This window comes from Dendronephthya gigantea, unplaced genomic scaffold, assembly GCF_004324835.1.
Source record: "Dendronephthya gigantea isolate DGI-Jeju-01 unplaced genomic scaffold, DenGig_1.0 000168F, whole genome shotgun sequence".
NCBI classification, from domain to species: domain Eukaryota; kingdom Metazoa; phylum Cnidaria; class Anthozoa; order Malacalcyonacea; family Nephtheidae; genus Dendronephthya; species Dendronephthya gigantea.
Window position 1 is genome coordinate 55,289 of NW_021163178.1, and position 72,089 is coordinate 127,377.

A 72,089-nucleotide genomic window follows, 5' to 3' on the forward strand; every position below is an offset into this window, starting at 1 on the left:
GATTATTGAAGGGCGAAAATGAATCGGACTCGTCAACAATAAAATCAAGTAAATCATCCGTGAAATCAAACATAACCAGTTCCTCAAATGATAAGATCCCAAAGTCAGTGAAAGAGGACTCAATTGTTGAAGTTCGAGAACAAGAAGCAAGGGATGCTAATGAACGACTAGAAAAATTAGAGGAAGAGCAGAGGTCTCTAGAGGAAGAAATGCGAAAGAAAGCAGATGAAGTTGAACTCAATCGAAAAAGAGTCGAGGATGCACGATCCATTGCCCTTTTAAATGAAACAAGGGCGAAAGCATACAGCAAGAATAGCAAAAAGGCAACATCTGTGACGGACGATCCGGAACCTATTAAAACGTGCCTATCTCGTCCTAATCCCGATCCCCCATCTTATACACGAGTAAAACTAAAAGGCGTAGAGCTGCGAAACTTCTCTGGAGATGATAAAACCGATTTCGAGGCGTGGAACGCGGCCTTCACATCAGTTGTTGATGAGACCAACATGCCAGTAAAGAAGAAAATGCTACGGCTGCAGAACTGCCTGAAAGGAAAAGCGTTAGAGACGGTCAAGGACCTTGGATTCACTCAGCATGCGTACGAGAGAGCGAAAGAAAAGTTACAACGCAAGTACGGTGGTAAACGTAGACAGACCCTGACACATTTGGCAACCTTAAGAGCACTACCCAAAGTACGACGCCATAACCTGGAAGAATTAGAAACCTTGTTGTCAACGCTAGACCGTATTCTTATCGCATTACAAGACGATGATCGTGGCGATGATGAAATTAGAAGTCAGCACCTTTGCTTAACAGTGAAGGAAAAACTTCCGGTGGAATACGTCAGAGAATACAAGTATTGGTTAAATGAGCGGGATGAAGATGATGATTTTAAAATGCTGGTCCAGTAGATCGAGAGGCGTGTTTGCATCATGGATGAGGCTAAGAAAGAAACGGGAGAATTCGTCAAAGCGTACCATGGAGGACGACGTCATAATCAAGGCTTTAATACAGATAAGAAAGTTAGGAAATGTATCGTTATGAATTGCGACGCTGATCATCCGCCTTGGGTTTGTCCAGAATTTAAAAAGCTCCCTGTAGCTACACGAAATCAACTAATAGCTAAAACAGGACGGTGCTTCTCTTGTCTAGCGGCTGGTCACCGAAGTAAGCAGTGTGGCAGAAAGAGAAAATGTGGAGTCAGCGGATGTGAAAGTAAAGGACATAGCAGCTTGTTACACGACCCTGAGAGAATGGAAAAACAGAATGAAGATAATGGCAACAACAAAGATCAGACCAATCCTTCAATTGGAGGGACAGATGCAAGAACCTATACGACAAACCGAGTTGAACAAATATCATTGATGGTTCTCCCAGCAACTGTCGAAATTGGCGGCAAGAAGATAAAAATCAATGTTATGCTGGATCCTTGCTCCACGGGATCATACGTCACCGAAAGCCTAGCGGGAGAATTGCACTTGAAAGGAGAAAAACAGGATTTGACCATATCAGGAACTGGTGGGACGGAGATTAAGAGACAGTCGAAACGTGTAAAGTGTGTGATCACATCCGTCAATGGAACCTTCTCATCGCCTGTGGAAGCAAATGTGTTAACTAACGTAACGGGGAACACGCCGGCAATTGAGTGGAACGAATTAAAGGCAATTGGGCACACTTGGAGACCATCCCATTTGAAAGAGTTTCAAAGCGAAAGCAGATCGATGTCTTAATCGGAAGCGATCACCCTGTATTCCATAAAGTATTAAGAGAAGTTACGGGACACAATGCCAAAGACCCAGTAGCACGACAAACGCCCCTCGGTTGGGTCTGCTTCGGTCCAACGAGTAAGAACCCGTCGACATGGACTACCCAATCCCACATGACACGTACATACCATACCGAAGATATCCAAGAAGTAAGTGACAATCTTCGGAGTTTTTGGGAACTAGAAGCCATCGGCATTAAGGACGAGAACGTTCGACCACTGACACCAGACGAGAAAAAGGCAGTTGAAATTGTGCAATCAACCCAAAATTACACCAACGGGAGATATGAAGTAGGTGTTCCTTGGAGAGACGGTGAGCCAGATTTCGCCGACAACTACGACATGGCTCATTCAAGACTACTGAAGCTGGAGTCATCCCTACGAAAGAAACCGGATGTCGCTATGGCCTACAACCAGATAATCCTGGATTACCTCCAAAAAGAGTACATCAAGAAAGTACCAAAGAAAACGGGTGACCAGTGGTTGTTGCCGCACTTTCCGGTGATCAATGAGGAGAAAACGTCGACCAAAGTTCGAATCGTCTTTGATGCGGCAGCGAAGCACAAAAACAAATGTCTGAACGACGCGCTTCACCCTGGGCCCAAGCTCCAACGAGAATTGGTAGACGTGTTAACGAGGTTCCGAAGAGAACCCGTGGCAGTGTCAGCAGATATCTCTCAGATGTTCTTACAAGTCGGACTTGCCGAGAAAGATCAACCTTTTCATCGCTTCCTTTGACGTGATTTGAACAAAGAAAGAGAACCCGAAATTTACGAGTTCCAGCGTCTACCATTCGGAAATACCTCTTCACCATTCTGCGCACAATATGTACTTCACTCCCACGCGGAGAAGAATAAAGATCACTTCTCGAAAGCCGCAGATACAGTGGATAATGCAATGTACGTGGACGATGTGCTGGACTCTTGCGAGACGGTTCAAGGAGCCATAACCCTTAGACAACAAACATCCGAGTTGGTGTCTGGCGCAGGCTTCAATTTGAGGAAATGGATGTCAAACCAGGCTGATGTTATCAAAGATGTTCCTGTTGAAGATCGTCTTCCCGGATTAGAGCTCAGTGATGGTAGCCTGCCGACGTTGAAGACCCTGGGAGTTCTGTGGAATGCCCGGCAAGATATCTTCAAGTTCGTGGTTCACCCTCCATCGCTGACTGAAGGCCCGACCAAAAGAGAAGTCCTAAGTAGTATAGCAAAGCTGTTTGATCCATTACAGTTTTTGGCTTCCTTCACTATACGAGCGAAATTATTGTTGCAAAAGACATTGGCAGCTGGAATTGGTTGGGAAGACAAAATGCCAGAAAATTTGTGCAACGAATGGAACAATTGGGTAAATGAACTGAGCGACTTAAACGGATTCGAAGTCCCTCGCCCTCTACGCTTACCTGGACCTACGGACGTCTGGTTGCACACCTTCTCAGACGCATCCCAAGATGCTTACGCAGCAGTGTCTTATCTTGTCAGTAATTACGAAGATCACGAAGCCACCTCACGGATCGTCGCATCCAAGAGTCGTGTCACGCCACTAAAGTCAGTTACTATCCCAAGACTGGAACTCATGGGAGCAGTACTCGCTACCCGACTGGCCAACAGCATTCTCCAGACATTGACAGTCAATGAAGCAACGTACTGGACGGACTCAACGAACGTCCTGTATTGGGTGCGTAACCAGAGCCGTGCATTCAAGCCATTTGTGGCCAATCGAGTGGCAGAGATACAGAGACATTCCAACCCAGAACAATGGCGACACATACCTGGTGGAATAAATCCAGCCGACCTACCAACTCGTGGACTTTCAGCAACCAACCTTTGTGAAGACAAATTATGGATGAAACGACCAGAGTTTTTGACGGATGAAGAAAAACCATTGCCAGAGAAATTATCGAATCACGGTCCATGTAGTGGCACGATAAAACAAGAAGAAAAGAAAGTCCAAGTTTATACAACGGATAAGGAAGCCAGTGACGACAGCCGCCTGGATCCAAAACGTTATTCATCTATGACCCGCCTTATTCGAGTTACGGCCTGGGTTAAACGTTTTATCAAGAATTGTAAGTCCCCGATAAATTCACGAGATACATCTATTGTTCTGCAAAACGTCGAGATTAAAACAGCGGAACTATTCTGGATCCGAAAAGCACAAGCCGAAAGTTTCGTCAACAAACAAAAGGACAAACGCCTATTGAAATTCTGCCCTATAGTCGACAAAGAAGGCATATTAAGAGTGGATGGCCGCCTCCGCCTTGCTGAAGATTTACCTTACGACACAAGACATCCAATCATATTGCCTAAAGATCATCCGATAAGCCGACTGGTTATACTTGCTGCTCACGAAAAGATCGGACACGGAACGGGAACAGAATACCTCCTGACAGAACTTCGTTCGAGATTTTGGATTATAAAAGGAAGATTGACAGTTAGAACCCTAATTGGTAAATGTCCTGGATGCAGACGAAGATTCCTCACGAAGCCTTGTGGTCAAAAAATGGCTCCCCTGCCTACTTCAAGAATAACTTTACCCTTAAGAGCATTTGAGCGAATTGGCACAGATTTCGCCGGACCATTTCTGACGAAACAAGGACGTGGGAAGCCGCGGATGAAACGATACCTTTGCCTGTTTACCTGTCTAACTACCCGCGCAGTCCACCTGGAAATGGCGTACAGCTTAGACACCGATTCGTTTATAAACGCATTTGTGCGGTTATGTGCACGGAGGGGGACGCCTTCTTATGTTATCTCGGACAACGGGACGAATTTCGTGGCTGGAGAGAAGGAAATACGAGAAAAAGTCAAGAGCTTCGATCAGCAGAAGATAATGAATAAGACGACTCGACACCAGTTAATCGAGTGGAAATTCAACCCCCCCTCCTCTCCACATTTTGGAGGAGTCTTCGAGAGTATGGTTAAGAGTGCAAAGAAGGCGATGAGAGCAATTTTAGGAGACGCTGACATTACCGACGAAGAATTACATACAGCGATTTGTGGAGCAGAAGGACTCCTTAATTCAAGACCAATCACCTATGTCAGCTCAACTCCCGACGACCTGGAACCGCTGACTCCTAGCCACTTCCTGGTTGGGCAACTAGGTGGACAATTCGCTCCTGACGTCACCCCCGAACAAGCCTTTAACCCCAAGAAACGTTGGAGACGTCTTCAACAACTAATCGCTCAGATCTGGAAAAGATGGCGTAAAGAGTTCCTCCCAAGCCTCAACGTAAGAGGAAAGTGGTTCGAACCGAAGAGAGAGCTCAAACCCGGAGATGTTGTTTTGGTGGTGGATCAAAACGCTAAGCGATATGAATGGCCTCTAGGACGTATCCAGGAAATCTATCGAGGAGGTGATGGACTTATCAGAGTCGTAAAGATTCGAGTAGGAGACAACGAATATATCCGTCCTGTACACCGGCTGTGTCCGCTAGAACGGGACAACGGGAACGAAAGCGACAAACAATAATTAAACTTGCTAACCTTATTGATATTTTGACTCTGTTACGAATGTGATCACATTCGGGAGGGGGATGTTTTGGAATTTATAGTTAATCCCATACCCCAAAGTTGCACGGGGGAATGGGGCGACGCGAACAAAAAAAACTGGGCGCGAGCATAATAATTAAGTGTGGTTGAAAAAGACATTTTTTGTACGACATAGTGTGTTTCAAGAATAAACCGTTTCTTTTTATATATTTTTGACTTGTTTTGTACCGGGATAGATTCAAAATCCTCTGCCTGATTAAGACTGTTCAAATTCGTGAACAGTTGACTTGGGCAAACGAAATCGGTCGTACGTTAATTTCATTAATCACAGAAGCCGAAAATCTTCCATCGATGCTTTTATCCTCCTATACAAGTACATTAAATGCTGGTGTCGAAACCCTGGATATTGTTGTCGCCGAAATGACCGAAGGATGCCTATTGCTTTCAGGAAAGAATGCCTCTGACTTTGTTTTCAGTTTTCTACTCCACCAACTGTACCCCCATGACCGCGTCAATGACGATCGTTTTGATTACAAATTGTGCCTCTGGAACAAGAAAACGGCGTACTGTACTTGTTGCAGGTTACTGGATCGCGTAATCATCTGTTCGGACTTTTCATCAATAACTTTGTTGGATTATTCTACCGGTATGTTTGGTGTGGCCTTCATTGCTTTCATTTTGATTGTTTTTCCTCAAATGATCATGTATTTAAGCTCCTTCCCCAAAGAACGCACGACATACAAAATTTCTGACAGCCCAATGTCACTTTCATCGATATTTCACATAATATTTATTGATGGCCATGGCCCAGTGAAGTCTCTTGGAAGAAAACTATTAATTTCGGTGTTAACTCTTTTAACATTGTTCCCAAAATGGGATCAAAATTACCCTTTAAATGCAAATTCTTACACCTCGCTTTTCTTGGTGCCGCTAATCTGTTCGTCTTGGGTGTTACTTCTTCTGTTTTTTGATATATACAACATCAATGAACAAGACGCTAGGATTCAATTTGATCACCGTAATCCCAAGACAAGTTTCCTTGTAAGGGAAAGTTTTAAAAGGATCATTGCTTTACCTTTCAATGTAAAATTTTGGCGTAAAGAAGCGAGGAAGAATCCATTTCTCCGTCGACACTTCAAGCAAAGCCTTGATTGTACTTCAACGAATGAACAATCGGCGACCAATGCTCAAGTTACCGAGCGCGCTAGATTATTATCGCGTGAAGTTGAATCCCAAGGCCAAACAAGAAGCAGTGGAAAACAGGATGTCAGTCGTATCGATGTGTTCAAATATTGTTTATCAATTGTGATTTTACTAATCCTATATCTTTTTTTTTTGCCGTTTGAATTGTGCATTGGTGGAGGTATTTTCCTCACTAAATTTTTGTTTAAGGCGTATATTTCATCATTTTCACAACATAAGGCCACAACCTCATCCCAAGCGCTAAGGTTGCACAACAATTATCGACATCAAATTTCTGGCAATCCATCTTTTTCGAGGCGTCGCGACGAAAAGAAAGACTTAAACGAATCAAAATTTAATATTGCATAATTTCGCGCAAATTGTTTCGGTTCAGCTTTGACCTTCCTGCTAATACTCGGTTCTTTTATGAAATGTTTAGTTCTCTTGTTCTACTTCATCGCTGGTTTATATCTAAACGCAGGACATTACAGTACATATTTTGTTCCCCTCTCCCTCGTCTTAGTTTATTCCTGGAGCAATTGGAGGTCTTCTGTTGCAGCGAAATATCTTGAATTAAATACAAGTATTTACAAATTTATAGCAAGAAAAATTCTATTCTGCATGGTTGTGAATGTACCCGCCCTGAAATACATTCCAGCGACCATGAGAGCTGCGACAGTTTTCGGTCAGTTACGTCGTCGGACGTTACCCACAGTTTCGTGATTAAGTTGGATAAAAACGGCGAGCCTGTCATTCCCAAGCCGTTATACGATATTGTCCGAGAGACGCTTCTTCCATACGACGAAATTTTGGTACCTTTTTTCGCTAAGGTATTTTTGGTTGTATTATTCGCTTATTTGCTGTTTCTTTTCCTGGCGCTATCTCAAAGCTCTGGCGTGTCGAGTAATTCTAAGATCCTCACCACAATGGTTGCTACATCAATACCGTTTCTTTTCGATATGATTTGGACTAAGAACAGCGACGCGCAAAAAACAGCCAATGACCTGGCCTTGAAATCAAAACTTAAGCGCAATTTAAACGTTTGTAGCGTGAATAATGTGACTGGAGAAATACTGGTGGAATTTATTGGTGATCTACCGACTGATCCAGTGGGCAACCGGACGTTTTGATAGGTGCACTTGGTTTTAATTTCATGCATTAAATTAACAACGCAATTGTGTATTCATTGATAGATTGTCGATTTATAATAATTATGGTAGATTAAAAAAGCGACGCAATGCTCGGATCAACGAACTTTCTAAAGCACGATTGGTAGTATTGAAATCCTAAAATAATGATACACTTGTAAGAACTGTTGCATTATTTTGTTGCATAGTAATATAAAATACAAAACAGTGAAACAGTTCAAGACCAATTATAATCTGATAATTATTATGTATTATATAACACCTATTTTAATTGGTTGTTTTTGAACACGTACTATTGAATAAACAAAAAATGAATGTTTTCATTTGTGCAATGGAAAAAATCTCCGCTTTGCCTCTTTGAATTATTTTATCTTTCACCTCAGGAAAATATTCTTATCATTACACTGATAAACATTAATTTTTGGTATACTATTATGAGCCCTGGTATTATTATGCCGGCAACGTCGGCGATTTAAATCTCAACTAGAGCTATATTTTAAAAGGGGAACTTCTTTTGAGGGAAAATTGTGATACGGGACTCCTAAAAATTTCTAGGGAACTAAAAGCTAACGGTGGATATTTGGGGAAAATCTTTGCGTTGTTTTCACTCGCCAGAGTCTCTGTACCCTTTAAAGGGCTTTATAGTCTCTTCTGCGCATCAGTTCTGCTTATAACAATGGTTGTCTACCAGTTTCAAAATTGCTCAAATTTCGCATGTTTGGTATATCTCTGAAAATATACTCTCTCCCATATTCATTTAAAGTATAGCGAACTAAAAGAAATTTCTTGATATTTTAGGAGATATATACAGGGTGTCTCAAAAAAAACGAAAATTACGTTGAAATCACCAATAACAATATGTAATTGTCATAGTTCGCGATCGAATGCCTATGTTCTCTGTTGGGATATAAATGTTTGCCATAAGCATTTTTATGCATGATGCAGTAAAATTTATTTGTACACAAAAATATTTATCAACAATGTTTACAATAATTTGTTCTTTGTCGACCTTTGTCGAAAAGCGTTTCGTACTTCCGTTGTACTTTGGGTAGGCGTATATAATTTATCACAATAAACACTCGTTGTTTCGCGGTCAACTGTACCATTTTCTTTGGAAGCATGCAATAAAAGGCTAATTTAAACTTTTATATCATATTCACAATTTCAAATTTTTCGTATTTAGCATTTCATAAGTTGAGCATGCAATTTCAATAGCTTTCGTATTTTTTGAAGATACCCTGTAGATTCAAAATGTATACAAAACTTTGTTTAAATTACCGACTGTTACCCAACTTTAATGCCCTATCACTAGTCTAACGTTTTTTGACGATTTCTCGCGCGGTATGAAAAGAATTTGTGGTTGTTCCATAACGTAATTCGTTTCTAGTTTGCAGTTTGTCGGTTCAATAAAAGTTTACCATCTGCATGTTCATTAATTAATAGACTGATCCTATTTTACATTATTGAAGAACTGAAAGTAACATTGGGTTAATGTTTATGGCAACTAATTTGTGTACAAAGTAACCATGGCAAAAAATTTGGGCACGTATCATTAGCTTTTATTATTTTAAACGTGTTGTTATAACACAATGTCAATGAATTATTTGTTTAGTAGCTTTCTCATAACTGGCATTTGCTATTGAATTTTCACGCATTAAAAGTAAATTACTGTGTTTATATAGCGTGATATAGGGCTGAAAATACTTTTGATTTAAATATTATGAAATGCCAGATGAATATTACATTAGGACTTTTCCCTTCACGGTGTTAGAAAGAATCTTTTAAAAACTATTTGGAGGGTTTTTTTCGTCATCAGCGATGGCGGTTAGGCGGATGTTTTTAAACTTCCATAAATTGTTGTTTTTTCTGTATGTCCATATTGTTTTTCTTGGATTATCTCATTATGAATGCGTTACATTAACGTCATTGTTCAACCACAAGCTTTTGTTCTTGGCCAAGGAGTCTACAGTGGTGAAAATCATGGTTTTTAAAAATAACGGTCGCGTGCGTAAGTCAACGGCCAAATCGCTAATCCTTGACAATTCTACAAAAATCATGCTCGGATGTCGTTTATTTATACATGCATCTTTCTCAATGTGGTTTATTTTGTTATCTGGTGATATTGAAACAAATCCTGGACCTGGACGGTCTCAAAACTCGTTAAAATTTGGTTTAGTAAACGCGCGCTCTTTACGGAGCAAGCTTGCCAAATTCCAGGTACTGATGTCTGTGTTTGATTTTGACATTTTGGCCGTGACGGAAACTTGGCTTAATGCTGATATACATGATGCTGAGATCACCGCTGGTTTACCTTATACTTGTTACCGTAGAGATCGTTCAGACGGCAGGAGAGGTGGCGGAGTTTTGCTTGCTGTGAACAATAAATGTTCTTCATATCGTCGTTGCGACTTGGAACTTGATCAACTTGAAATGGTTGCGATTGAAATTGAGTCGTCGAATTCACCAAATCTTATCGTTGCTGTGTTTTACCGGCCTCCTGATATTCATTCATCTGGTTTTATTGGGGACTTCACGACCTTCTTAGACAAAGTTAACTCTCGTGAGGTACGGAAAGAAACTATTAATCTTGGGCGACTTCAATTTTCCTCACATCGATTGGGCTAATCTCGATATTTCTTTGCCAACTGGAACAAACCTTAACTTTTGTGATCTATTAACAGAATATTTCTTAAGTCAAGTTGTGTTTTTACCAACACGATGTACCGGAGATAATACGAACAATGTACTGGATTTGGTTATCACAAACCATCCGGATAGCGTTAGACACCTTGATGTCATCAGTTCAGCTGATTCGCTGTTCCCAAGTGACCATTCTCTGGTGGCATTCGAACTCGTTTCCAAATGCAAACGACCTCCAAAACAACACCGGATTTGCTACTCATACAAGAAAGCTGATTTTCCTGGCTTGAGGAATTTATTAAAAACTGTTCCTTTCCATTGCGCCTTGGATAATGATAACATCGATGACGATTGGCAGTGTTGGCTGGACCTATTTAACGCAGCCGTCGACCAACATGTTCCCAAAGTCAAAATTAGAGACATCAATAGTCCACCTTGGATTGATGGTGAAGTGTTACATCTAATTCACAAGAAAGATGCTGCTCGAAGAAAGGCTTTGGCTAGTAATGGTGGAACTCGATCAACTGCGAATCCTGCGTGGGAAAGTATCGCAATCTACGACGCAAAGTCAAGGCTATGATTGACAAGAAACATAGAGACTACGTTGAAGCTGTGTCTCATTCAGTGAACACCAACTCGAAGCGTTTCTGGTCGTACATTAAGGCAAGAACCAAATCAGGATCAATCCCGAACATAGTCACCCATAACAGTGTTAAATACTCAACGAATGAAGCAAAAGCTGAGGCGTTCAATAACTTTTTCTTCACCTCCTTTACTCAACCTGATGCACATACCAGTGGTTCAATTCCAACGCAAAACAATTCGCTCGAATTCTCGTTAAGTGAGATTATGATATCGCCAATTGAAGTAGCAGCCTTGTTACGTAAACTTGATGTTTCAAAAGCCTCTGGTCCTGATGGCATTTCCGCCAGAATTTTAAAAGAATGTGCTGATCAAGTAGCTCCTTCCTTATGTGAACTGTTTAACAAATCATTGCGTCTTGGGCAGTTCCCCTCCCAATGGAAACACGCTCATATTGTACCAATATATAAGAAAGGAGATAAAGAACTGGTTTCCAACTATCGTCCGGTTTCTTTACTGAGTGTGTTGTCTAAAGTCTTGGAGAGGTGTGTCTTTAACCGAGTACTCAGTCATGTATCTTCCGCCATCCATAATTCTCAACATGGTTTTATGAAAGGAAAGTCAACGGTCACCCAGCTTTTATGTTTTCTTCATGAAATTGGGTCAGCCCTAGACCATGGATCGCAAACAGATGTAATTTACCTAGACTTCTCCAAGGCTTTCGATAGCGTCGATCATAAGCTGCTTATCCAGAAATTACATTGCTATGGTATCAATGGCGCTCTTCTGGATTGGTTCACCAGTTATCTTACAGACAGATCGCAAAGAACGGCTGTTGGAGGCGCACTTTCCAAATCTCTTCCTGTGTTATCGGGTGTTCCGCAGGGTTCTATTCTCGGACCATTGTTATTCGTGATTTTCATCAATGATCTACCTAAGAGTGTCTCAACCAACTGCTCCATGCTCCTCTACGCCGATGACACCAAGTGTTACAGAGCTGTTAATGACCAGAGCGACGCGGAGAAACTTCAACATGGCCTCGACCTCCTACATCGCGCCAGTACATCGGCGTATCTACGGTTTAACGTTGGCAAATGTGAGAATGTATCCTTCACTAGGAAGAAGAATCGTGTGGAAACTGTTTACCAACTTGGTGAAGTTTCTTTGAAGAGTTCGTCTTGCCAGAAGGACCTTGGCTTGATTGTATGCAACACACTAACATGGAAAGAACACACAATCAAGGCTGTTAAGAAGGCAAATTCCATGTTAGGCCTGTTACGACGTAACTCCAACAAGTTCTTCTCCACTTTGGCAAAGCGACTTCTGTATGTAGCTCTCGTTCGATCCAACCTTGATTACGCCAGCGAAGCATGGTCAGGTCAATCCATCCAGTTGACTCGTTATGTGGAAGGTGTACAAAGGAGGGCTTCCAAATTCATTCTTGGTTGGCCTGGTAGTCTTGCATCGTATCAAGAACGTTTGGTCAAGCTACAACTCCTTCCTATCTGCTATTGGCACGAGATCAAAGATTTGATGTTTTTGCATGGGTGCATCTATGATAGGTTTGATGTAGATGTTGAACAGTACGTCAAATTCACACCACAATTGCAAGACCGTCAGTTGAGGAATTCCGGGGCAATGAATTTCGCGCTACCAAAAACAAAAACCAAGCAGTTCGAACACAGCTATTTCATTAGAACGTGTAGGTTATGGAACAGTTTACCAACCTCAGTAAAGGAAGTAAAATCACCACGTATTTTTAAGAATCTTTTGAAGCAAAAGTATTTCTTGGGTGTGCGTCATGTTTTTGATGTGGATGTCTTTTGTACGTGGCGTTCTATTTGTCTTAAATGTAACTCTATACGTAATCTTTCTTCAGATAACCTCAGACTATGTTGTTAATCGTCTGAATCCACGTTTGTATTGTGTGTATATCTTGTCCAAATTTGTAAATAGTTATATATGTTAACCTTGTAGCTATTGGGAGAATGCCTTGGTTAGGGTTGTGCTCTGTCGCAATCTCCCTTGTTGTCAAGTGTAATATTTAGACTTAACAACTGAAATAAAGTATAGAATGGATGATGTGGACAGTTAATAAGCTAATCCCGACTTCGCCTAATATAAAACAGCGATAAAAACCAACCCTCGACTTCATCCTAAACGTGCACTTCGCCGAAAAAATGCGATAAAAATTGACTCTCAACCTCGCCCTCAACCTCGACCCTCGTCTCCTCGACCAAAACCCAAAGTCGTATGAATCATGTACGATCAAAGTTGGAGCAAGTAGTAAATGCCATACGCGGAATTGAAGATTATGCTTGAAATTATTCTAAAACAACTTCCATTCTTCTTCCCTTAATCATATTGGTTTTGTCAAACGTTTGTATTTTCATTAGTAACTTCATTATCACATAACGATTCTTTAGTTGTTCTTTGATGCAAAACGCGGTTCATGTTTCAGTCGTTAAAGGCTACTTTCCAATTAAGCTCTTTGTATGTGAATAGTTCAGGCTGAGAAAAGTTGAAACCGTTAAGTTCCTGTTTGATTTATATCTCATTCCTTGCTATATATTTTTTATAAATAATATCAAATAATACAAAATAAAAATTATTTTTGAAAGACAATGTCAAACAGGCAGTGGGATTTAACATACATTCTGTTCTTCATTCGCCTTTGTTTTTATCTATTATAAGGTTGACAGTTGCCTGTCGTTTTGCCTGATTTCTACTGTAATTTGTTTTGATTCACAATATAAATGTTCGCGCATTGATGTCTAGGTTTTTCGTTTAGCATATCGTACGACGCGCGATATACAGTATTGACTATCAAATCGTATTTTAAGTATATTGTTGATTGTTTGCCTGTTTGGACTTATTTTGACTCAGTGTTGATAATCCAAGTTTATTTTTACATCTTTGTCATTGAGCCTCGTGCATGTTTCATCGTCATAGTGGATCTGGGCAATCTGCCATATACGAAAATACAGCAAACGAGTATAGCAATTCCTTGAACTATTTAAGGCAAGACGACGATGCCGAAGGGTCGCCGAATACATCAAAGGTGGATTGCCCTGCAGAAGGAGTCAATTACATTCTTATTTTGTTAACTTTAGAGTTTAGTTTAGGCCCTGTTACACGATGCAATTTTTTGCAACTTGCAATACAACCCTACTCTTGAGAAATGTAAAATGCCAAAGTACGTGTTTTGCGTTGATATTTTTCGAATCCATATGGCATATCTTACTGATTTCAAGCAGAATTCCAAGTTGCAAGAAAAATTTCACCTTAACACGCCCTTTGTTAAATTAGTTGCGACGTGATCGTGTGACACATATTTCACAAATTTCAACGCTTTTGTAATATTTTTTTAACAATTGTACAGTATTGCCAATCCTGTTCTTATATGATATTTGGTTCAATTTGTTTTTAATGCCCGCAGCAATCCCTACCTTGCAGGTAACCTAGTTTTACTAGTAGATATAAAGAGATCTTTCCTTTCTCACTATACACTAGTATAAAAGAAAGAGATCACAAAATATCCACCGGCTAGCATTCTCGACCGAAAGGAAATCCACCTTAAGAGTAAAATACAGAATCCTTGAATTATTGCAAAAACGTAACACAAATGGCGGGCTGGGCGAGCAAGCAGTTCAATTACTGAATCAAATAATTTTATAAGATCATGTCATCAATGATGCAAAGCTACTGCAGGCAATTCTATGCCGACCTATTGACTGCCTAATAGCAAAATTAATTGCGAATATTTAAATAGATGGATCATCACTGCAAGACTTCCTACGTAATGATAAATACGACATGACGCTAAGTGCTCCAGAATGCATTAAGAATTAAGAGCTGTGTTAAGTAAAGTAGTCTATAGACTTAATCACAACTAATTGTACGCATAATTTGCACGAACACATAAATAGCTAGATCTTGTATATTTATTCTATTTCGTCATTGGTTACGTCATGACGGAATCACGTGAGATGGCGCGCGCCATTTCTAACGTCAGTGCACAAACCGTTTTCTAACGATCAGCACGTTTTTTGTACTTCGCTAAAAATAATCGATTTCTTTGCGGACCCCGTCGAGAATTATTATTATTATTTTATTATTAAAAATTTTATTTACAGACACTAGCCCCGTCAGTTACCACTGATTTCCACGGAGGGCGTCTACTTAATTACATTATGAGCGTCTACTTAATTACACTATACAAATATAAACTATATATAATATGCCGAATTAACTACTTGAATTTATGAGCCTCTTGAAACAATGAATCGATTGAGCAGACTTAGCTTCACGCGAAAGACTATTCCATAATACAGCTCCTCTATATTTAAAACTTCTTTTGAGAAACTCTTTCTTAGGTCTCGGGATTGATAGATCAGTATCGTAATGTCTCAGGTTATAACCATTTTCAATTACACTACGCTCAGAAAAGGATTCGCGAAGGCACGGAGCAGTACCGTTATTTAGGATATTATAAACGAGAACTGCTTTGTTAGTTTTATATTTAGTTTCGAGATTTTTCCATCTAAGCTGCTCCAGGAGTTCAGAGGAGCTTGTATTGTAGTCTGCCCCCGTTAACACCCGAGCAGCCCTATTTTGAAATTTTTGCAACTTTCTTTCAATAATAGACCGCAATTGTCCCAAGAGGGGAACAATAGTCAAAGTATGGTTGAATTAAAGCTTTGTAAATGGTGTGCATGGTTTCTTCAGGAACAAAGGGTTTAACTCGTCTCATTACATCTATTCCCGCGCCTACCTTTCTGCTTATTGCATTTATATGGGCTTCCCAATTAAGTTGTTCATCAATCTCGACTCCCAAACATTTAAAAGATCTATAACGGGTTACTGGTACATTTCCAAAGATCACTGACTTATTTCCTAGTTTATTTTGAATGTTATACGAAGAGCCTACAAACAAAAGTTTAGTTTTGGTAGTATGATGTTGCAATTTATTATCACTAAGCCATTTACTGATATTTTTTAAATCAGAACTCAACATATCTACTAATTCATCAAAGTTATCCGACGACGCAAAGATTTGAGTGTCGTCTGCATATATTCCAGGGGTAGTAGATTTTAGGTACTCTGGTAAGTCATTGATATACAGCAGAAACAACAGGGGACCCAGAATGGAACCTTGGGGAACTCCACTTATTATTTCTTTGCGAGTCGATATATAGCCATTCAGAAACACACCTGCTCTCGATTAGTCAAATAGGAAGCAAACCAAGCAAGTTCGGAGTGTTTTATTCCAAACTGGTTTTTCATTTTTATCAGTAGAATTTCATGATCAATTGAGTCAAAAGCTTTTCGAATATCTAAGGAAACTATACCAGTAATTTTACCCTCGTCCATATTTTCCAACCATTTATCACACATTTGAAGAAGTAGAGTTAATGTTGAGTGTTTTGGTCTAAAGCCAGATTGAAATTTTGAAATCAATAAGTTCTCTGACAGATAGTCATATAGTTGTCGAAAAATTTCTTTTTCAAATATTTTGCTAACAATTGGCAGAATGGAGATCGGACGGTAATTTTCACACTTTCTCCTATCTTCGGATTTATAGATTGGTTGGACTCGTGCTATTTTCCAATCATTGACAAATTTCCCAGTATATAATGATAGATTAAAAATGGCAGTCAGTGATGGAGCAATTATATCCGCAGATAGTTTAAGTACTTTTGCTGGAATTTTATCGAGTCCCGTAGCTTTAGAAACTTTTAGAGATTTTAGATTATTTGCAATTTGATCAATACTTAGACCTGAGAAGCAAAATGTTGAGCGGCAAGTAGAATCCTTAACATTTGTTTCGTAGGCAGCGTTACAATTTGTCACTTCAGCCGCTAGTGACGGGCCAATATTAACAAAATAGTTATTTAGTTGATTTGCAATTGAAACTCCGTCTGTAATAACACTGCCACCGATATTGAGTTCATTGACTATTGTAGATTTACTACCGTCTTTACCTAGAAGAGTATTAATTAATGACCAGCTTTTTTTAACATTTCTCTGCTGAGAGGATTCTGAAAGTTTATTATTAAAGTAGTTAGCTTTAGCTTTCCTTATTTCAGAATTCACTTTGTTTCTGATGGTTTTATACTTTTCCCAATGCGCTTCAGAGCCAAATTTTTTAGCCAATTTCTGATGGAGGTCTCTTTCCCTCATAAGTTGCTTTATGGATGCATTTACCCATGGCATTGATTTAATTTTAGTCCGCCTACTCTGAATTGGCGCATGCCTATCGAGTGTCTCTAGAAAGAATAATTTCCAAATTTGCCAGCTATCATTTGGGTCATTAAATTGGTTCACATAATCCCAGGGAACCGTATTTAAGTCTTCGAGAAACTGTCGTTCATTAAAATTTTTAAAATTTCGAAATTCCTTAAAGGCTTGTTTTTTCTTTGGAAACACCATTTTTTTGACAGCAAAATTAGGTTATGATCGGAAATCCCCAAATTAATTACTCCATAGTTAGAAATACTCTCAGGATTGTTAGCTAGAACCAAGTCAATTAAGGTTGCAGTTGTTTTAGTCACCCTAGTTGGTTCTTCTATCAGTTGTTTCAGCTGATATAACGTACATATTTAATAATGTTTGCGTGTGATTATCATATGGGGATTTACTAACGTCACAATTAAAGTCCCCTAAAGCTATTAATTCTTTATTTTCCATATCACATTTTTGAATAAAGCGTTCAAAGTCGTCAAACAAACTTATATTAGCATTCGGGGGTCTGTACCAAGAACAAACTAAGAATGGCTTGCTATATTGACGAAAAATTTCAATGCACACCATTTCAAGCGAATTTGGGACCAATTCTGTACGTTCAACACATGAAAAGCAGTTTCTAACATATAAAACGACACCCCCACCGTGTCTATTACGATCCTTTCTGAATAAATCGTATCCAGATATTTTAATTTCATGGTCTGAGACAAATTCATCGATTTTGGACTCATTGATGGCTAAGACATCAATCGGACATTTTTCCAATATTACTCGAAGCTCATCGATATGCTTCAAGAGGCTATTAACATTTAGGCTAGCTATTCGAAAACCTTTGAGATTAGCAATTTCGCTAAGAGCAGATTCAGAATTACAATTTACTATTGCCGGGTCATTCAACAAGTCATTTAGTTGATTATCGGAGGTTATTGCTGAAATGTCCGGGGAAATATCATGTCAATTAGAAAACCGTGTTGTAAGTATACTCTATTGACTATGCCAACTTCCAAGGACGTAGACGACTCGGATCGCCGCGAAGAAAGGCCAAAATCCTCTGACTCAGAGGTCGATGCCAGGGACGATGTGCTTGACAACAAGCAACCTTCAGAGGAAGAAACAGAAAAACTTCTCGAGTACGAACGTCCGAAGGAGGCGAATTTACCTAATTTGGCTGAGATTTTGCAACAAGTGTCCTCGAATATGACTCGTATGGACAAAAGAATGGACAACTTTGAAGCAGTTGTGAAAGGAAGGCGTTCTAGACGTAGGTCGTCATCAAGTGACTCCAGCTCGTCACGCTCTTCTTCCTCCTCAGGAAACGAACGGCGACACGCCAAGAAACGTAAACGCTCTAAGAGCGAAGACAGAGGCTCTCCTAGCCCTAGCGTAGACAATGACGCTGAAAAACTTATACAATCGGCCTCGAAGGACCAGCCCGCCACGGGCGATACAAAGCGCGACTCGCCAGAGGCTCAAGATGACCTTTTGAACGATATTGCGAACGAGTTTAATGCTGATGAGACGTTAGGCTCACCTCTCCCGACTCAGCTGGTGGACATTGTAAATAAACGATGGTCCGAGAAGATGTCGGACACAAAACTGAAAGACAAACTTGACAAATACGGTCGCCCGCCTAACTGTGAAAAATTGGCTGTTCCTAAAGTTAACCCAGAAATCTGGGGACAATAAGCCATGCCAAAAAACAACAAGACTTGCGACTCGCAAATGTACAACATGCCATCACTAAAGCTGGCACATCTGTGACAAAGTGTATTGAGAACTTGCTCGAGACACGCCAAAAAAGTACGCCTTTATCGGTGGACGAGCTTATTAAAACTGCCACAGATGCCCTGGCACTTTTGGGGCACGCAAACGTCGATTTGTCACTCCGCAGACGTGAATACTTACGCCCTTGTTTAAATCAAGAGTATTCTACACTCTGCTCGACGCAATATCCACCGACGAGCCTTTTGTTTGGCGACGACCTTCCGTCACGCCTAGCTAATATTAAAACAACTAATCGAATTGCTCAGTCTGTGGACGGCAGTCACTCGCGCCATTACAAGGCGCAATATGACAAAAGAGGCGCTAGATCTCAACATTCGCAACCCGCATACTCTACGGGCAAACATTTTTTATGGAAAGGCCGACGCCCAAATTACAACAACAACAGGCAGCCACAGTACAGAAAGAAAGAGCGGGAAAAACGGCCACAAAAGTGAATGACGTCATCGCAAAGCTTCAAACTTATAAACAACAGGTAACTGAGTTTGACACATTTTGTCCCATGTTGTGTGTTTATCTGGAACAGAAATTACAGTCCTTTCGAGGAGGGCAACTCAAGCACTACTATAACGAGTGGGTGAAGCTAACCTCAGACTCTGAGATACTTAATACTGTAAGTGGTTTATCCATAGACTTTGTGAACCAGCCAACTCAAAATGACTGTCCTAGACCTTACGCGCTATCGGGTTTTGAACAGTCTGTTATTGATGATGAGATTACTAAATTGCTATCTAAGGGTGTTATCACCACCTCCTGTCATGAACCAGGCGAATATTTCTCTAATGTTTTTGTTCGAAAGAAAAAAGACGGTTCTTACCGGATGATACTAAATTTAAAGGGGCTTAATAGAGATGTAGAATATCATCATTTTAAAATGGATAATATTAAAACTGTTATAAACATGATGAAGCCCAAGTGCTTTATGGCATCCATCGACATCAAGGATGCTTACTATACTGTACCCATTGCAGAGCCTGATCAAAAGTTCTTAAAATTCATATGGAAAAATACAATTTATAAATTTGTGTGTTTTCCAAATGGACTAGCAGTTTGCCCCCGTAAATTTACCAAACTTCTCAAGCCTGTATATGCAACACTTCGTGCTCAGGGGCACGAGTCATCAGCCTATATAGACGACTCTTATCTTCAAGGCGACACTTATGAGGATTGTACACACAATGTCATAGATACAGTATCTATTTTAGATACAGTAGGGTTTGTGACTCACCCTAAGAAATCAGTGTTTGTCCCAGCCCAGGAAATTGTTTTTCTTGGTTTCCTGTTGAACTCTATTACTATGACTGTAAAGCTTACCAGTGAACAAGCCTGTAAGATACAGAATGCTTGCCTAGGTCTTAAAAACTCTAATATTAAGGGTGTACCTATCAGAGAAGTGGCTAGAGTGATCGGGCTCTTGATTTCAAGCTTCCCAGGGGTCCAATTTGGCCCACTTTATTACCGACACATTGAGTGGGATAAAACTGGGTCATTGAAGGCTTCAAAAGGGAATTTTGACAAGAAGATGCATCTATCTGTCCCAGCTATAAATGAGCTGAACTGGTGGATTGCCAATGTTCAACAATCATACAGTAACATAAGTCATGGGAAACCAGATTGTGTCATTCACACAGATGCATCTATGGTGGGCTGGGGGGAGTACTTAATGAGACCTCCTGTAGTGGCTCCTGGCTACCTGCTGAAGCATCTGAACACATTAATTACCTTGAGCTTAAAGCTGTGTATCTTACTTTACAATCGTTCCAAATGAATGTTTCAGGGAAACATGTTCAACTAATGGTAGATAATACAACTGCAGTCTCGTGCATTAAAAATATGGGCACATCCCACTCCCATGCTTGCAACCAGATTACATTTGAAATATGGTGCTGGTGCATCCAACATTCTGTTTGGCTGAGCATTTTTCACATTCCAGGCATAGATAACATAGAAGCAGACAAGGCCTCAAGGCAAAATAACCACCACACAGAGTGGATGCTCTCTAAAGAGTTGTTTACCCAGAGTGTCGCTAAGCTAGGTGTCACACCCCAAATTGACCTGTTTGCATCACGCATCAATTATCAATTAAAGCCCTATATTTCCTACCACCCAGACCCTGAGGCACATGCTGTAAATGCATTTCACTTTGATTGGTCTAATGTTATTTTCTATGCCTTTCCGCCCTTTAGCATAGTTCAACAAACCCTTTGCAAAATTAGAGAGGACCAGGCAACAGGGCTTCTCATAGTTCCAAATTGGCCCACACAGACCTGGTACCCTCAGTTGTTGAGAATGCTGATACAACATCCGGTTTTACTACCAAAGGACCCATTAACCTTAACATTACCAAGCCAGCCAGAGACAGTACATCCTCTTCACCAAACTCTGACACTAATGATATGCCACTTGTCAGGGCGGTCATCACTAACCAAGGCATTTCACAAGAATGCCGAAATCATGTCGTCATGGAAGGTTGGGACCCGAAGACAGTATGGCTCTTACCTCAGGAAATGGAGCAAATTTTGTCATCAACGAGGGATTGATCCAATTTCACCACCTTTAGCAGAGGGTCTAGAGTTTCTACGACAACTATTTGATGGTGGCTTGGGTTATAGTGCAATAAACACTGCCCGCTCCGCCTTGGCTTCGGTTATTACGTTACCTGGTGGAACATCATTTGGATCTCACCCCCTGGTTTGCCGTTTGGTTAAAAGTGTATATACTAAACGACCATCCCTTCCCAAGTACAATGGGATATGGGATGTCAACCTTGTGTTATCATATCTATCTACCATTCCACTGCCAGACATCAGCCTTAAAAACTGTTCTTACAAGCTGATAATGTTACTGGCCCTACTATCCGGCCAGAGGTGCCAGACATTACACGCCCTAACGCTAGATGGAATGGTCCTCAGTTCAACAAAATGCGTTTTCACAGTTAAGTCTCTCCTCAAAACTTCCAAACCCACGAGTCACCTCAGACCAATAGAGTTACTTGAATATTCGGGGGATAAAAATATTTGCGTTGTTAGTCACCTACACCGTTATTTGAAGTTAACAGAGCCTGTCCGTTCAGATTGTAAGAAATTGTTCATAAGTTATGTCAAACCACACAATGCGGTATCCAAAGATACCATAGCCAGATGGCTGAAAGAGGTTCTACAGCAATCGGGAATCGACACATCGGTGTTTAGTGCTCATAGCACACGCTCTGCTAGCACATCGGCTGCAAAAGCAGGTCAAGTCCCGATCGAGGAGATACTAAAGGCGGCAGGATGGGCCAATACTAAGACCTTTGGGCAATATTATAACAAAACTATTATACCTAATGTTAATTACGGCGACATGCTGTTACGTTCTGTTTGTAAACCTAGCGAATAAAATTTGTTCCCAGTTGGATACTTTATCTATATACGGATATTTTATTTGCTCTCAAACCGATCACATGCTTTAAAGTCTCACGTGATTCCGTCATGACGTAACCAATGACGAAATAGAATTAGAAAATTAACCGAGCCTTACCTTAAGGTGAAGGTTGATTGAGATTCTATGAGTTCATTGGTTGTCATGATGGAATCAGGTGCCCTCCCGTTGCACCGTGGCATTAACCACTCCGATGGTCATGAATAGCATGCTGATATTGGACCCACCCGGGTATACTGTTATTTAACTATTATTGTGATCGTTATGAGATGGGACTCTCATTGTGTTTTCATGGGTAGATGTGGAGTGAACTTACTCCATTACACCTAGTATTTTTTCCTTAGGCAACATAATATCGGCGGACAATGAGAGTCCAGCTTTAAAAACTGACGTTAGAAATGGCGCGCGCCATCTCACCTGATTCCATCATGACAACCAATGAACTCATAGAATCTCAATCAACCTTCACCTTAAGGTAAGGCTCGGTTAATTTTCTAATTTACCGCAAATAAAGTTAGACTTTCAAGGGATATCCGAGAAAAGGCAGAAAATTTTTTCCAAGTTTATTAGGTTATTAGGTCACAAAACAGTGGAAAATTTAAACAAGTTTAATAAAATCTGTCAAGCTAAAAAACATTCATCACGAAAAATCACATTTTATTTTATTAAACAATTCGCATGGACAGATTTTTTACGTGTTTGTAATGAATGATTTCTGTAGCACACATGGCACATCGCCCGACGATATTTCCTACTACGCGACATCATGCCAAGTGCGCAAGTAAGCTACGAGCATGTTTAAGTAAAGTACAGGCCTATAACGACAGGTTCCTGATGCGTAGAGTGCATTAAATAAATAAGTCTGGTGTATATATCTGCCACACATGATATTGCTTAACGTAAAAAAGCAATAATTTTACACTTTCAAGAGATATCCGAACCAGCTGAAAGGTAAGGGAAATTTCAGTTTTTTAATGTAAGATTTTAAGGATCTTCGGAACAAAGGGTGGGCAACAAGAAAAGAAATAATTTATAATATTATTCGTTTTAAAAATTGGCGAATTCCCCTTATAGCAATCACTGAGCATGGCTGAGCAATTTTTAATGAATATATCGCCAGAAGACTGAATATTATTTATTTCTTTTCAAGCAAAAAATTGCGTTCTCTTGCACACTGTATACAAAGTTGACAATTCGGCGACTAAATTAGCGCCTCTCTTTTATTTTTGAATGCATTGTCCGGTGATTATCAGCGAGTGCAGACGTGTCTCGTAGAGCTCCTACAATCTAATCAAATTATATACTGAGAAGCTAATTTCCACTATGTAACTTGTACATGTGGCTATATTAAGGTGCACATTAATAATATTTCGTGATTAAAGAATATCAAAATGCCAGTTACAAGACAAACGACATATCACCCTGATGAATTTCGAGCAGACATGAAGGAAGCTATACAAAGTGAGCTGCACCAATTTTTCAAATCAACTGACTTTAAGACGATTCTATCTGAAGCAGTAAATACTCTCATCGAACAGTCCGTCCAACAAGCTACATTTCCTCTTCTAAAGCGAATTGAAGCGCTGGAGACAGAGTTAACAAATGTCACGATAAAAGCGAATGAAAATGAGCAATACTCAAGAAAATAACAACCTACGAATTATAGGGTTGGACGAAACCGATGGTGAAGATTGCGTTAAAGAGGTAGTTCAGTTTGTTGAGGAAAAGCTGCATCTAAACATCATTCACGAGGAAATTGATCGCGCACATCGTCTTGGCCCAAAGATTTCAACCCGGTCAAGACCGCTAATTGTTAAATTTAAATCATACAGTACAAAGGCCGCAATTTGTAAACGACGAAAAGATCTGAAAGGCACACAGTTTTATCTAAATGAAGACCTGACCAAGTACAACGTCAGTTTGTTCAAATACGCTCGTGAACATAACACTTATATTAAATCTGTCTGGACGACGGATGGTAAGGTATTAGTTCGTAATAAAGATGACAAAATAATTCGAATTCATCACATGGGTGATTTTGAAAAATTTAACTTGGTTTAATTAAACCCCGGCATTACAAATGGCTATTTCAATATGAGGACTGTCTTGTAAACTAGCATTATTATAATCGCACCTATAGTCCTACCCATTATATTTATAATACTTGTTCTTAACATTCTAACTTTATCTATCTTTGTTCTGGAAGAACGTTATTTAGATTCCTCTTGTGTGGTTCTTGTGTGTAATATTATAATAATAAGTGGTTTTCGAGCAGCTGTGCAGACTGGTAAGTTTTATACTATGCCCAATGGAGGTTAGCATTGTTGTTTATAGAGCAGCTATCGGTATGTTTAATAATAGAAAATGCCGTTTTAATATAAAACCCAGGGTATTTCAATCTTGGACGAGACAGGGATGGGGTCTATGTAAATTGTTTGTAATCCTTTTATCAATTTTGTTAATAATGGCAGGAGATATCGAATTAAATCCTGGCCCAAAAATATCATGTTTAACAATTGGACATATAAAAGCTAGAACTCTAGCTAACGAAGAGAAATTTGAAGAAATTTCCTCATTTATTTTGGATAAGAGTTTTGATCTATTTGCGGTATCTGAAACTTGGCTCCACAATAACAGTTCTGACGAACATTTGCACATTCCAGGCTATCACTCTATCATTAGAAAAGACAGGTCTGGTATGCGTGGTGGCGGTGTAGCTTTGTATATAGCACAATCACTTGCATTCAAAAGACGGAATGACCTGGAAAATATAGATTTAGACTTACTTTGGGTTGAAATTAAAATGAATGGAGTAACTTTGTTGTGTGGGGTGTGTTATAGACCACCTAATAACTCTCTGGAAGAAACCACATTTTTCTTGGACGCCCTCCAGACAGTTATTGACAAAATCCGATTAAACCAACATTTACCTATGATGATTGTAGGCGATCTAAATGCCCATTATAACCGAAATAAATTACTAAGTACCACGTTTGGTAACCGTTTTTATCAATGGCTCGAGTGCAATGCCCTGTCTCAGATAATCGATGAACCAACTCGTGTGACATATAACACAGCCACAATATTAGACGTTATAATTACTAATTGCCCTAGATATTTTGTGAATCAAGGAACGTTTAGTCCACCCACGAACTGCGATCATTCCTACATCTATGCAAAAATGAGTTTTACACATTCTAAACCAAAAGCTTTTAAAAGACATATATGGGATTTTGCCAACATTAACATGACAATGCTAAATGAGGATCTTTCGAATATCAATTGGGAAAATTGTATTAGAGATTCTACCCAGATTGATAATGTTTATATGGAAATTGGTTTCCGCATTTTCGATTTATAATTGATAAATACATCCCAAATAAAATAGTTGTAATACGACCTCGGGATAAACCTTGGATGATATCGGCGGTACGAACTGCAATTCGAAGAAGAAACAGATTATTAAAACAATTTAGTAAAAGGAAAACTGACTTCCTTTGGCGCCGTTGCAAAAATCAGAGAAATTATACAACGTGGTTAATCCGTGAAGCTAAAACTTAATAATAAATTATCAGATCCCTCGTTAGGTCCAAAGAAGTGGTGGAGTTATATTAAATCCACTCTTAATCATAAAAATAATTATACATCTATACCACCTATTAGAAAGGGCGCTGAGTTTGTTTTTCACCCGAAAGAAAAAGCGGACTTATTCAATGATTACTTTGTTAATCAGTCTAGAATTAACGATAGTAATTGTCAGTTACCGTTATTAACTTATTTCCAGTCTGATAAAACATTATCAATAATTCATACAACAGAACAAGAAGTTCTGATGTTGCTGGAGAGGGTCGATATTACAAAAGCTTGTGGTCCTGACGGTATTGGAAACAAGATCCTCAAACTATGCAGTAGTGGCATTCATAAATCATTTACAAATTTTCTTAATCTAAGCTTTCAAAAAGGAGAATATCCTACTGAATGGAAAAGAGCTAATGTAAGTCCTATATACAAAAAAGACGACAGCCAATATAAAGAGAATTACCGTCCCATATCTCTTCTTCCATCTATTTCAAAAATATCAGAAAAAATCGTATTTGCAAGGCTGTATGAATTTTTATTAGAAATACATTTCCTTAGTGATTTTCAGTCTGGATTCAGACCTGGGGATAGTACTGTTAACCAATTAACCTATATTGTTCATGTAATTTACCAAGCCTTGGATATGGGGAAAGAAGTACGTATGGTTTTTCTTGATTTCACTAAAGCATTTGATCGGGTATGGCATAAGGGTTTACTCTACAAATTGCAAACTCTTGGGCTGAAAGACCCTCTTCTAAGTTGGTTTCGTAGTTATTTAACAGACGGAAAACAAAGAGTTGTTATCGATGGGCAGACTTCAGGTTGGTTAAACACTGAAGCTGGTGTCCCACAGGGATCAGTGCTTGGGCCATTACTTTTTGTTATATATATTAACGATATTGGTGTAGATATTGTATCCAACTGTTTTCTTTACGCTGACGACACATCTCTATTTGCGCTATTACAGCTATTTACGCTGACGACCCAATAAGTTCTTCCTTAAAATTAAATTCGGATCTTAATAAAATTAGTCAGTGGTGTAAACAGTGGCTAATGGAGATGAATCCTTCTAAATGTGAAAGTATTACATTTTCAAAAAAACTTTATGGACAAGTACATCCCACACTATATTTAAATGGGAATACTTTACGAGAAGTTAATTCTCATACTCATCTAGGGCTGAAATTTACGTCAAATTTTACATGGAATTACCATATTCAAAGTATACACAAAAAAGCTAGCAAGATGATAAATCTCTTAAAAAGTGTAAAATATAAGCTTCATAGATCAACCCTTATATCATTATATAAAAGTCTTATTAGACCTCTGATGGAATATGCTGATGTCATTTGGGACGGATGTACTGAAAGCGAAGCAAATCTTTTAGAAGGAATACAGAACGAATCGGCTCGTATAGTTACAGGAGCAATGAAAGGAACAAATAGGGTACGATTATTGAACGAATTATGTTGGGAAGATCTAAAAACTAGAAGATTTTTACATAAATTATCGTTGCTTTATAAAATAATAAACTGCCTCACTCCACCCTACCTTCGCGATCTTTTACCTCCATATGTCCATCAGAGATCTGATTATCATCTTAGATCTAATGAAAATTTTACTTATATTCCTACTAGTACCGAATATTTTAAAAAATCTTTTTTCCCGTCAGCAACTGCAGCCTGGAACGGGCTTGATAAAAACTTGTGCAATGTGGAACCATTATCACTATTCAAAAGTAAACTACGTAATACATTTCATGGAATGCAATATAACACTCTCTATAATACCTCGTTAAATCGATTCAGTTCAATATTACATAACAGACTTCGTCTAGGTCACTGTGCGTTGAATTCCTATTTATATAGTATTAATTGTGCAATTTCTCCATATTGTAAATGTAGATGGGGAATAGTTGAATCAATTAAACATTTCTTTCTGCACTGTCCTCGATATGCTGCTCAGCGACAATGCTTACTTTCCTCGTCTGCACAGTTGCTCCACGCCACCTGCATGTTAAATTTATCGGAGGATCAGATAGTTGAAACATTACTATTTGGTTCAGAAACGCTTGGTTATGAAGAAAATCAAATTTTGATGCGGAATGTTCAACTGTATATCCTTCAAACCAAGAGATTCACCAGTTTAATTGAATATTAATATGTAATAATTTATCTCTAGATTTTGAAATCTCTTCTCAGAGCTAACTATATTCTTTCTCTTTACTAATCATCCTATATTTGTGTATCTTTTATTTAAACACGATGTACTCCTTAGTTCTAAATAATTCAACATGATCTCCCTCGATGAGCCTAGCTCTTGGAGAAAATGTTGAGAATTTAAATATGTTTAAATAAAAAAAAAAAAAATTTACGTTCCGAGTTGCTTTGCTCTTGGATTGTACTGTTTACTAGACATGTTTGAATGCATTTTGCTATTTGAAACATATGAAATTAGTGATGTGGAAAAATAGCAAAATAGGTTCTCTGTGACTGTGTCATTTATATGGTTCAATCATTTCTAAACACGATAAATCGCTCGTGTTTGTAATTAATCATTTCTGTACCACACCAGTAGCATTATTTCGTGCAAGGTAACAACTGTCAATTACGTAAAACGTATTTCTTACAACGACATCATGCCAAGTGCACAAGTAAGCTAAGAGCATGCTTATAAGTACAGAATTGGCTTAAAGCAAGAAACTGCACGCATAAAGTGAACACAGAAATGCACCTGATGTGTATAATTATCCACCTCACATAATGCTGTATTAATTTTATACTTTTAAAAGGTATATATCCAAGCCAGATAAGAGGTAGGGAAAATATATATATATATATATATATATATATATATATATATAATATTATATATATATATATTAATATATATATATATAATAAATGTGTAGGTTGATAACACAAGTAGCTGTATACAAAAAAGTTTGTCTTGGAAGCAATGAAGATCAGACAAAGGATATCAAACAACACTAAATCTAATCATTTTGCACAAACGTCCTCAGGTGCTGAATACTTTGTAATAATTAAGTTGTGATATCCTATATTTACATATTTCACTGGTTTGCCACTACGTCACTACACGTGTGGTGTTGGATATATATATATATATATATATATATATATATATATATATATAATATATAATATATATATATATATTATAATATATTATTATATATATATAATATATATAATATATATATATATATATATATATATATATATATATATAATTATTTTTGCCGTATACATTTTTGAAAAATTTGAGGACACGGAAATAATCTCAAGTTACAATTCTGATAATACGTATTTTGTACATAACTAATATTTTGAATTTTAAAACTTTTTCGAAATAATATTTTTTATTTTGATGATTTTGAAAATATAGGAAAAATTGACCTGTAAAATAGATAAAAATGTTAAAGATGCCTTCGGATAGAAAAACTTTTATTCAAATAAATGGTAAAAATCTACAATTTTGAAGCTAGCATTTTTTTTTGAAGGTAGATTTTGTATTTTAAAGCATGCACGTATTGACATGTGGACTTATTTTTGCTAAAAATTGCATTATTTAAAACTATTCGCAGCACAATTTAATTTTATAGCTCGAGAGTCGACGTTATAATTGCACTTGATATAGAATTCTACTTATACGACTTCGATCATTCAGCAGAAGTGAGTATTATAGAGAAGTTAGTTGCTTCAGCCTAGAGAATTTTGCATGTATATATGTCTAGTAAAGGTATTTACCCCCAATTAGCAGAATTAGTGGGAATATTTCATATTTGGTGGCATCATTACTACTGCTTTCTACACAGTGCCAAATACGACATCGTGCAAAATGCTGCAGTATGCATTAGGCTTTAAGAGCAGGTTTAAGTAAAGTAGTGTATTGGCTTAATCACAAGTAATTGCATGCATAAATTGCATGAACTTAACACAAAAATAGCAAGATCATGATTGTGTATATATCTACCGTACATAATATTCTACTTTTAAAGGATATATAGGAGAAAAGGTAGGGGAATTTCTGCATTTTTAATCCAAGGTTATTAGGTTTTTGGATTAAAAAACCCTAGAAAATTTTGACAACTTTAATAAAATTAAGTAAGGCAAAAAATACTCCTCACCGAAAATCACATTTTATATATTTTTTAAAAATTCGAATGGACAGATCGATCGTGTTTGCGATGAATGACTTATGTAGCACACGTGCACCTGTAGCAGTATTTGGTGCATGGTAACGCCCGCCCATATTTCCCGCTACGACATCATGCCAATGTCATCACGAAAAATCACATTTTATTTTCTAAAACAATTGGCATGGACAGATTTTTTACGTGTTTGTAATAAATGATTTCTGTAGCTCACATGGTGCATCGCCCGACCATATTTTCTACTACGCGACATATCGTGCCAAGTGCATAAGTAAGTTAAGAGCATGTTTAAGTAAAGTACAGGCCTAAAACGACAAGTTCCTGACGCGTAGAGTGCATTAAATACAGGGGGTTTCCAAAAAAAAAGGAGCCTCTGCTTTCCGAAACTGACCACAAATTTTCAATCGGTCTTAAGTCTGGGCTTTGTGGTGGCCAAAAAAGCACTTGAATATTTTGATTCCTGAGATAATTTGTGACGATTTTGGCTGTGTGTTTAGGATCATTGTCATGCTGAAAAATGAAGTTATCTCCATGAAGTCGTCGGGCTGAAGGTCTCATTTGACGTATTAATATTTGACGATATCCTTCTTTTGCTAATATTCCTTTTATTTGATGAAAATGCTCCAGCTCCCTTAAACGAGAAACATTCCAATACCATATTTTTTGGGTGCTTTAAAGTTCCATGCAAACATCTAGGTGATAGCTGTTTCTTTCGACGACGCCAGACATAAAATCGATTTTCACAGCGGAGGACAAATGGTGATTTATCTGACCAGACGACTTTCTTCTATTGATCGATTGTCCAATTAAATTGGTCTTCTTGACACGACATGGCGGAGTGCCAGGAGATTTTGCGCTCTTCGATTAACTCGAATGCCAACAGTAATTCCCAACCATCGGATGGAGATATCGATTCTACACAATCAAACAACGATAACAACGTCATTTGTGGTGAACTAAACTCCCACTTGAAACTCTCCTGGTCGGGAGATTTCGAATCTCTCAAACGATTTGTAGATTTGAATATTGATCTTAACGGTACTTGGAAATCACCGGGAGACGAGCGAAAATCCTACAGCAATGGCCAAACGACAATAATGTGGTGGAGAAAACAGAAGAAGCTCCAACTCAGTGGCAGAGAAGCCAATAGAATCAAAAAGCAGTTCTGTAACATCCTAATGGGCGAAGCAACGCTTGGCCTTGGCCTACCACGCTTGAATGACGAGAGCAGAGCAAGTAGCGAGCCACCCAAAAAACTTTCTGATCAGTGTTCATGTACTCAAATCACAACTGATCTCGACGGTATTAGACTCGATATCGAGATATTACAATCAAAAACCGATGCCCTACAATCTTTAGCAAACGTACAAGAAGGTCGTTCATTCCCTGGCCACAACATTAACAAATTTGAATTGCAAATGCAAGAATTCTCAAAGGAAACAGGAAAAATAAAACAGATGGAAAGAGACCTAATTGAAATCAAACGTATGGTCAATAAAGGAACAGGCGAACGACAGCTAAATCCGGATAAAGATCAAATTCCTAACATCATATTACTCGAAGATACGATACCCTCAACTTGCAAGCCTAACGAGGCCGAGGAAAATCCGGCAATTACCGCCCCCACAAATCCAAATGTCAAACAGGCTAATGATAACGACCATATGCACAAAGAACCCACCCCTCTTTCATATAAAAACAAAGGCAATACTCGAGCGATTAAAGATCAAAAGATGCAAATCAGGTCATATAGACAACAACAAAGCAAAGAATACACCCACTACCATCTGAACGAACAGCTACGTTCATATAAAGCGAAACACAGAGATATACATAAGAACACATATCCAAAAGAAACCAAAGTATCCAGTAACTACACTCAAACCAATCGGCCCCACATTTCTACAAAAAACCCAAAATCCCAAAAGTCCTCCTTTGGCTCGAGTAGACAGGACAACCGGCGGACTTTCCCACCAAAAGCCAACACTAATAACAGCGCTAACCGCCGGAAATCTGATCGCAGAAACAGGCCTCCTTTTCACCGGAGATTGACAAACCATACACCGGCCAAATATCGGACACGTGTAAACAGCCCACCACCATATCAGGTAAAACACCTAAGGAAGTTACCATCGTACCAATCACATTGCCTAAACAAACCACTTACCTACCAGTCATTGGGCCAGAACCAATTCCCGCCTTTCCATGTACACCACCCACAGCAGTCAACTCTGAGCCAACGTCCCCAATCACCCATTTACAAACAATACTTCCGCCAAGCCTACCAACCCATCAATCGTACTGTAGACCAGAATGGAACATGGGTCTAGATAACGATGCATGCCACGTCGATCCCTCACGAAATCCTGATAAAGTCTATCCGATACCTGTGAGGATTACGAATCACAATGTTAAATTAATTAACAAACGAAATACCAAGCAAAACAAGCTTTTACGAAATCCCAATATGATCGACATTCCTACCACTGAAGGCAGGTCTTGGAATGAACACTCGACCCTGAAAGACCTTAGTATAGAACGGGACACTCCGCAAAATTATAACATTTCAAAGTCCCCCCATTTCCGTCTGGTACACTTAAATATAAGGTCTCTACGAAATACCTCCCATTGGATCCAATTCGCCGAATTTGTTTCAAAGACAAGGATTGAGGCAATAACATTATCAGAGACTTGGTTAAACACAACCATACCAAATGCCGAGATCAACTTGGAGGGCTATAAAATTTATCGCCAAGACCGCCTCCACAAAAGAGGAGGAGGGGTAGCTGCGTACATTCGGAGTGATATTAAGGTCACCGTACTGAAGGAAATATCATCAGTTTCCACCGATTACTTCCAGCAGCTTTGGCTCAAACTTCAGACTAAAAAGTTAAGATCTATCCTGCTCTGTGTATCATATAGACCACCAGACTGCCCGCCGTCCTGCCTAGAAAACAACCTAAAAGCAAGTTATATGCAAGCCGCCATGCAGGACAAACCCATATTTATTTTGGGAGACCTCAATTGCAACACCATGAAGGTCACCGCTGAGACCACAGCATTGGAAAACTTCATGTACGAGATGAACTTAAAGCAATTGATCACTTCACCAACCAGGATCACAAACACTTGTGAATCACTAATCGACGTAATCATAACTTCATCACCCAACCTTGTCCATCAAAGTGGTGTTATGGACACACTCATAAGCGACCACCTACCAGTATACACCGCGTTAAACATGAAACTTCCTAAGCCATCAGTACAGAGCATCCTGACGCGAAGCTATAAAAGCTATGATAGTTCAAAGTTCATTACCCATCTTGGTACAAGATCACAAGAACTCATTTCTATCTTTTTCGATTCCAATGTCAATTCAAAACTCAGAAAACTTAATGATGTCCTCTCTACTACTTTGGCTGTCCATGCTCCAATTAAAGAGGTCAAGATTCGACGTCGATCCTGTCCATTTGTTACTGCTGACATCAAAAAACAAATGATCTACAGAGACCAGCTACATCGTCGATACAAACAGACACGAGAAATGGAGGACTGGAAGAACTTTAAAACAGTCCAAAAATCAATCAAATCCACCTTAAAAGTCGCAGAGAAAGACTACGTCCGCACTGAAGTTAATACACATAAAGACAAACCTGGGTCACTTTGGAAAGTAATTCATAGCCGCATTCCGTCTAGAGACAAAACAACCCCAATATACAGCAAAAACCAGGAAGAGGTTGCCAACGATTTTAACAGTTTTTTCCAGTCAGTAGGGATAACAGCCGCCGAAACAGCTACGCAACTGGCCTTAGATAATAACATCAATATATCTTCCATGTCTGCCTGTGAAATCAAGAACCTACAATGTCCGATCGAAGAGTCATTCCACTTCATACCTGTTACCTGTGCGGAAATTGAACGCATACTAACATCTATGCCATCAAATAAATCACCAGGTCCCGACAAAATCAGTATGAGAACTATTAAAGACTGCCTCCAAGTAATCTTAGGCCCCCTGACGGATATCATCAACAGTTCATTTACAACTAATACGTTTCCAGAAGCCTGGAAAATAGCAGAAATCATACCAATATTAAAAGAAGGGGATCACGAAATAGCCTCCAACAACCGTCCCCTCTCAATGCTCAATGTAATCTCGAAGGTATGTGAGAAAGCGGCCTTAAATCAATTCACGAGTTTTTTAAACCGGACCGGCCACCTTACGGCACACCAGAGTGGAAACAGAAAGTACCATTCAACGGAAACCCTCAATATATTAGTAAACGATTTTTTCCTGAACGCAATGGATAACAAAGAGCTATCTGCCCTTATTCTGTTAGATCTGTCCAAAGCCTTCGATAGCATCGACCACACAATATTGCTTCAAAAACTAAGCAATATTGGAGTATCTCGTAAGGCTCTAAATTGGTTTAGAAGCTACCTTTCAGACAGAAAGCAATACGTACGCATTGGCTCTGCAGTATCAGAAACTCTTTCAATCACTCATGGCGTCCCACAAGGGGCAATATTGTCACCTCTGTTATTTTGCATCTATATAAACGACCTTCCAACAGCACCAAAAACAGCTAAGTTAGAATCATTTGTGGATGATTCGAAAATATTCATGTCCTTTCCAATCACGAATATAATCGATGCAAAAAGTAACATAGAAGAGGATCTTAAGAGGATTGCAACATGGTGTTTCGCAAATAAGCTGTTAATTAACCCTGAAAAGACAAAATTAATGCTAATAGGCACTCGACAGTTAATCGGAAACCTTACTGAAGGACTGGTTATCTCGTTCCTAGGAAAAGAGATCACACCTTCCTCTTACGCCAAAGACCTAGGGCTATTCATGGACAGTTATTTAAGTTATGATCATCATATACGACACGTCATATCATCTTCAATGGCAAAACTGTACCAAATAAATAGAGTAAAGGACAGCTTCGATAGCGAAACCCTCCACACGATTGTCAATGCCCTAGTGATGAGCAGATTGTATTACTGCTCTACGGTGTGGTCGAATACATCGGCAACAAACATAAAAAAACTCGAAAAAGTACAAAATTTTGCTTGTAGGATCATAACAAATACAAGGAAATACGACCACATAACACCAGTACTACAGGCGATCGGTTGGCTCCCAGTCAAGGAACATTTACAGTACAGAGATACACTAATGGCTTATAAATGCATGAACGAACTTGCACCGCCGTACTTATGTGACCAGTTTTTAAAACGAAATGCAGTTCACAACAAGAACACCCGGAATAAAGACGACCTTGACATTCCCCCATGCAAAACAACATCAGGTCAAAGAAGTTTTTGCTATAGAGCAATAAAAATCTGGAACATTTTAGATAAAGATTTTAAAAAACTACCTTTTAAAACATTTAAGAAGCACTTAAAGAAAAATATGTTAACAAATAACGTTAACGGAAACCTATCTTAGTTAAAGTATTAAAATCTTAGTATAACTATATAACTAGGATTTCTCTTAATTGTAAACATATTTTATAAACATAGCATAGTCAATAACGTAATTGTAGATAGAAATATACCTATTTTTAGCCTTGTTAGTACATACTGAAAAGCCCTATTGGGAGTATGTTTTATGTATAATAATAATAATAATAATAATAATAATAGAGTTAGCAAATTTTAGCCGCTTACGCCGATTTACACTGCTCACAAATGGTTTTCTGGTTTTAAAACACTTCCTGTTCGACCTGATATTTAGGTAGATGTGCGGTCTTTCAGCGACTCTGCGAGGTCAGCTATGCTTGGACAGACATCTGAGGGGTCACGTTGTCTCACAGCTTCTCTGATTAAAAACCGATCTTCTCGAACTGTTCTCTTTCGCAGTCGCCCAGATCCAGGTTTTCTCTCTCCACTATCTCCTTCCCTCAAACGCGAACAAAGCTTCTTTGACCAGGAATAGCTGAGACCATAATTCGTACGCCACTTGCCGAGCATTCCATCCAGCACCAAGGAAGCCCACAATCTGCTAATTTCTTGCAAACTTCTTCTTGGCCTTTTCTTGTTGTTGTTGTTGTTGTTTCTTTATTGCCATATGTTCAAAACTGACAAAATTACAACTTGTATTTGACTACGGAAATTGTGCACAACGAATATGGGATTTATCATGTTCATGTTCCGTCCCTGCGCATATCCCTTTAGATTACTAACGTAAGAAACCCTATTTTTATAAGGGGCTCTTTTTTTTTGGCGACCTCCTGTAGCTCGAGAGTCGACATAATAATTGTACTTAATACAGGATTTTACTTATATGACTTCGATCATTCAGCAGAAATGAGTATTTCACAAAAAAAATTCACAAGAATTTTACGTATTAATTGCTTCAAGCTAGGGGATTTTGCATGCATGCAAATCTAGTAAAAGTATTTACCCCCAATTAGCGGAATTAGTGGGAATATTTCATGTGGTGGCATCATTACTACCACTTTCTACACAGTGCCAAATACGACATCGTGCAAAGTGCTGCAGTATGCGTTAGGCTTTAAGCGCAGGTTTAAGTAAAGTAGTATATTGGCTTAACCACAAGTAATTGCACGCATAAATTGGATTAACTTCACACATAAATAGCTAGATCATGTGTATTGTTACGCAAAGCTTTATTGTGTTTAGAGATATGCATATAAAAATAGCTGCAAAAATAGAAATATCAAGAGCATGACAGGGATTAGTGAATGATTTTTGCCACAAGACGCCTGAGTAAATATAATTTTCGGCCATTTGCAAACATTAATCGCTTTCCCCTTTCATGTATGACATATCGTGGGATTAAATAAGTAATAAGAGGAAAATATTTATAATCCTCTCAGAATTAATACCTGGATAAACAGTCTTAAGTCTTCACTTATCTTAATGGTCGCATTCTTTAAAAAAGTGTGCATGCTGTAGGCCATTCATGTTCATATGTCAATCAATTGTGTTAAAAATGTTGCTCGGTCAAGCATGTAATAGATTACGTCATCAAAAGTTCAATTCGATAAAATAAGAGTGAAAATAGTTTAAGTTAAAAGATATTGTTCACAGACGTATTGTTGGTATATTTTACTAGTTGTTGATGATAAATATTTTAAGTTGTGAACATTTTTAAGTATTGATCGATTGAGCAGAAGACCAACTCGACTAGTGCGACAACGCCTTAAATAAACAAGATATGAGAGCTGGAACGAGCTTCTAAGACCAACCCACTGGTTACATGTACAACGCTGATTGGCTGGATAAGGATCAGCCCACTATGGTTGATGACGTATGCAAGAGTCACTGAACCCTCATTATAAAAGGGCGTGCACAGCACCTGAACCTTCAGTGGACTGACGGAGTAAAGATTAACTTATGAAACGTTAGGAAGCTCAACGACAGAACTGACGAAGAAGACAAGAACAAAAAAAAAACAAACAACGAGATCCGAAAGGACGAATAATCAGAAGAGAAGAGAAGAACGGAGAAAGAAGAGAACATTAGCGAACTTTAGTTAAAACCATTGTAAAGATCTCGTACCTCGCGTATCAATTAAAGAATCTTATAACAACTTGGTGGAGGAACGGCCTCATGAGCAACCCGCAGGAACCATACGTTCGATACATTCCTGTAGTATTTGTGCCAACGCCAACCGAAACGAACCCGGTAATAACCGCCGCCACCCAAACATTTTGTTTCGTCGCACTCAACAGCACACGTTCAAACAACACGTAATCCTCATAGCCATTCTGATCAGTTTCCGAATTACGTCACTCGTGAAGAATTTACGAGGTTACAAAATCAAGTTCAGGCTACTTCGCCGATTCCAAGATCGAGAGTAGGACCGGCACAATTAGTTTCAAATGCTTACAATACTTCACGTAATCGTCGCACTACGGATGGGCGACCAATTTGTAATCGTTGTAATAGAGTCGGGCATATTGCAAATCGATGTTTTGTAAATTTGAACCGCCCAAATTTCTCACAGGGCCGAACAAATCTTAATGCGCCCAGAGGCTTATTATTTCAGCCGCAACATTACACACAGGGACAAACTGTAAGAAACAACTTTCAAAACCACCCAAAATCAAACCTTTATTCAGCAAGGCCTACCCGCTTTCCAGCATTGCCACCACCTCCCCCACCCCCACCGCCGATGAATGTATTACAGCAAGAAGCTGCATATACCTCTAATCCATACCACGACGAACCCTGTTTCTCTTTGCACGGAAACGTCCAAATCCAAATAATACATATATTTATCAGAAACTTCGCAAAACATATTATTTGACTGTGGCTGGAAAAATCGAAGGCATTGATACTAATATTCTCATTGATACGGGTTCGGCTATTACCGTTATTAATCAAGCTTTCTGGGAGAAAATTCGACAAAATTCGAGATTGGCTTTAGGAACATCTGGGCAATGTAAACAGCGCAGACCGCGAGTGGTGAAATAGTTCAGGTTTTAGGTGATGTAAATCTGGAATTTCATATAGGCAACACTAGTTATATGGTAAAAACATGTGTTTTACCTAAGCTTCATTACATCGCTATTTTAGGAAAGGATTTTCTTGAGCGCTTTGATTGTATCATAGATTTTAAATCTGGGTATTTCAAAATTGATCGTGACAATATTGTTATGCTTAATACACCTAGTACGCGTCAAATTGAGACTACCGACCACGAACCAATAGTCGAAATAACGAAAGACCCATTACCATTCGCAGATGTAGAAACTGAACCTCATGAGAATTCAGGATATATCATTTATGCAGCTGATACTCATGTTATTCCTCCAAATTCAGAATGTGTCATCCCAGCAACATTTAAGGACAATTATATAACTGAAATAACGGGTTTGATTGAGGTTAACTCAAATTTACCGAAGCGATTTAATGTTTGTGGCGCCGCAGCGCTTGTGTACGTATCCCCATCAGGTCTTGTCCCCTTCCGGTTGGTAAACCCTACTGAAAAACCGGTTAAAATTTATAGGTATACTACGTTGGGCACGTTTTTTAAACAAAGTGAGATTAGCAATATTATGTCTTTATCAGCAGAACAAACATATAACCATGATTTATCCACTGAGCAGAATTCTTTAGCTGAACAAACAGATGATGAATTTGACATTTCACCAGACCTGACGACTGATCAATTGAATGCATTACATGGCTTTTTATCAGATAATGCAGATATTTTTTCGCAAGGCACACACGATTTAGGAAGAACTTCCATTGTTAGACATCAAATTTTTACTGATGGTTCTCCACCTATACGACAGAGACCATATCGCACTGCACCAACACAACGTGATACGATAACCGAACATATTCAGACAATGCTTGAGGCCAACATTATTGAACCTTCAGTCAGCCCATGGGCAAGTCCAGTAGTGCTTGTAAAGAAAAAAGACGGTTCAACTCGTTTTTGTGTTGATTACAGGAAACTGAATGCTGTAACAAAAAAGGACTCTTATCCTTTACCACACATTCAAGAATCATTGGACTTATTAGGCCAAACACAATTCTTTACCACCTTAGATTTGTTTTCTGGCTATTGGCAAGTAGAATGGACGAATCGTCCAAGAATTAAACTGCATTCACCACTTATGATGGCCTATACCAATTCAATGTACTGCCTTTTGGATTATGTAACGCCCCGTCTACGTTCCAGCGGTTGATGGAAAACGTTTTACGCGGACTAAACTGGAAAATATGTCTGATATACATCGATGACATAATTATATTCTCGCATTCCTTTCAAGAGCATCTACAACATTTGAATTTGGTATTTTCGCGCCTTAGACAAGCAAACATTAAACTTAAGTCTACTAAATGCCATTTTGCATTTTCTAAAGTCAAATACTTAGGCCACATTGTTTCGAGAGAAGGAATTCAGCCAGACCCAGATAAAATCAGCGCAGTAAAAGATTTTCCTGTTCCAAAAAAGATTAAGGATATTCGTAGTTTTCTTGGCTTAGCTAATTATTATCGTCGCTTTGTGAAAGACTTCTCAAAAATTGCCAAACCACTGACGCAGTTACTCCATAAGAATGTAAAATTCCAATGGACCGATGCTTGTCAACTAGCTTTCGATATCTTAAAAACGGCATTAATATCAGCTCCAATTCTGTGTTACCCTGATTTCACAAAACCACTCGATCTTTATGTGGATGCAAGTTTAGACGGATTAGGCATGACTCTAGGACAAATACAAAACCACCGGGAAGTTGTCATTGCATACGCAGGGCGCAGTTTAAATTCGGCAGAGCTCTCGTATTCCGCTACAGAGAAAGAAGCGTTGGCAGTAATCGACGGTATAAAGAAAATGTATGGGCATAAGTTCACGGTTCACACAGATCATAACGCTTTAAAATGGCTTATGAGTGTCAAAGATGTCACCGGAAGATTAGCGCGTTGGTCGTTATTTATTCAGCAATTCGATTTTGAAATAAAACACCGCCCAGGCATAGCTAATGGCAATGCTGATGGTCTTTCGCGACGCGCTTATCCAAGCACTGATACCTTAGCTGCTTTAAAGCCTGTCCCAACTGAGCTAGCACGAATTCATGAAATGCAACGAAAAGATGCGGATTTGGCACCACTTATTACATATCTAGAAACAAAAACACTGCCAGGCGATGAGAAAAGTTCCAGAACTATTTTACATCAAGCGGACCAATTTCTATTAGACGAACATGGCTTACTGCATCATTTGTTGACTCCGGCGGGGCGAAATCGTCCCGATACTAAAATTCAACTAGTCATACCCACTCCCTTGCGTTTCGAAATATTAAAATCATTTCATGATAGCCCGCTAGGCGGACATTTAGGCTTAGAAAAGACGTACGAGAAAATTAGGACGCACTATTATTGGTCCGGTATGTTCACTGACATACAGCATTGGGTAAGGTCGTGTATTGATTGTCAAATGCGTAAGACACCGCGAAATAGGATTAAGGCTCCTTTATTACCAATTCCTGTCGACGGAGCGTTTGATAGAGTCGCTGTGGATTGCTTAGGACCATATCCGGAATCGTATTCAGGCAACCGATATGTTGTAGTGTTTTCAGATTACCTTACACGTTGGCCAGAGGCATTTGCAGTTTCGACAATTGAAGCCTCAGTATAGCTAAATTGCTTGTGAATGAAATATTTTGTCGACATGGAGCGCCAAAAACGTTGCTTTCAGATAGAGGTAAAAATTTTCTGTCAAAGTTAATCCGTGAAGTATGCGGTCTCTTAGATATTAAGAAACTGAACACAACCGCCTATCATCCACAAACGGACGGGCTTGTCGAACGATTTAATAGCATTATTTCACAATCATTATCAATGTATGTGTCGGCAAATCAAAAAGACTGGGATGAGTTTTTACCATCAATATTGTTCGCGTATAGGACCTCACCACAGGCGACAACTGGGGATTCCCCATTCTATCTCCTATATGGGCGCGAACCACGCTTACCTATAGATGTCAATATATTACCGCCGCAAACTGATAAGCTCTCGACATCCATTGCGGAGCACAGGGCCCGTATCGTCTCTCAGTTAGAGGAAGCGCAGCGATTAGCTAAAGCAAACACAGAACGAACACAACAACAAATGAAAGCCCGCTATGATTTAAAGTCGAAACCAGATACCTATAGAATCGGACAACGAGTCTGGGTATTTACCCCAAAGACCCAAAAGGGTTTGTCAAAGAAATTGTTACATTGTTGGCATGGTCCTTATCGCATTGCGGAGAAAGTATCACCTGTCAACTTTAAGTTGAGGAATTTAGCAAATCGCCTAATCGCGACACCAGTACATGTCAATCGTATGAAACTCTTTTATGACGCAAATGAGCGACCAATTGAGCCTCCTAATGACTTAGTTGATGATGATTTTAGTATGCGCGAAGACGATATTCCACTTGACAGCTTTGAGACCACAAGCGACACTGAATCACACCCTGACGAGGAAACGCAAGAAATAACGTTGAAAACGCATGCCTCAAATGTGCCTAATCAGCCAGATCATTCTAATGACGATGAAATATACCAAATTGAAAAAGTTTTAAAGACACGCTTAAGAAAGGGTCAGAAAGAATACCTAGTAAAATGGTTAGGTTTTCCGAGTGAACAAAATTCGTGGGTGACAGAATCTGATATGGTAACACAAGAACAACCCTCTATCAACTCCTTGACCTTGACATCGAACCAGCAGCGGAATTCCAAGTTAGCACAACGCATTTTCAGATCAGTATATCATCTGGTCGCAATATTGATATTACTAGTAACATGTATCACAATAGGGTCTGCTCACCCCATTAATCTTGGACCTCTTTACGACTGTTCACGCGTATACCATACCGCACTATATATAAGTTTACCGATTATTCACATTGTGAACATGATATGCACCTAAGTGATTCTAAAGTTAAATATTTCGAAGCTGATGTTTTGCAATATTCGCCAAGGAGCTCCAGTTTGCCTATTTTTCATTGCACTGCCCAACGATTACGGATGACGTGTTCTGAAAGTTTTTTCGGTCACAAAAGCAGACATCATACCTTGCATACAATTTCGGTTTCTAATCGCGAATGTATTAAAGCGGTAATTCATCATAAGACACGCTATGGAAAACTGAAACAGCATTCACATGGAGAATGGCGAACTCATACCCCTGATTCATATAGCTGTAAGTGGCTGAAAACTAGGACGAATACTTATATTCATTTTCGAGTGATTCAATATTTAGGATACAGGTAGGATAGGTATATTCAACAGCACTTGACACATACTCATTGTCGTTATTCTCGATATTACAGTCGACCCCGCGAAAAACCTAAAAGTTCGATTGTTTGGAAAAAACTCAGGCACCATGATACCCGGTTGTATCATTCGCTTGGTAAATTTACAGCGCATCGCATTGATAATTATATACTTATTCCATCCTTGAGCATAAGTGGCACTGTTGTGAAACCCGCGAAACAATTATGGTTCTTGATAGCGGATACGTTATAATTAATCTAGCACATCGTAACAGCACATTAGTACAACTCGAAAACAACTGAAGTCATTAAAATCAAGGATGTACACCTTAAATACCCGGTCAAGGGCAAGAAGGCTTGCACGCGTGTTCTCCATACAAGTTAACTATTCGTTAGTCATTTAGCGGCCCTGTCGGAACAGGAACGTATCAATGATTCGTGCATGGGAAAACGTATGTCGCCAACGCCAACAAATGTCTAGGATATATAGGTGGCAATTGAAAATTTCCCCCACAGTAGCTCTCGATGGTTCTCTAGTAGAGAGGCACACAATAGTCCATGGAGATGCATATCTGTTGAGTCAATGTTATAACGAAACTGCTTATACCTTATTTTAAATCGCACTTATAACGGCACATTTTATTCAAAGTTTCCGGTTTATCTCCATACAAACAACAATTAGGTATTTGTCACTTACCGAACGCCGACTTAACAGTCATTCTAAGCAATACCGTGCGATAATATTCCGGACGCCACATATATTGCTGATCATTAGGAACTTTGTGGTATATCGACCGCAATGGCACTGCGTCTAAAACCTTATACCAAGACTTATTTACCAGCGTTCTCCAATGCCATACTAAAACTTGGCGATATTAATCCCGATTAAGATACATTCCAGAGCCATTTGAAACATTTTCACTCCTTGATGTTCTTGCGCAGACCAAGAAACAATAGAACAATTAGACAACATCGAGCAGCAGACGAGGTAATAACGTCGCATTAGGCATAGGCAAAATCATTGGCATTACTCTATCAGGTATATCTTCCGGTGGAAGTCATATCATAAAGGCTGTAGGATCAGCGTTACATGACGGATTAACGGGCCTTGGCAATCTCGATGAAAAAGTCATTACCAGCTCAGGCAAAGCCACAGGAAACGTTATAGATTCAACCGGTCGCGCATTTGAGCACGCTGCCCGTGGCGCAGGTGGATTCTTTCATGATGTTTTGGGAGGTTTAAGTGGTTCCCTACTCTGGGGTGCGCTCGTACTTTTGACAGTATTCTGCCTTTATCAATACATGCTGAAACAACGGAACTGTTTTCAAAAATCTGATACATCAGCTGACGTTGATCAAACTGACATTAACCAAGGTGACGTTGACGTTGAGATAAACAACGATCAATATGAGTTACAGGACATGACAATGCAGAACGAATGTGTGACTGTGGGTTGCCCCGATGCCCATCCGTTTCTAACAACTTGTCCCAGGAGTCATCCGTTTAGGAAGGCAAGCAGTTTCGCCCCTGCCTTCATGTAAATAGTTGTTTTCGTCTATATTGTGCTACGCTTAGTAAACGGAATATTCTAAATTGTAGATTACCCCTGAGGTACATATAGGCATAAGTAAATTATATTCAGATCAGTTGTATCTCGTATAATCAATTATGTAGTGTTGTCGTAGAATAACAACACGTACTATGTGTATAGTTTCAGTTATTAGGCATTTGGTAATATGCCCGTGATAGCCACGCCGAGCTAAAAAAAAAATTAGAATAGTTGGGAATTTGTAAACATATTATATACACACATATCTATATGATACTATTATATTTAGTCCACTTAAGTTCATCATAGCTCACTCGAAGCTGGGGACAGCTTATTCTAGGTGAGGAGGATTGTTACGCAAAGCTTTATTGTGTTAGATATGCATATAAAAATAGCTGCAAAAATAGAAATATCAAGAGCATGACAGGGATTAGTGAATGATTTTTGCCACAAGACGCCTGAGTAAATATAATTTTCGGCCATTTGCAAACATTAATCGCTTTCCCCTTTCATGTATGACATATCGTGGGATTAAATAAGTAATAAGAGGAAAATATTTATAATCCTCTCAGAATTAATACCTGGATAAACAGTCTTAAGTCTTCACTTATCTTAATGGTCGCATTCTTTAAAAAAGTGTGCGTGCTGTAGGCCATTCATGTTCATATGTCAATCAATTGTGTTAAAAATGTTGCTCGGTCAAGCATGTAATAGATTACGTCATCAAAGTTAATTCGATAAAATAAGAGTGAAAATAGTTTAAGTTAAAAGATATTGTTCACAGACGTATTGTTGGTATATTTTACTAGTTGTTGATGATGAATATTTTAAGTTGTGAACATTTTTAAGTATTGATCGATTGAGCAGAAGACCAACTCGACTAGTGCGACTACGCCTTAAATAAACAAGATATGAGAGCTGGAACGAGCTTCTAAGACCAACCCACTGGTTACATGTACAACGCTGATTGGCTGGATAAGGATCAGCCCACTATGGTTGATGACGTATGCAAGAGTCACTGAACCCTCATTATAAAAGGGCGTGCACAGCACCTGAACCTTCAGTGGACTGACGGAGTAAAGATTAACTTATGAAACGTTAGGAAGCTCAACGACAGAACTGACGAAGAAGACAAGAACAAAAAAAAAAAAAACAACGAGATCCGAAAGGACGAATAATCAGAAGAGAAGAGAAGAACGGAGAAAGAAGAGAACATTAGCGAACTTTAGTTAAAACCATTGTAAAGATCTCGTACCTCGCGTATCAATTAAAGAATCTTATAACAGTATGTATCTACCGTACATAATATTATACTTTCAAAGGATATAGGAAAAAAGGTAGGATTATTTTTGCATTTTTAGTCAAAGGTTATTAGTTTATTAGGTTAAAAAACCGTGGAAAATTTAGACAAGTTTAATAAAATTCAGTAAAGCCAAAAAATATGAGTGCACGAAAATTTACACTTTCAAGAGATATCCGAGCCAGCTCAAACTAAAAATTTATCTTCCTCAATATAAGATTTTTAGCTTGTTTAGAACAAATAGTTGTCAACAATAATGAAAATGATGTATAGCATTTAAATTTAAAGATGTAAAGTCCGTTCTGCTCATATATATTCCGCGCATCACAATGTTTGTTTACGTTCGTTATATACTCTTTACATGACCTATGTGTCGTTTTAATTTTCTTATTTTCTTCTCGGTCTTACTCGACCGACTGTCATGAATGCTTATTTTATATTATATTTTGAAGAAGATATAAAGCGAAGTTTGTAAATAAACCGTTATTTGAAACTTGATATATTTGTAATTGTAGGACAAGCGAGAAAGTAGCGTCTGTAGCGACGACAAATAGTCCCGCTATCTCGGGTCCTCATTCAGCACATAAATTCTTGAAGCTTTCCTTTCAGCATAATATTGCTTTTTTCTAGCAGCCTTATCTTCGTCACTCGCAATTCGTGCCTCTTCGCCTTGCGACATAAAATAAATAATTGTCCTCCCGAACTGTCGTTTGTATAAATACAATGCGCTAATATCGCATATAATTAACAACACCGCGGAAAAATGTCTGCGCATGCGCCGAAATATCAAAATATGATGGTAAATCTAAATATCAACTTTTGGAACAAAACATGCCCATTATTTGATAAAATATAAGTTAAGAAAAGGCAAAAATATACAAGACGGCCAGACAGAACATAAATTAAAAGCCTTCTAGCATTTAGAGTATCGAACGAACTGGAATTCACGGTAAATTTACCTTTTTTTACGGGGTGGCTTTAGAATATTTTTCGAAAACAAAAGTTTAAACCTAAAAGTTAAGAAAACCCGCGGAAAGTTAAGCTTTCTAATATATTTAATTTGTAAAATACATCTTAATTTTCAATCATTGAGAACACGCAAACGTCTCGTATCTGGCGACATATTTTTTTTTAATAAAACGTGTCTCAATTAAAAGTTCGGAAACTGTCGTTGCTTATTTGATAAACAAAATGTTTGAGACGAAAAATTTGTTAACAGTCACCTTTTACAGGTGTTTTTGTAGGATGCCACTTCTAGGACTCTCTGGACGTTTTTTCTCTTAGTTTCTATAATGCAGTGTTTATTTATGCCCTCGAAATATGGATTTGAAGACACGAATGAAATCACTCCTTTTTGCCGCCATTTTTAGCCTTCGGAAACATTCGGAACCGCTTTTTAATTATTTTTAATCTCACTTACAGGCAGAGTTAACGCGTGCGCAGACGTTTTTCCGCGGTGTTATAATTAACATTCCAAAAGTTGTTCCCCCAACACCGCGGAAAAACGTCTGCGCACGCGTCAACTCTGCCTGTAAGTTAGATTAAAAATAATTAAAAAGTGGTTCCGAACGTTTCTGAAGGCTAAAAATGGCGGCAAAAAGGAATGATTTCATTCGTGTCTTCAAATCCATATTTCGAGGGCATAAATAAACACTGCATTATAGAAACTAAGAGAAAAAACGTCCAGAGAGTCCTAGAAGTGGCATCCTACAAAAACACCTGTAAAAGGTAACTGTTAACAAATTTTTCGTCTCAAACATTTTGTTTATCAAATAAGCAACGACAGTTTCCGAACTCTTAATTGAGACACGTTTTATTAAAAAAAAATATGTCGCCAGATACGAGACGTTTGCGTGTTCTCAATGATTGAAAATTAAGATGTATTTTACAATTTAAATATATTAGAAAGCTTAACTTTCCGCGGGTTTTCTTAAATTTTAGGTTTAAACTTTTGTTTTCCACCCCGAAAAAAAAGGAAAATTTATCGTGAATTCCAGTTCGTTCGATACTCTAAATGCTAGAAGGCTTTTAATTTATGTTCTGTCTGGCCGTCTTGTATATTTTTGCCTTTTCTTAACTTATATTTTATCAAATAATAGGCATGTTTTGTTCCAAAAGTTAATATTTAGATTTACCATCATATTTTGATATTTCAGCGCGGGCGCAGACATTTTTTCGCGGTGTTTGCTCCCCCACTAATGGAATATGTTGTTGCGCAGAATACATGCGCAGAACAGACTTTACATGATCTTTACTCGTTTTAAAAATTGGTGAATTCCGCTTACAATCACTGGGCCATGATTCATGCAATTTTGAATGAAATTATCGCCAAGACTGTATATTTATCCTTTCAAGCAGAAAAGTGCGTTTTATGCGTATAATAGAAGAAAGCGACTATGTAAATTTTGAAATATAAGTTAAAACATATTGCACCCCACAATATTTCGTTCCGTATGTGAAGTAGAAAATTCGTCGAGTATGTTTGCAACATCATAGCTTATTTTCGAATGTAAAAGATAAAAACATTGTCGTTACAAATTGCTGTGCTCTTGGATGTACTTTTTACTTATAGACAGTTATGAATACATTTGCTATATGAACTATATGAAATTACTAATGTGGTAAAATGCCAAATTTTTTATCTGTGTCATTTCAATGAATCGTAATCTGTTCTAAGTGCAGTCATGCGGAACATAGGCTACTTAAAGCAATGAATCATCAAATAAGGGTCAATGTGTTAAACAAGGCGCGGTATTGGGAACAAAGGGATAGTCAAGTTTGGGTACGGTCACAGCTTACTTTACATTGCATTATATCATAGTGTGTAAGAGAAATAAAGGGATAGTTTACTAATGCAACTTCATAATTTCAGTCTCAAGTGTGTGAATTTTCTTTGTCCGTATGCAAGATATTTCCTCCTCTGTGCACGATATATTCCGGTAACCAGCGTCCTAGCGCAGCCAAAACAGATTTGCCCACCCTCAATTCCCCCTCTACCCGATTGCAGTCATGCCCTTTGGCTTTGGGCTCGTGTTCCCATAACTCTCTATTCCAAAGCCTAGTGGAGCAGGACTTCACTTAGAATAGTAATCTATTCTAAGTGAAGTCTTGCTCCACTAGGCTTTGGAACAGAGAGTTATGGAAAAAACAGCCCGGTGCCACCGAGCCTATTCCCGTAGTCTCCGCTATGTCATTTGGATACCCCGAGTTCCCCTTGGATATACCATTTCCTTTCCCGAAACTCACACCCGAAACGTTTACCCTTCCCCATATCTAACCCCTAAACCCCTAGCATGCCTAGATTACCAGATGGATTGTCCGGAAACTCAGGTTTGGTCGAAAAATGGTTGGAAGCCGATTAAATTGTCACTGCACAGGAAATGAGCGGATAACTCGCCAGCTGGGGTGTGACCAGACCGAGGTAACATACTGTCCGAAAGCTGCTTAATTAAAGGTACAGTCTACAGAGAGGACTTCATTTAATTGGGTATAGTGATCGACCATTGTAGAGGAACGCCAGCCAATATGTACTGCGATTTCGCTTTTAGGGGCACCAAGCATGCCGAGTAGAATAGCAGTTCCAGCGTGGAAGCCATGTATGGACTCCTTCTCATAAATACCCAAAGCTCTAAAATAGCTGGTCAGCCTGGCCTGGGCAGCAGATGCAAGAAACAGAGAATCATAGACAGTTGCACGCTTTGTCGTTGTCCTAATATCCAGCCTGTTTGCAAAGTGATTTTCATAGCTGAACACAAAGCGCGATAGAACCTTAAATTCGCAACGGGACAGACGGCAGGATTGACAAGGGTAAACTGGAATAGGTCGAGATTGGTCGATTCTTTGATGAATGAATAACGTTTTCCCATCCGGGTATTGCAAATATCCACAGTCCTGAGCCTGCCGAGGTCGGAGGCCCGATGGCCAGTGAAAAACTCTAGAAAAAAGAACGACAGGTCAAGAGCAAAGATATATTTATCAATAGCTGACGAAGCAGTGGTGGACAGTTGTCACCGTAAATGGCGAATCAATTGAAGAAATTTTGTGAAGAGAATTAAGAGGCGTAGCCTGAGCAGGAGAAACCTTTGCCTCAGCTTGTTCCAACTGAACCGATGAAAGGTACTGTTTTACGGAGAAATGGGCAGCTGGATTTCCAGAACCCGTGCGGATATCGTATTCCCTCTGAACGATCCGAGTGCGGAAGACAGCACGGAGTTTCCCAATGGTTGAGTCCGCAGTGGTTGCAGCCAAACGAGCGGGACAGCCGTAAATAGTTCTGCCTTTAGCGCCGAAAAAGGTACAGTCGGAGGTGTGGGCTTTTGTGCGTCCATGTTGATCCCACCAGACTAGGAATTGTGTCACATCTTTGGGCGTGCACGAGAGGGGCGTTTTACGCGGGAGAAGTGGGTATAAAAATGTCTGAAGTTCCGTCTCTAAATGCGACTTCTGGCGGCCATAACTTGATGAGGCCCTCGCAGAGCGAAGGTCATCCAATCGGGTATTAATCGCATTGATGTCGAGCCTTAGTTTCTTAACGGGCGGAAAAAGTGAACGATCGTCGGGAGATTGGCTTTTAACACACTTCTGGCAAAACACTTGCTTCGAGTGTCATTATCAGAAGTCTTTGCAGGACGCCAAATGCTGGGCACACCCTAATAACAACGAAGAAGACGGAACGCTCTGAGGCGACTTCAGACAAAACGAAAGGCCCAAAGGTCATAGTCAAGAGGCTTGGGAGTGAACCCACCCATGCGAGTGGGAAACAAGAGAATATCGGTTTGACCCAATGACCCCAAAAGAATTTTTCCTGTAGCACGCCCATTAACCAAGGACCACCAGAACCGACGTGGGAAGATGTTGGGAAGGACAATGTTGAACAGGTACCTCGCTTCCAGAAGTTACCTAAAGACGGGACCAACGACGGACAACGGTGGGAAAACGTATGCATTCTCCGAGGTTTGCACAGACTGAATGAAAAATTTACCCCAGTCGAATCCGGTGTAGGCCACGGGGTGAAATGCCGAAGAGGGGAACCATCAGGAGACCGATGAACATTAGAATCCAGAGACATGAGGTCCAAAATGTGAGGCCCCCCCTCCATGCGCATGAGTCGGCGAGAACAAGCTGACCGTTGTGTCTGTCATCAATATATTGACTACACGGGACGTTCAGGGAACGAATATAACTGGTGACAACAAGACCGGTACAATGATAAACATAAGCGCTGGCATTCCAACCGAACGGAAGCGATGCATAGACAAAATAACAACCGTCCCAAGAAAGACCGAACATAGTCCTACTGTTGGGAGTCAGCATGAGATGGTCATAGCCACTTTTATCATCACATATCGTTTGAAAATGCTCACAGGCAAGGTAACGTGGAAGGTCGGAGATCGTCAAAGATCACGGATCCAGAGGTTTAGAAATCTCTCATCATGGCACAGACGGGGTTTTGCGGCTCGATGGTAATAGGCATCACCAAATGGGGTGGAATAACTTCTCCGACACGACCCCAAAACAATAACGAGCCAGTAAGCACTCGCTCCTGGATGGTTGCATCAATAAAGCTTTTACTGAAATTCCCCACACGATGAACTGTTAGGAAACTGTCGGGAAGAAGGGAATGGTAAATCATAATGTATACCCCCGAAAGTACCTTGAAATGGTTGGATATACTGCCACACGTCTACACCGTTACGAATGAAGGAAAGGACCTGACAGGCTTTGCCGGGGGGAGCAATACGTTCCCATTCCAAATAGTGGTTATGCAGCTCATCAGGGGGAAAGAAAGACGGATCCCGAAATATGATATCCTTAGTACTGGCCAGAGCGTGACCGTTACAGACCAGAATAGGAGAGGGTCTGGGGCCGACGAGAGTGATGGGCGAACCCTGCCAATTGCACCATTGTATATCAGGACGCGTAGGTCCATAGCTGTCCAAATGTCTACGGCGCTTCACCGGCAAAATAACTTAAGATAAATAGCGCATAAGGTACGAAGAGGAACGAAGAATCATGCTGGGTCGTCCACCACACCGCCGGCTCCAGATAGCCCCGAGGGGCATAAAAGGCTTTAGACGCCCGCACCCGGGTCCGGCGATGATGAGACCGACAACAATATAAAAAGCTATAAGGGACAACGACGAATATGTTTTTTTGCGTTTCTTTTATTTGAAAATGAAATCTTGCATTAATACAAGTTGCGTAAATTGCAGGAAAGATGCTAATGGTAACACCCAATTCCTAAGCCTTTTTGAGGGGCAATGCCTTTGGAAATGTCCCGGTTCATCACAGTTGAAACAAATCGGAGCGCTGGAATTTCGTCGCTCAAATCTCCCTCTAGAGCCCCGACTACCCCGGGCGTCCCGAGAGTATGGGTGGCGAAAGGATCTACAAGTCTTGCGGATCTTGGCGATGGCTCTTTTGTTCCTAACACTCGAATAATAATGTCCCCAAACTCTGGTTCATACAAAAGGGGGCGTGTTTGACGCAGAATGGCTTCAAACTCCGCTGATTTTGGGTGATTACTGCATTGAGCTTGATCCGAGAGCTATTGCAGGGCAGATAAGATCATAGCAGGGTCTCTGAGATTCCAAGGTGTGGATGCCAGTTGAGGAACATAATGCAGAGCCGACTCCACCCCGCTTGTAGCAGATCGCGCGGCCTTCAAGGTTTCAAGTTCCTCTTCCAAAGCGTGCGACTGCCGCTCCAGCTACGGGACACACCTTATCTTATTATCGAGCTACGACCAAAGGCCGGGCGAGCCTGTTAAGGGATATTACACACGCAAGGAGGTGACCTGAGGCCGGCTATACAAAGCTCCTAACTATATTCCGCGTAGTTAAATCGTAATCACCCAGAAATACATGACTCAAATTGGGCAATCCTGTCACTAACTATAGTTAAGAGTTAACCACATTTCTATACAACTGGCCCCCGGCCTTAACCAATGCAATGAGTCACATGTGCAAGGTTGGGTGAATTACGAGAGAAATCCTTCACGTGGACTGGCCGCAACCAGCTTAGCCTCATAAAATCGAGCTTGACCCCTATCAAGCTGCTTTAAAGCCATAGCATATACGAAGCCAGGTTATCAGAAATTAGATGCTTCCCTGTCGGCCCCAACCAATGTCATCGAGGCTAATAACCTTTTTGAGACGGCCACAACCTCTGTTGTACTGATACACCATGTGAATTCGAGTTTAATTAAATGCGCTCGCACTGGCCACAACCAATGCCGATGTCCTGAGGGCAACACAAAAATGGGTCCCGAGCAGCGAGTAAACCACCTTGATTCTCGATAAACCGATCTTTATTTTCAAACGACGCAGAAGAGTAAAAAGGTTCATCTGAAGATATTAAGCCAATGTTTTAATGTGGGGAAAGTACGCATCCCGAAAATCAAACCATCCGAGGCGTATAATTACATAGCTAACAATGCATGAATGTGATAAACACGGAAGAGCTATTGTCGAGCCGGCACTGGTTAGTAATTAGTAAAGATCACCCAAGTGATAACCCGGCGCTGCTGAACAATGGTAGACATGCATTCAGAAAAGCCTCTCAGAAATAACAAAAATCCCCAAACTGAAACGGATGAACGAGACAAATTGCAAAAGTCGAGCGATCGAAATTGATAAACCCGCGGGGAAGCAACTCAAGGTGTTGCGGCCCAAAACAAACTAGAATCAAATCTTAAACAGCGGCCGCACCTATTAACTAAATGAGGGAGAATATAGCGACAGGTTTACCACTGACATACGACCAGATGAATTATAAAACTATATCACCGTAGATAGACCGCATACACGTTGAAGTGAAAGAAGATAATTCACATATTGTCAAGTAAGCTGTCAGAAAGCATAATACAACGTCATCCGAACGGGGATTGCAGTAGTTTACCCAATGAAAGTATGGGCCCCGAAACAAGTAAATATAAACGAAACACGTACACCAATGTCAAAATGTAAGTACCTCGCCTGCTTGTGGCTGGGGTTGTTCTTCCACAGGCAGCGGCGGACTTGGCGGATCTGGATTTCGATGCGGTTCTTGTGGCTCGTTAACTTCTGCTGGAGTGACTTGTTGATGGGTTGAGCCGTTTTGGACTAGAGCGAAGTTCACCTGAGGGACTTGTTCAACACACTGACCCCTATTTGATGATTCATTGCTTTAAGTAGCCTTTGTTCCGCATGACTGCACTTACAACAGTTTTAATGATGTAATGAGCAGTATCATTATTTGGTGCAAGAACAGTAATATATATATATATATATATATATATATATATATATATATATATATATATATATATATATATATATATATATATATATACGAATTTAGTTGACCACGCACATAGGAGGACTAAAAATGACGTACTGTATCTCCTTCAATTTTCGCCATCTTTGGCTTCATTCTTTGGCTTCACGGAAGTCTTACTCCAGATGTATGTGGAGCTCACTAGGTCAGCTTATCCACTCAGATCTATCTAGTGTGCCTATATTTATAATTATTTAAAGAATACGAGGCTATACAGAAAATGTATCAGAAAGACTCAGAATATTTCAAGACGTTTGCTGCGCAAACATGAGATAATCTTTATTTCTTCTGATAGAATGAGGTCTAAACGAAGCAAACAGAAACCGATTATATTTGGCAACTGTAAAGAAGTTCTGCAGACAGTTATAATGATTTACTCTGTTGCAAACCTTGTTTTCGGGGAGGAAGACAGCGGCGTAGCCAGAACGATAATTGGGGGGGGTCCATATTCATATATTCGTGATACGCAGGATTAATTTCTTTTCAAATCAATTGTCTTTACAGTCTGTTTACATGAATATATGAATATGGACCCCCCCCCAATTATCGATGCTGGCTACGCCAGTGGAAGAAGAGTCTGAATTTTGCAAAAGAGGGTGGTCCGAATTCGTGGAGGACAGAAAACAATGGGAAAAAGAATGTTTAAATGAAGATTTTATAAAAATATCACAGTGTTGTAGCGAGACAGCTGAGTATCTAGAAAAGAGATATGAAGACTACACAAAGCTTTGCCCTATTGTAGGTATGTAAAGTTTTAATGATCGCAGTAATTGGTTCTGGTTCTAGCCTCGACGTAAAACGCGGGGACTAAGTAGCTTTTTTCATTTCTCTTGTCGCTATCTTTTAAAAGGGCGCTCAGGCAAAAACAATAATAACTACGGTTCTCGCTAATTGAACCATTTAATAGCTATTTTTCACTACGTTAGCTCCTCGGGAAATGTTCACCTCTTGTAAACCTCGGGAGGATATGAAATAAATCCATTGCCTTTTTGATTGACTGTTCTATTAAACATTGCAACCCGAAGCTGAACTGCCAACTGGTAGCATAAGAAAAAGTTTAATGGATAGAAGATTGTTCTTTTTAATTCGAACTCCTTTTCAATTCCTTGAGTTCAAATGTCTTCCAATAATTTCCTCCCGTCTCTTGAAAAGCAGTTTATGCATGTTTTATAAATGAAAATTATTATAATAGCGTTTAATGTTTGCGCGTAAAATAAATAATTAAATCAAGAGATGTGATTTTATTCGTATGATCATATTGGCTAGTGGATGTAATTCCTATTTTTCGTCTGTACACAGTGCATATTAAGATTTTAAGCAATGAAAATTTAATAATGTGGAAAGCGAGTTTAAGACGACACATATTCACTCCCACGCAGAGTTTCGCATGTCACGAATCGCGTATAATATTGCGCCGCTGATGTTTTTGTTTACTTGATATTGCACTATGACTTGTCACATATTTCTGGACGTGAAATAAATGGAATTTTCTTTTATTATAGAAGAAAAATGCACCTGTCATTTTGATAAGCAAAGAATAGACAGCGTGACCTACGAGAAAATGTCCGGCCCAATATCATGGACAAAGCCAAATATTTCATGCCAGCATAAGTTTCTAGTTCATAGTCTAAAGCCCCGTTTACACGACAAGTGTTTTGGGTACGGCACTCTTAAATTTAGGTACGCGGGCCGTTGTTTCTGAAACGGTCCGCTTCGTTTACACGACAAGTTTTAAGAGTACTTGTTTTATGAACAGGCACCCCTTTCTTAACGGCACGGTCCGCTTAAACATGAGCCCCCGTAAAAAATTGCCAGCAGATTTGCATAAGAAAATAAATAAATTTCGCGGGATATTTCAAAATGGTGAACATAAATGCTTTTGTGTGGTTCTTTTTTATGAAGCGAAAAAAAAATTCAGAATGCGTTAAGAGTAAAAGGTCTCGTGGTCGTGTATCAAAAATATCTAAAGTCAGTAAAGATCGAATAAACAAACATCGGCTTGCTTTTGCTGAAGCTGTTTTGGCATACATACATCGTTCGAGAACAAGGTCTGTGTGGATGCATCCGAGATCCCTAATTTGGTTCGACATGGTTGATCAAGCATTTAACGATGAGCTGTGGTATACGAATTTTAGAGTGAAGAAGGAAACGTTCGAATTAATTCTTAATGAAATTGGGCAGGATATAAATCGAAATAATACATCTATGCGAGATGCAGTGTCCGCAAAACGGCGACTTGCTCTTACATTATATTACCTGTCATCTACTGCTGAATACAGGACAATTGGGAATTTATTTGGTGTATCGCGATCGTTTACCTGCCAGTGTATTCCTGAAGTGTGCAGTTCTATAATAAAGCACTTCTCAAAGATGATAACTTTTCCAAATGGAGAAGATTTACTTCAAGTTATACACGGTTACGAAGAAAAATGGGGGTTTCCTATGTGTGCTGGAGCAATAGACGGAACACACATTCCTATTCTTGCACCAACGGTAAACCATGCCGAATACGTCAATCGTAAAGGAGTTCATAGCATAATTATGCAAGCTGTCACTGACTGCAATTATCTGTTTCGCGACATTGTAATCGGTTGGCCAGGCAGTGTACATGCTGCTCGTGTTTTTTCCAACTCTACATTGTTTAAAAAAGGGAATGCACAACAACTTTTCGCTAACGACCTCGTAAAAGAAATTTGTGGGGTAGAAATATCACCATTTCTTATAGCTGACCCAGCTTACCCTTTCCTTCCCTGGGTATTAAAAGGTTATCCCAGAAATCAAGCATCTCAAGACCAGCGAAAATTCAATTATAACCTTAGTCGAGCACGGATGACGGTGGAAAACACTTTTGGGCGGTGGAAAGGGAGATTCATCAGGTTTCGCAAACAAGTGGATATGGAAGTAACTTCTTTAGTGATTGCCGTGCATGCATCTTGCATTTTGCACAATATTTGTGAGCGTCAAAACAATCAATACCTGCCAAACTGGGAGGTGCCCGAAGACCCCCTGATTATGCCAATAGATGATATTGATGACGCTGATGCACCTGATGCCGAGAGCATTCGCAGTGCATTGAACGAATACTTTTCTTCATAATACTATCAAACATTCCCTCAACTGAGAACAGTTCTTTTATTCTGTAAAGTTATGAAAACATTGCTAATGGCAAGTTTAGTGTATGTAAAGTATATAACAAAATCAACAACTGGCGTAAAAACTTGTGAATATAAAATTTTACGCATACTTAAAACTTGTATACGTAAGCAACCAACAAAAATGTCAACAATATTGGAAGTTTTTCAACGTGAATACAGATCCAATGAAGTCCACAAATCAACATTAAAGTTTATAATATGTTGAAAAATCACCAGTTGGGTGTGTGTCCTCAAAACAAGGTTGTTGGCCATACACGATGGGCATAGAAAACGGACTGCATCGATTTGCAGTTGTACCATTGCCAGGTTGTTGTGCAGACAAAAGCATACGCATCATGCATAGCTCGTGTTCTCTCTCTTCTTTTCGCCTTTCATTTTCTAACTGCATTTCTTGCATTCGAAATTCATGCTCCTTTTTAATTCTTTCTTCCTCAAGTTTCTGATATCTATAACAATATAGAATGATGCATTGACTGTAGGTATTGTAACACTAAAAATGCCAACCATATATACCACGTAATCTGCTGTATTTCTAGCTTTGTCTCATTAACATTCACAAGAATAGATGACCCAGTTGCAAAATTAAGATTTCTTAACACAACATGCACTATAATTTTACCTGGTATTTATTTATTTTCAGGACATTACAAGTGTATTTTTCAGGTACCTGTCAAAATCATCTGCAGCAGATTCTTTGAAGTTTTTAAACACAAATTCTAGGCTTTTTTCAACATTGCTTTTCTTTTTTCTCTTAGGTATAACTGATGTTTTCTCTTCGCTTTGATTAAACTGATCAGATTTACTCTCATCTTTGGACTGATCAGATTTACTCTCATCTTTAGACTCATCAGATTCACTCTTGTCTTTAGACTGATCAAGTCCACAATTTTTCTTTGGATAATCATCACCACTATCATCGCCTTTATCACTTCCTAGGAAGAATTATACCACAAAGCCATTTGAGAGTTCAGTAGGGGGTTTCAATCTTGACATTGTATTATCTACACAGATCAGCTAACAGCAACATACCATTGCCACTGCATTTGGATGCATCAAGTTCATTACAATTTGGACAATTAAACTGGTCTTCGTCATAAAATACCATGACAGATCCACCCTCAGACACATGGGTTCCTTCTGATCTGATTTCTTGTTCGTAACTGCATGTATTAAACTTGCGAAGGCTGGTCTCCCCGGCACCATATTTTTCAATCAAATTAGTAACTTTAAAAATAAAAGGAAAATATATGATATGGCAATAAAAATATTTACTAAAAACATCAGGGTATTCAATTGCTCATTTGAATACTGTAAGTCAACAATGCAAAGATTTGTTTTCCTTTACTTCTCCAATTGCTCCAACATAAAAACTTGTATACAAAATAAATGGAAAACCTGATTTTGTAGAAAAACAAGGCACACTGAGGATGTTTACATGAATGAGCATGAGAGGAGTTTACTTTTTTCACTTAATACTTTGATCCAATTCGTCATTACCCATGACCTCAGTTTCCCCTCCAGTTTCAAGTGTGCCTTCTGCCATTGTATCAATCACGGCTGGTGGGCTGACATTGTGACGATTCATCAAAAATCTGTCAATCTCTTCAAAGAATTTCCACCTCCTAGATGCACCATTGCCTGTTTTGCGTGCCTTATCTTTTTCCTGCTTGTATTTTTGCCGAAGCTTTTTTATTTTGTTGATAATTTCCTTTAAAGTGTATCCCGTAAATCCTTTGCCTTCCAATTGGTGCTGTTAAAAACACGTCTAGTGCTTAGGTATTATCATGATGTTAAAATTACGTTTGAGAAATCAATGATAGTTCTGATAAAATATGTACAAAGTATAAAAAATTGTAAACAGCAACCACTCACCAGCAATTTTTTATAAACATTAGAGCTTTGCCGAGAGGTTTTACAAACATCTAAGGATATTTGAATGCTTTCTTCACTCCACAGTTGGATCAGACAACGCGTAGTCTCGTCTGGCAATAATTTTCCTCTGCTTTTTGTACATGTCGTCCCGGATGCTTCTTTCGACGCCATGTTGCCACCAGTGTTTGTCACATGTTGCGACATGTAGGGCGCATGCGTAATTAATTTTTGGTCCGCCAACTTCGCTTTTGGCGGGCCGAGACTACCTCTCGAGGTGGTCTCGGCCCGCCAAAATATTTCGGCCCGCGAACCTATTTTGTTACCGTTTACACGACCAAATTTAAGAGTGCCGTGCTGATATTAATGGGTCCGCGTGCCTAAATTTAAGAGTGCCGTACCCAAAACACTTGTCGTGTAAACGGGGCTTAAAAGTAGTTCCCTACGTAAAATCCCCGAGTTTTTCTATTGGTTTGAATAAGATCAGGAATATTTTTGAGCTGTATGGTGGGCTGAAAAAATCGTTTGACATTGTGATTTATACTCGTTCCTGTAACTCGAAAAACAAAGGCAAGTAATACTCCTAATAATTCACGCATACCGTATTAAACATTCGTACCGTATTAAATATTAAGCTATATAATAAAAATACACCCTGAAATGGGTCATCTATGGGAAATAGTGTGAAATATACGTGAAGTGGGTCAACAAACCTAATGAGTGTAATCTTTTTTTATAGGCTATATTTGAGAATTTTCGTCACTTATATTTTTACCATATCAAATGAAAAAATTTACTAAATATTTAGGAATTGATGGAATTACTAAAAAAAAGCCAACACGAAAGGTAGAACTATATTGTGTTTTCACTTTTTTAAATACATGTACAGATATACTGCATCGGCGAATAAGCTGTACTGAATTAGTACTGCTTTTCATATATTGAATTGTAATATAGACAAAACTACAGCAAACGTGTGTTTTATAAGAGGGTGCATCAAATGAGAAAATCTTTCGCGATCACTGAATAAGCACAACTAGTACATCCTCCTTTATACAAATTCAGAATTAAATTTAAAGACACCGCAGCGCGGTAAAGTCGATAATTTACCTAAATGAATCATCCAGCAAGACGATTTTGTTTAAGATTTAGCTAACTTCCGTGGACAGTGAACACATGATGGATTTTTAAAGAGATCAATTATTATACTGAAAACTTCATGCGCATCACGGTGCTGAATCGTTAGGTTAGCTAAGCTATTGATTCACTTTTGCATCGTGTATAATTTCAGAATGCAAAAAAGATATTGTTGTTCTATGGGACAATTATAATTTTGTTGGTCTCTACCCTAATGTGAAAAGATTTCTAAAGAACTTAGTCAGAAATGAGAAGCTGGCCGCGAAGGAACAAGGAACTTATCTTGGTTTCGTCACACTCCAAAACGACAACAAACTAAGAGAATTATTGCAACTTGGGGATATTAAGAATAAAACAGAGCTGATAAAGTGGATTGAGGATTTTGAAAGCAGCAATTATTCCAGAAGCAATACGACCATCATAAAAAAGGCACACGGACTTAAAATTCATGTGAGTTGATTGTGAATTATCCATATACAGGGTGTATAAAAAAAAGTAATCCAACTTTGGCGCGCTATTGTACGCGAACTATTCATTCTATTAACGAATTTTTCACATTCGCAAAGATTAGGCTTTTAACCATTGAATGAAATGTTTTTAATACCAAATGGTGAAAAAATGAGCAAATAGGAGGCTAAGTAGAAAATATTAGTCAAAATCGCATATTTTTACCTCTGAGAGTTGGGACTAAAACTATTGAAAATTAACTCCCTTTGGGACTTAATTGAAGAATTTCGCTTCTGAATAAACTACCCGCATATGCATATTAAGTTGGAATAAATCTCACAAACATGGTCCAACTTACGGTAGAACAACGAACATTCGTCATTAAAACATCGAAAAAAGGAAAATTCAGCCAGAAGTCGCTCTGGACGATCAGAAGCTAACATTGAGGCAGCAAGACAGCGATTGGCTGGGCATTCGACAGGTACAAGACGGAATGGTGTTGGCCTACCATCCGCTACTTTAATAGTCTAACGAGGCTAGATCTAAACATGCACCCTTACCGCATGCAGATCCGACACCAACTCTTTCCTTCGGCCATTCGTTTTTGGCGGTGAAGCTGCATTTGCCATGAACGACCAAGTAAACTCCAACAACGTTGGAGACTATGCAGCAGCAGGACAACCGCCCGAAGTCGACTATGTGGTCAAAATCAAGCGCGAAAAATTGACGGTTTAGATTGCAGTTTGTTGGTCCATTTTTGTGCAAAAATAAATTAATTTTGAGTGGTACGCCAAAAAGATTTTATGTTTTGAACGTTTTCCCGCCAAAATACGTGACATATAAAAAATTTCCCTCTTAAAAAAAGGTTATTTAAACTTCGTTGCATGTGCGAATGTCTTTGCTCATAGAAAAGTAAGCGATATTCCGACTTGTCCAAACATATGTAAACATCTAGGCTTCCAAAAAACGAAATGCTTCTAACTGGTCAACTGAAGTTTTTTTTTTATGTCGACAGAGCATCAATATAAAATAATTTATTTTATCAATCTTACTATATAAATTTTAACGCGCAACCATTATAATAGAGGGAGCATATTCCATTTTACTGCATACAGACTACTATATATAACTCCAGACAACAAAATGATCCGAATGACAAATTATTTCTTTCTCATTTGAAGGCGCTAAAAAACAGCACTTGGAAAAACGACCGTCCTGGTGTGGACGACGTCATCCTGTTGTTATTATTGGGCAATAGGACTGACAACAACAGTTTAGTAAAAAATCAAGCGAGGTTCGTTGATATCTTAAGGAAAGCGAAAAATTCCACCATCGTAGGCATTGTTGGAAGCGAAAGCAATTTCCTCACATTTGACGTTAAAAGATCGTCGTCACCACATCCGGTGTTTAAACAAATTATATCCGACAACTTAGACGAAGATTTGAATAAAATCGTTGATGCCTTTTGTGCATATCCAGGAGGTAAGTCTCGAAAACTATTCAATAATTATAGACAATTTATTTTGATTTAATCATGCAGCCTTGAGGGAAAATTGCACGAGAACTTTGAGACTCTTTAGATCTCGAACAATTATCGAGGATATAAGGAGGACAATGAGAAGCCTTCGTCTACTATTTTACAATAATAATTTAATAGGACATTCTCTATAAAACTAAATGTTGAACTTTACAGAAAGACTGAGAGGTGTTGTAAATACTGCCACACAAAGTTGGCAAATTTTAAATAAAATCTATAGCTGTAGGCCAATTAAGGCCATTGAACTGTAAACAAACTGGAACGATAACTCAGGGGGGGGGGATTTGAAGCGAGTGCTTTTTACTTTTTCTTTTACTTTCACTTTTTACTTTTTTTGAGCTGAAAGACTTGACGCCAAATATTGAGCCGAAAATGAAATTAAAGCTATTGAAAAGCTATATTTCGTGTAGTAATTTCGAGACTTAAGCACGGAAATATCCAAAAAATATTTGAAAATTTCCCGGTTTTTTGCAGGTTGGTAATTGTTTTTCTTTAAATATTTCCTTTGCAGTTTATTTCTTGAAATTTCCACACCAAATATAACTTTTAAATAGCTTTAATTCGACACACAGCCCAACGTCTAGCGTCAAATATTTCGGCTCATAACTCAGACGTTCACTGGGCAAGGCTGTATTATAAGATTTGTTTTAGCAATTTTCCCTAGGATAATACGTTCGTTACCTCTGTTAATGGCAATCAATATACATAACCGCTGTTTTAATTTTATTGCTCGGAACTTGCACGTTTCTCATTCACCACTTAATATTTTTAAGAGTTAAAAACAACCAGCAACCGGTCCTATTTTTCTCTTCCTAAGGAGTATGTGATTGTGCACGTGATGAAGATTTTATTGCATATGCTACACCTGGTGGACTCACAGGATTGGTCAATTGGACAATACCCGAAGTCACGTGTTCTGATTATGAGAGAGGTCCAGTCGGTCCACCTGGCGTCACGTCTCCCGCACATTTCTCGCTCGGCAAACACGTGATTACCTATCCATTCTCGTACAAAAGTGATGGCAAGATCATTCAGTTTAAATGTTTTGTCAGATTTACCGTTGTTCGTGAGTATTTATTAGGGTTTTTTTACATCCCAAGAATTTTTTTTCTCTCGTTCTCAGAAAAAATAAAAAATGTTTGGAAATAAATGGTACAAGTTTCAAAAATTGATCCTACAGAAAATTTTTTATCATGAAAATTCCAGGCAAACTAAATCAATAAATAATTATAGTATAATAATTATACGTCCACATTTATACAACTTGGGAAAATATTTGGTATGATGTTTATTTCACTTGACTTGTCTCTTGTCTTAAACTAGACTCTTAGGTAGTAAGTACCCATATGCATTTTTGAATTTCCGCATGAAGAAATTTTGGGTTTTTTATTTAGCCTGTGAATGTCCATGCCAACAAACCATAGAAGCATTTGTCAAAGCTCGGGAAAATCTCTTTTTTAGCTGGCTAGAACCTAAACCCAATTGCCCAAATATTCCAAGTTCAGGCAATCCAAACGAAACCAGTGGGTGGTTCTCTCGTGGAAATTACACACTGAACTACAATTACACGCACAAAAGCAAACATCAATCTTTTGGTATTCAATGTCATGTAAGAGTGGTAGTCAAAGATATGTTGGCTGTTTTATATTCTAGCGTTTTGACACGTACATGATGGACAAATAAGATAGAATAGGATTTATATTTAACATTTATACCACGAGGTCGAGTCGTATATGAGCCGATATATAGTCGACGAGATGCTTAGCACCGAGTTGGCTACCAGCTATATATACGACGAGTGTGAGTAAATAGATCGGCTATTCATTTATGTTTAACTCCATTGGCTATTGATATATGTTTTCATGAACAAAAAGCTGCTTTTTCTCAGATCTACTTCCCTCAAAATATTTTTATCTCATATTTTAAGACTCTGGGACCTGAACTTTTAAATTTTGGTCCAGGTTTTAAAATATTGGCAGCTAAACGCTTGACGAAGCTATCGTTTTCGCGTAACAACGCTTAGAAAACGTAGGCCTTAAAGAACTTATAGCCACTTTTAGACGAGTAATATCGGCAAAAGCCTAGTGAAATACTTTTTTTTCGAGTAAGCAAGCTTTTTACTTATTGCTGTTGTTCCTATTATTTTCTGCCGCTATTAATTTCCAAGCCTCCAACTTATCCAATTTTGGGGGGAAATGCAAAACTAGAAAATAAACACTCTAATAACAAAGTGTTCTTCTTCCACAGAATTCCTAAGTGCATGTTCAATATTACGAGAAAAAAATCAAACAGCCGATAGCGGCATGTATCGTGTAACTTTCATGCAAGGACACTCAGCTATGACATTTTGTGATATGACTTCAAAGAATGGTGTTGGTGTGACAGAGATTGGACATGATAGTGAATCCAGAACACTTGTAGATGGACATGAATCTCCAGGTTCTTACAAAAGAAAGATTAAATATAACATTTCCATGGAGCAGATTGTCGCGATTATCAACCAGTCGAAGAATTGTGAGCAATTTATTCAATATGAATGTTTTGATAGTTTGTTGTTCAGATATCCCTACGGTTGGTGGGTATCACGTCAGGGTTACAAGATGGATTATTGGGGTGGAGCGGCAGTCAACAGTGGAAAGTGTTCATGTGGAATGACCAACAGCTGTGCAGATGGAGGAAAATGTAATTGTGACGAGAATACTCAAATATGGCGTGAAGACAGTGGATACCTGACAGACAGGAAAACACTTCCTGTCACTGAGTTGAGATTTGGCGATACATCTTCATATAAAGGGAGAGATGAGCTTGGTTATCATACACTGGGAAAATTACGTTGCTGGGGATAAGAAATGGAACATCAAATAAACCTGATGATTCAATTAATATGATCTTCTGACTTGATTAATCTAACTTTTATCAAACGAGACACACAAAAAATAGGACAGTCTATCGCATTAATAAACATCGAACTGCAGTATAGACTTCAAAGGCTGGTATATGTAAGGTGATATACGATTAATTGTGTTGTCCACAATGCAATGCACTAACATAGAGACAATTTGTCTACGCATGCGCCAGATTGTCGAAAACAGGATGGTGGTAGAGAGAAAACACTAGTGATTTTCATCAATTATCTTAATTTAGTGAAAACCGTTTGGAGTTAAAATCTTCCGTACAACTCTGTCTAATCTTGGTATTTAAACCTTATCCTGTCGCTGAATGCTTACTTGTTATTGGTTAAATTATTCATGAATTATTAATTTAGGCCCCGTTTACACTATACCGGTTTATTTTCCATACCGAATTAATTTTCACTCCAAAGCAAAAAATAAGAATGTTTACGCTATGCTGATCCCACCGTTTTGCTTTGTTGCCAGCTCATCACTTTTTGATGTCGCCATAAAAGCCAGTTTCCCGCCAAATACTGCCTGAGTCATTCTCGTGAGTTGGCTTACAAATCTCGCGCCAAAATACGTTTTGTTCCGGATTGGTCTGTTTACACTGCTCCGGTACATACCGGATTACTTTTTATATCACCGTAAAACCGGAGTGATTTCGCTCCCCGGCATGTACCGGATCACAATGGAGTAGTGTAAATAGCAGCAACAGCAGCCCAATCCCCGGTGCCAAAATTGCTGCGCTCCGATGCAATCCGGTATAGTGTAAACGGAGCCTTAATAAGCAATGATCCTATCCACACAATCGTTAAAGATAAGATAGAAGTAAACAGTAATAAAACAAAACAAAACAAAGCATATTTTTCATGCAAAATATACATCAGTTTTATGACTGCCGCCTATTTTAAAATTATTATTTCTTAAAATGACATTAAAACATTCGATATAAATTATATGACATGTCGTATGCCTTTTAATGGAAAAAATATGTAGAAAATATTAATGAACACAATTATTATAATTCGCTGGAGAGGTTTACACTGTAAACAATCAATAGAAAGTCTCAACCTGTTTACTGAACTTGCATTGTCGGGCACATCCACCAAACGCGCACACTCTAATTAATGACAAGTAGCTTAGCTTTACGGAAAATAAACCAGACCCTAAAATAACCCAAGGAACTAACCTAAAGGTATCGTCACTGGTTCAAAATAGTCCAAGATAAAAAAAGGAAAAAAATAAACGAAATGGTACAAGGCAGTTTTCGAACACATTCCTCACAACCCCCTTAACCACTGAACAGAACAGACATGTAAACGTAGACTTTCTATGTTCGAGCAATTTTATCATCTTTTCAATCACACCATGCTCGTGGCTTTATTCGATGATTTCGTTATTATTGCTTGAATAGGCAAAATTAATTTGAAAACTGTGTTCTGTTTAGTCCAAACAATTATTTTCGGCGAGAAAGTGAGGTATACTCATGGCCTGCATAAGTTATTAGTATATGTCAGACAGGTTTGCTGTTGTTCAGGGAGCGTATGTACAAAAAAAAGTCAAAGATAGGCCTTTTATACATACACTGTGTAGGGGGCCAATAAAATAAAAAAACACTTTTAAAAGCGCTGAAGATGATTTGAGGTTGTAATGTATAGCCACACGATGTCACAGGGAATTAAATCTTACCCGCTGCGTCTAAAATTCTGTTACAAAACCCCTTGAGTTTAGCGATATAATCATCATGACAAAAATGCAAAAATAGAAAAGTTAATATATAATATGTCACATGAGATAAGTAATTGATTTTTGTCATAAAAATGTTCATGCAGGTTGACATAATCAACAAGTTAATTTGTAATTAGACGAAAATGAAAAACAATAAACTTGGTTTTTTTCATTTGATTTTATTCACCAGAAATTTGTTTCGTATGACAAGCTGTGCTTGCCACACTCATCATGTGAATTTAAATGTTGCGCTATGTTGTTGCCATGGTTATATATATACTATTTACATGTTTCACGCAAAACTGATTGCATATATACATTAATGTTGCAATTGCTTTTCGACTAGCAGAACAAAATAAAACACACTAACTTGTAGGAGAATGGGTTGTCGGGTTGAAGTACTCCAGTAATAGTTATTTACAAAATTGATTTACAATTGCCCATACACAATTTATCTAAAATAAGCACGGAGTCGTAATCCCCTGGCCTGAATGTCCTAGGGTTCATAATCCCCTAGAACTAAGGAGTGATAATCCCCTGTAATTGAAGTTGGGGTGCTAATCTAATGTCAGTAAAGAAGGGGTGATAAACCCCTATAAGAAAAGGAGGGGTGGTGATAATCCCCTGAAGGTAAAAAAGGGGTGATAGGCCCCTGGAGGCAAAGAATGCGTGATAAGCCCTGGAAGTCAGGAAGGGGCGATAATCCCCTAACAAATATGGAAGGGGTGATAATCCCCTGGAAATAAGAAGGGGTAATAATCCGGATGAGGGCCTGTTACAATTTAATTCAATATGTTTACATAAAATATATTGAGTCTATGGGCCAGAAGGTGACCCTTGGGAGCACTTCAACCCCACAAATACATGCAAGTAATTACACCCATAAATTGCATGAACACATAAATGGCTAGATCATGTATATATATAGCTACCGTACATAATATTATACTTCCAAGGGATATAGGAGAGAAGCATTTTTAATTAAAGGCTATTAATTTAAAAAACGGCGGAAAATTTGAATCAGTTTAATAAAATTCTGTGAAGCCAAAATATATTCCTATATACTTTATAATAGATTAAATATTCCGATAATTTCTTTAGGTCATTTGTGCCAACATGCAAATAACTTTTTGAGGCTCTTTCCGGAAAACTGGTTTAATATAATCTTTTATATCTGAAGTAGTGGCATCGGCAAAACTTTTAACAACAACATGATTTTCTGGCGTGGAAAGACGCCAGCCTTGTAGATTTTTCAACATCCAGTCACCAATAACCACGGTCACTTTCTTCGCGTGGTTATACATAGATGATTTCCCCTTTGGCGAATCATGCTCAACGCTGTTAACTAAATTAGGAGCATGTGAATTTGATCGACAATTTCCTGTGTTTGAACTCAATGATCTTACTTCTATGTCATTTTGCTCTTGAATATTAAATGAGTGATTTGAATCAGTTTAATAAAATTCTGTGAAGCCAAGATATATTCCTATATCTTTTATAATAAATTAAATATTCCGATAATTTCTTTAGGTCATTTGTGCCAACATGCAAATAACTTTTTGAGGCTCTTTCCGGAAAACTGGTTTAATATAATCTTTTATATCTGAAGTAGTGGCATCGGCAAAACTTTTAACAACAACATATGATTTTCTGGCGTGGAAAGACGCCAGCCTTGTAGATTTTTCAGCATCCAGTCACCAATAACCACAGTCATTTTCTTCGCGTGGTTATACATAGATGATTTCCCCTTTGGCGAATCATGCTCAACGCTGTTAACTAAATTAGGGGCATGTGAATTTGATCGACAATTTCCTGTGTTTGAACTCAATGATCTAACATCTATGTCATTTTGCTCTGGAATACTATATGACTGATTTGACTGCCCAGCTGGGTCGTTAGAATTTGAATTAATATTAGAGGGATAAACTACATGATTTTCCTGCAGATGATTCTTTCCCCTAATAGTTGATAAAGATTTCCTCTTTTTATACTTGCGTTTCAACTCTTTTGCTTTTGGTGAAGACAGACTATCTTCAACAAACAAAACGGACGAATCCTTTTTTTCGTTTACCGCAGTTGACGTCGGATCAGAATCGTTAACTGAGGATCCATTTGATGGGTGTTTGCAGCACAATTATTCTCAATTTGAATAAGTCTAATGGAAGTTAACAGACTAGATTTTTCTTCTTCGAGGCACTTAATACGAGAGTTCAGGTCAGACACAACACAATTTAGGCTATTGCGCTCTTCCTTTAGATTGATGTTATCATTCCTGAGCGACGGGTTTTCCTCTTGTAGGTTTGCGCTTACTAAAACGGGTCCGAACTACCGGGACAGCAAGATTTTAAATTTTTTCAAGATGTCCAAATATACGGCCGAATTTGTTGTTACAGTGGCCAGTTCATCAATTTTTGAGAGTAGCGTTGCTTGTTGCGATTCGTCTTCGACACTCGAATAATTTCCAGGACATCGCTGTAAATCGAACACAAAAATTTGATATATATATATATAGATTTATTTCAAACGCAACCAGGAAATAAATAATTTATTGTATTGAAATTGCGGTTTCGTGCAGATAAAATTAATCTATCTAAAGACAGCGCCAAAACGGCAGGTCCATGCTAAATACTCTAGCATCATATATTTCAATTGTACTTGTCGCATGAAATGGAACGCAAAAATGTGACGAGTTTTCCAATTCCTATATAGGAAAGCATGCATGCTTGTCGCAAGAGTCTGGTTTAAACGAAATTTTGGTTAGCTCCGAAAACAATGGAGACATTGTAACTTCGTGATTTGAATCAGTTTAATAAAATTTTGTTAAGCCAAGAAATATTCCTATACATTTTTAAAAAATTCAAATGGAAAGATCGGTCGTGTATGTGATGAATGACTTCTGTAGCACACATGCACCTGTAGCAATATTTGGTGCATGGTAACGCCCGCCCATATTTCCTATAGTACGACATCATGCCAAGTGCACAAGTAAGCTAAGAGCATGTCTAAGAAAAGTACAGGCCAATATTGACAAGTAACTGAGTTCACAAAAGAGTGCATAGAGCGCATAGAGTGCACACAAATTTACACTTTCAGGAGATATATCCGAGGCAGCTAAAACTAAAAGGTAAGGAAAATTTCTGTTTTTCAATTTACGATTTTTGTGTTCTTTGGAGCAAATAGTCGCTAACATTAATGAAATTGATTTATAACATTTAAATTTATTCGTTTTTAAAATTGGTGGATTCCGCCTACAATCACTGGCCATGGGTCACGAGTCCTGCAATTTTGCATGAAATTATCGCCAAAAGATTGCATACTTATTTCCTCTCAAGCAAAAAGTGCATTTTATGGGTATAACAGAAGAAAGAGATAATGTAACTTTCAAATATAAGTTAAAACATATTGCACTCTACAATATTTCATGCTGTATGTAAAGTAGAAAATTCGTCGAATAAGTTTGCGCCATTAGAGCTTATTTTCGAAGGTAAAAATTAAAAAAAAAATTGTCGTTACGAATTGCTATGCTCTTGGATGTACTGTTTACAAGACATGTGTGAATGTATTTGCTATATGAACTAAATGAAATTACTAATGTGGTAAAATGCCAAACTGGTTCGCTTTGTCATTTCGATGATTCGATCATTTCTAAACACGATGAATTGTTTGTGATTTTAATGAAAGATTTATGTACCATGCACACACCACGCGCTGTAGTATTATTTGCATGTTGCATGTAACAACCATCAATAACTTACTACGTATACTCCCTGCAACGATATCAGGCAAAGTGCACAAGTAAGCTTAGAGCATATGTATAAGTGCATGCAGTGTATAGGCCTAACACATAAGGCAAACACAAAAATTTGAAGTATATCGATTTATTTCAAAGGCAACCAGGAAATAAATCATTTATTATATTGCGTTTGAAATAAATCTATATATATCTATCTATCTTGCATATAACTTCAGTAATTTCAGAATTTCAAGATTTCATCAGGAAGAATGAAACAAGCCTTACAGAGAGGTCTTCGACAAAGTCAATTAACCATAACGAAGAAAGAGAAAATGTAAATCAAGTTATTGCCCAAGACTGTATTGAAACTGACGCTAATGACACCTTAGTGTCAGATCAATTAAAAAATTCTATAGGAAGCAATGAAACAGGATTCACTAGTCAGTCGGATGAATCTGATGAGACTCTTACTGATAGAGAAGTTGGCTGTGTTGTGGCGCGTCGAGAATCCTATGCCCAAGTGGTTAAAAGGCATCAAAAACCCCGTAAACCTAAGGAAAAACCAAACATGGTTAATAACCCTGAAGATCCTTTACTATTATTATTATTATTAACTTCATCTTTAACCAGGATACCCACGTCACCGAAGTGTTTTTCAGTGGGGTCCTGCATCTATATGTTACATGATTTCAAAAGGAAACATGCATTATTTACAGCAACACATATATACAACACAATACAATACAGTACTGAACGATACCATCCCATACTATGCCAAACAATACAATACTGTAACAACGCAATACAATATAATACTATATGATGCAATACAATGAGGGGATTGGATTATGATGTGGAAGAAAAGTATTGAGTAGAGAATGGTATAATGGAAAGGAATGAAGAAGGAAAGTTTATAGCCAAATGCCAAATCAAATGGTATATTCGATCAACGTCTTTTCAATAGGTTCTTAAAGTTAGGTAATGAAATACTGTTTTTTAGTTCATGTTCTAGGTTATTAAAATCTATTGAAGCTTGATAGGTTGGTCGTTGTTTTCCTTTGTTTGTCCTTGCTCGTGGAATGTGTAGATCTCTGCGTCGTCTTGTGCAGTGACTATGTATATCTTCGTTCTTCGCTAAGTCGAAATCAAAGTCAATTAGGCCGTGCATGCATTTGTAGATAAACGTGCATCGGTGGTTATGTCTTCTTGTCGCCAGCGTTGACCATTGAAGTTCTCGTAACGCGTTGGTTGAAGAATATCGCGGATGTTTGTTTAAGATGATCTTGGCAGCCTTGTTCTCCAGCACTTGCAGCGAGTTCATCAATACAGCATTGTTCTTGTCACCCCAGATCACGTCACCGTAGTCGAATAATGGAAGCACTAGCGATGTGTATAGTACACAACGTGTGTTCAAATCTAAATATTCCTTTATCCTTCGCAATACCCCGAGTCTTTGGTTAATTTTGGTAATCAAATTGTCAATATGATCATACCAAGTTAAATCGCTGCTTAGAGTAACACCAAGATAATTAAATGATGTTGTCTGCAATACTTTCTTATTTTGAATGTTGATGTCTACGGTGGAAACCAAGGATGATTGTCTTTTGTTGGCGAAGATCATAAATTTAGTTTTCTCGTAGTTCAATGTTAGAAGGTTGTTATTAAG

The 72,089-nt window shown here is 38.6% G+C and overlaps 5 protein-coding genes across 9 annotated transcripts; 4 read left to right on the forward strand and 1 right to left on the reverse strand.

Annotated features, from left to right (window-relative positions):
- Positions 1–2,662: 2,662 nt before the first annotated feature.
- Positions 2,663–5,233, forward strand: LOC114537879. Its single transcript, XM_028558991.1, has one exon. It carries the CDS (start codon positions 2,663–2,665, stop codon positions 5,231–5,233), a length of 2,571 nt encoding a protein of 856 aa, XP_028414792.1.
- Positions 5,234–18,044: 12,811 nt separating this feature from the next.
- Positions 18,045–18,737, forward strand: LOC114537880 (nuclear localization sequence-binding protein-like). The gene has a single exon (XM_028558992.1). It carries the CDS (start codon positions 18,045–18,047, stop codon positions 18,735–18,737), a length of 693 nt encoding a protein of 230 aa, XP_028414793.1.
- A 35,759-nt stretch (positions 18,738–54,496) lies between these two features.
- LOC114537889 (protein ANTAGONIST OF LIKE HETEROCHROMATIN PROTEIN 1-like) lies at positions 54,497–57,037 on the forward strand. The gene is made up of 2 exons (XM_028558999.1): positions 54,497–54,665; positions 55,426–57,037. The coding sequence occupies exon 2, from the start codon at positions 55,784–55,786 to the stop codon at positions 57,017–57,019; it is 1,236 nt and encodes a 411-aa protein (XP_028414800.1). The 5' UTR covers positions 54,497–54,665; positions 55,426–55,783; the 3' UTR covers positions 57,020–57,037.
- Positions 57,038–57,171: 134 nt separating this feature from the next.
- On the reverse strand, positions 57,172–59,192 carry LOC114537890 (protein SREK1IP1-like). 2 transcript variants are annotated; one of them, XM_028559003.1, is made up of 4 exons: positions 58,951–59,192; positions 58,108–58,828; positions 57,746–58,010; positions 57,172–57,524 (listed from the first exon to the last, which is right to left on the reverse strand). In XM_028559003.1, exons 2-4 carry the CDS (start codon positions 58,181–58,183, stop codon positions 57,263–57,265), a joined length of 603 nt encoding a protein of 200 aa, XP_028414804.1. In that variant the 5' UTR covers positions 58,184–58,828; positions 58,951–59,192; the 3' UTR covers positions 57,172–57,262. The 2 variants fall into 2 exon arrangements, with proteins under 2 accessions (XP_028414804.1, XP_028414803.1); XM_028559002.1 differs by having other exon boundaries at positions 58,108–59,192.
- Positions 59,193–60,249: 1,057 nt separating this feature from the next.
- On the forward strand, positions 60,250–64,914 carry LOC114537875 (neurexin-4-like). Of its 4 annotated transcripts, none has more exons than XM_028558985.1 (4): positions 60,250–60,534; positions 61,713–62,013; positions 62,886–63,134; positions 64,316–64,914. In XM_028558985.1, exon 4 carries the CDS (start codon positions 64,372–64,374, stop codon positions 64,912–64,914), a length of 543 nt encoding a protein of 180 aa, XP_028414786.1. In that variant the 5' UTR covers positions 60,250–60,534; positions 61,713–62,013; positions 62,886–63,134; positions 64,316–64,371. The 4 variants fall into 4 exon arrangements, with proteins under 4 accessions (XP_028414786.1, XP_028414787.1, XP_028414788.1 ...); XM_028558986.1 differs by having other exon boundaries at positions 62,889–63,134; XM_028558987.1 differs by lacking the exons at positions 60,250–60,534; positions 61,713–62,013 and adding an exon at positions 63,463–63,677 and having other exon boundaries at positions 63,044–63,134.
- The last annotated feature ends 7,175 nt before the right edge of the window (positions 64,915–72,089 follow it).

Excerpts from the sequence above, each read along its gene's own strand:
- LOC114537879 (XM_028558991.1), top strand. The coding sequence starts at position 2,663 with ATGTACGTGGACGATGTGCTGGACTCTTGCGAGACGGTTCAAGGAGCC.
- LOC114537880 (XM_028558992.1), top strand. The coding sequence starts at position 18,045 with ATGCCAACTTCCAAGGACGTAGACGACTCGGATCGCCGCGAAGAAAGG.
- LOC114537889 (XM_028558999.1), top strand. The coding sequence starts at position 55,784 with ATGGTGAACATAAATGCTTTTGTGTGGTTCTTTTTTATGAAGCGAAAA.
- LOC114537890 (XM_028559003.1), bottom strand. The coding sequence starts at position 58,183 with ATGGTATTTTATGACGAAGACCAGTTTAATTGTCCAAATTGTAATGAA. Across the intron at positions 58,011-58,107 it reads ATCCAAATGCAGTGGCAATG|GAAGTGATAAAGGCGATGAT; the intron begins GTATGTTGCTGT and ends AATTCTTCCTAG. Across the intron at positions 57,525-57,745 it reads GCTGCAGATGATTTTGACAG|ATATCAGAAACTTGAGGAAG; the intron begins GTACCTGAAAAA and ends ATATTGTTATAG.
- LOC114537875 (XM_028558985.1), top strand. The coding sequence starts at position 64,372 with ATGTATCGTGTAACTTTCATGCAAGGACACTCAGCTATGACATTTTGT.